Below are 71338 nucleotides of genomic sequence, written 5' to 3' on the forward strand. Positions count from 1 at the left end.
ATAGCATACATTAGACTGCTAACGGCCGAGGCATATGGTACCTTCCTCATCTCGGCCTTCTCTTTCTCCCCTTTCGAGCACTGCTTCGCATTCAACTTGAAATTTGTCGGCAACACCAAGCCGACCGGCTTTGCGTCCGATATGTTGAACCTTTCTAGGATCTTCATCACATACTTTTGTTGTGACAACCATAGCACCTTCTGAGTTCTATCTTGAACTATGTGCATTCCCAAGATCTGTTTAGCCGGTCCAAGGTCTTTCATGGCAAACGACCTACCTAGAGCTTTCTTCAAGCTTCTGATCTTCCTTGTGTCTTGACTGACTATCAACATGTCATCAACATATAACAAGAGAATCAAGAAGTCTCCTTCTTCGCACCTTTTGACAAACACATAGTGATCGGACTGTGTTTTCTGGAACCGGTGTTCCATCATGAAGGACTTGAACTTCTTGTACCATTGGTGTGGAGCTTGTTTCGGACCATACAAGCTTTTCTTCAGTCGACACACCAGGTTCTCTTTCCCATTCTCCTCAATGCCTTCGGGTTGCTGCATGTAGATTTCTTCTTCTAGCTCCCCATGTAAGAATGCGGTTTTGACATCCAACTGTTTGATCTCCAGGTCCATACTGACTGAATGGATGTCATCTTCACGATTGGTGTGAATATTTCATCGAAGTCAACACCCTTTTTCTATTGAAAACCCTTCTCCACTATGTGGGCTTTATACTTGGGCTCCATATCGGCTTCTCTAGTCTTCACCTTGTAGACCCATTTATTCCTGAGTGCTCTCTTACCTTTCGGCAGCTCTACTAGGTCGTAGGTGTAATTCTCGTGCAAGGATTCCAACTCATCTTGCAACATGCTCAGCCATTTCTCTCAATGCTCGTCGGCAATGGCTTCTTCATAACACTCTGGTTCACCTTCATCAGTCAAGAGGGTGTATTGACTGGCATATGTTTTTGGTGTTTTCCTTTCTCTGAGTGGGTATCTCCTTCCACTCGTTGTTGGCTCTCTTTCGGATGTCTCTACCAACTCTTCTCTCTGCTCGGATTCCTACACGTCAATTAGCATCTCCAAGTTGGACGACTCCAACTCATACTCTTCAATTGACCTTAGCAGCTCTGCCGACTCTAACTCATAGTCGGTCGATCTCTCTGAGTCTACTGGCCGTCTTCGAACAGGCGACGTTGACTGGGGAGTCGTATCCGACTTCTGTTGCTTCCAATCTTCAATCGTCTTATCTTCAAGAAAGACTATGTCCCGACTTCTCACTACCTTCTTGTCGACTAGGTCCCATAGCCTATAGCCGAACTCATCTTCCGAGTATCCCATGAATATGCACCCTTTCGACTTACTGTTGAGCGTCGACCTCTAATTCTTCGGTACATGCATATACCCCAAACATCCGAACACCCTCAAGTGTTGGTAGGAGACATCCTTCCCTATCCACACTCTCTGTGGAACATCTCCCTTTAATGGTACTGACGGAGACCTCTTGATCATATAAACAGTTGTGCACATCGCCTCAACCCCAATAGGATGTCCACAGTTTTGCATGAGAGAGCATGCTCCTTACCCTCTCCCTGATTGTTCGATTCATCCTCTCTGCAAGCCCGTTCAACTTTGGGGTCTTTGGCACTGTGTATTTGATCCGAATACCTTGGCACTTGAAGTATTCCTTGAATTTCCCTCCATACTTCCCACCATTGTTGGTTCAAACAACTTTCAACTTCCAACCCGACTCTCATTCAGCTCTAGCCTAGAAGTCCTTGAAAACTGACAGGACTTGATCCTTCGACTTCAGTACGAACACCCATGTCTTCCGACTATAGTCGTCGATGAATTCCACAAAGTATTGTCCACCTCGATGCGATGGAGGATCTACATAACACACATCCTTGTGTACTAGTTCCACTGCAGCTTTCCGACTAAGCAGTCGACACACTTCTCCAGGTGCACTCCCTTGACTTCTGGTAGAAGCTTTTGCTCGGCTAGCAGGTGCATTCCTTTCTCACTCATGTGGCCTAGCCCCTTATGCCATATCTCTCCTATCGAGTCGGCTACCACATTTACTTCCGATTTGCACAGTCGGGCATGCATCATATATAATGTGCCTTCTTTCTATGCTCGGGCCACTATAAGATTTCCTCGACAGAACTTCCACTTGCCATTCCGAAAACTACCACTATAGCCTTCGTCATCTAACCTTCCAGACGATATCTGATTCAATCTAACATCGGGGACGTGTCGAACACCCTGTCGACGTCATCAAGCTGACACTTCCGACTCCGGCTATCTTGCACTCTCCACTATCACCCATTTTCACATAACCGTGATCTCCGGCTATGTAAGTCGAGAAATTCTCTCTTGATAGAGTTATGTGGAACGATACCCCGGAATCGATCACCCAAGTGTATTCTTCACTTGCATGATTTGCACTTGTCTGTTCACAGACAAACAACAGTTCTTCATTGCTCGTAGCAATGGCGGAAGTGTTCTTCTCATTAGGAATGTTCCTGGGTTCGACATTGTTTCCGACACCCTTTTCTTTTCTCATGTGTCGGCAGTCCTTCTAGAGGTGTCTAGGTTTACCACAATAAAAGCACACTAGCTTACCTTTGGACTTCGATCTGGCTTGGGACTTTTCTCTCCTTGGTGGACTTCTTTGTCAATTCCTTCCTCTATCCGAATGTTGTGTTACATTCGACTTCGACTGGGATAGGAGTCCCTTGTCCTTCCTCCTTTCCTCCTCATTTTGGTTTGTAAAGATAAGTTCTCTTCTTAAGAAGAGGTGTTGAGAGTAACCATTAGGTTCTCCCAGCTATCCGACAATGTGCACATCAATAGGATGACCTGCATTGCATCATCCAAGGGAAACTTGGTTGCAGCAAGTTGATTCACATACCCCATGAATGTGTTGATGTGTTCGACAATGCTCTCACCGTCTCTGTATTTCAGCCGTACAATCTTCCTCATCAGTGAGGTTTTATTGAGCGTGTTCTTCCTCTCATATAGACCCGATAGCTTCTGCCACATCTTGTGTGCATTTGTGTCGTTCGCCACATGTTGCAAGACACTTACGTCGACGCATTGTTGGATGGTGGCCACCGCCTTTCTGTTCAGAAGTTTCCAATCCAACTCCAATACCCCCTCTGGGTATATCTGCTCCGTCAACTGGCTCGTACAGGTCTTTGACTATGAGAAGGTCCTCCATCTTTATCTTCTAGTCTACATAGTTCTATGATTTTAGAACTATCATGCCTGGGAAGTCGCTCACACCTCCTTCCATGCTTGCACCTCAAGCTCTGATACCAGATTGTTGAGAATCGATTTGTAAAACCACAAGATCAAACGATGCTGAAAATACACTACACAGGCACACCACGACGCAATACACAGAGATTTACGTGGAAACCCTAAAATAGGAGAAAACCACGGGAGAGTAAAACTTCACTATACAGTGGGTGTACAAGACAGAGATTACAACACTCTGATTATGAGTGTATCAACCACACAGGGTCCTTGGCGTATGTTGTTACGCACACAACTATGGCGCCTCTCTCTCTCTCTCTCTCTCTCTCTCTCTCTCTCTCTCTCTCTCTCTCTCCTTCTCTCTCGTCTCTCTTACGCACACTTCTGTTGTTGTCCACACATTACTATGTTTGCCCTAGATGTATATATAGTGATACATCATATGAACTATTTAAAATTGTAGCCATTGCTACATATCATTATAATAATAATAATAATAATAATAATAATCAATCTGTTTAAACAATTGACTCTCTGTTGTCGACTCTTCGACTGTCGGCTATCAACTGTTGGCTATTTCCGAACAGTCGGTTCATTCGACTCCTCGATTGTCGGCTGCTTCCGAACAGTCGGTTCCTCCCACTGGACGGACATATCCCCAACAAATATGAGGTGTTCTTGTAACCATACTAATAAAATGTGTTATAATTTATACTTTGACCCATTCTCGTATGTATATAATTGTGGACAATGTAGGATAGTGAACTTTAGGATAATGTGATTGGAATAACAAACTTATTAAGGTATTTAATACTTGTATTTAAAGTTGATCTAATCTATTCCTTAGTTTGTTCGAATGGGATCAAAGGATATGTATATAATTGTGGACAATCTAAGACAGTGAACTTTAGGATAATGTGAGGGAAATAACAAACCTATTAAGGCTTTCAATACTTGTATTTAAAATTGATCTAATCTATTCCTTAGGTAATTCACACGAGATCAAACTCTGAACGATAACGCTAGTGGAACTACAAGTGTATAAAAACATGCGGATAACGCTAGTGGAACCATTATCAACACGCTACACAATCTATGCAGCAATGGAAGACAAACATAATAGTTTTAGCAATAAAAGACAAAGATCCATAATATATGGACTGGGATATATTAGAAACGGAATGACAATCTCGACAATTGATCGCAAATAACAACATGGACAATCATGGCAACAATTCTACGAGCATGTTATGTTAAGGTAAAGTTTAACCGAAATCAGTCTTAATGTAAACTAATTCATGTTTCTCCATATTGGTAGTCAGCAATACACTGGTGAAACCAATGTCATAAGTCAACAAACCAAGTATATAGAAATAAAATTGAAACATATAGAAGAATATAAAGAATGGAATACACCAAGTAGAACCCAAAATTTGTATTAGTAATGTGAATTCCAAACAATACATTTCGTCAACAAAAGAGTCTATTACATAGCAATCAAATCGTCAATGTCATTTTCTTCTTCATCTCTTATAGAAGTCTCTTTGGCTATATGTGCATTGTCTTCCCCTGTTAGCCGAGCCAACATAATATCTTCTATAAGCTCATCATCAAGCTTTATAAGCTCCCTCGGTTCCCCGGCTAACGGAGGAATAGGCTCTCACGAAGAAGGTTGAAACCTTTCGGTATTAGCGAGGTTCTTTGCACCGTTGTCCTCGTCCTGGTCTGGGCACTCCCACAACGCCTTAATCCTCATGTTTATAAATATAACTTGCTCCTCGTCCTTCTCCAATGCAATTGTGTTTCTGAAGAGCTTCAATGCACATGTAGACGTTGTCCCTGTGAAGAAAGCAACAAGAAGAATTAGTTTTCAAACAAAAAAGAATCAGTATTGGTTATCTCAAGATCGTTAACCTAGTTCGAGGAATACCTGTGCCACAAAAGAGGTCTAATATCCAATCTCCTTCTACAGAAAACATCTCGATCAAGCGCATCATAAGTCGTTGAGGTTTTTGGTATGGGTCGACAAGTCCCCGTTCTGTCGTGGTGACATGTCGCAATTTCCGTGTCACTGTTGGATATACCAATAGATTTGAACCTCCGACTTCATTAGAATGCTCCTTGATTCTTTATTTCTTTATTTCATCAAAGTAGCCAACCGTAATGTATTCAATGGCATTTACGAACCGAAAGGTTGGCCCTCTATTGACATTGGTTTTTATCCTCTAACAAATATTGCATCGAGTTAAGAATAGACTGAACAATATTAAGAAAGGCAATATAGTGAATGAGACTTCATCTGACGATCAACATGTCGTCCACGTACAGAAGGAGTATTAGGAAATCTCCTCCGTCAAATTTCTTCGCAAACACGCAATGATTGGCTTGTGTTTTGTGGTACCCTTGGTCGGTCATGAAGGAGTCAAACTTCCGGTACCATTGTCGGGGAGCTTGCTTCAGTCCGTATAAGCTCTTCTTCAGCCAGCACAGCAGGTGCTCCTTCCCTTTCTTCTCAAATCCTTCTGGTTGTTGCATGTAGATCTCCTCTTCGAGGTCACCATGGAGGAACGCCTTCTTGACTTCTAGTTGCTCTACCGCTATGCTCAGCACCATTCGGATGGAAGTCATCTTAACTATCGGGGCAAAGATCTCGTCGAAATCTACTCCCTTCTTTTGTTGGAACCCCTTCACCACGATCTGGGCTTTGTATTGATCCGGCATGTGACTTCGTGTCTACTTGACACACATTGGTATGCACCAGCTCCAGCGGTGCATTCCATCTCATTGGTGGTCTTGACCGGAAGGAGGTTCAGTTTTGCTTGCCGGCTAGGCAATCGGTGCACTTCTCAAGTTGCACGTTCTTCACCGGAATGAGATTGTCTTCAACAAGCCTCTTCATCCCCTTCTCACTCATGTGACATAGTCATTTGTGCCACATCTCACCGACAGTGTCGGATGTAACGTTCACTTCTTCTCAGCATATCCAAGCATGCATCAGATATAGCATTGTCGTGAAGATTCCGGGCCATAAGCGGAAACAAGGTGAAACGCACAGGGACACCGATGTACGCGAGTGCACACCTCGAGGGAATTAAATAGGACAAGTACTAGGTATGAGTATAAGGAGGGGTACTAGGTAGTTAGAGCATTAAAGAAGATATAGACATAGCATAAGTAGGGGGGAGTTATGAGGAGAGTAAATCAGAGGAGAGAATCTAGGACGAAAAGTGACGGGTCATGAACGCTTGTAACGGTCGCTCCTTGTGCTATAAAAGGGGCAACTTTTGACAGCCTTCGAGAGGGCCTTCGAGAAAAAAAAAGGGATATACAGAGAAGGACCGACGACGGATCATGAAAGAAGGCGCTTCCCCTGCTCACGTCAAACGCCAGAGTGCTCCCGACCTAGGGATCGACCTTCTGCACACCGACGCCTCTTTGTATCTGGCTTTTTCGAAGCTCTACGCTCCATCGTCGGCTCTAATCCGGTTGTATTCACCTGCAGCACCACGCACTTGTGTTGTTTAATAGAAACCTTTTTTTTCCTAACACACGTCGTGCCCAGTGTCTTTGACCGTGTCTACATCCACGCACAACTCTCTTACTCTCTCCCGAGCGCTATCCTTACCTGTTTTCCCGTGGTCCCAAGACCTACGCGGTCTCTAAACTCCCCTCCTCGCTTTCTTGATTCCTTGGTTCAAGACCCCCGTGGTCCTGCCCGACTTCTACGCATCTGCGAGGATAACCTCGACAGCAGATCAAAGGGTTCAAGAAGAGGTACGAGGATGAGCCGGACCCGGAGTGTGTGGACAAAAGTGATGACTCGAAAAGGGCGGACGAAGTCGAGGGAGCCTACGAATCGGAGGAGGAGTGACAAATGGCCGGTTCTTCCCCATATCTCTCTCTTCGGCACATATCGGTGGACATGCGGTTTTGTGGGGGTGGATGTCGTGGGGAAAACTGGCAACAAGAAGAAACGCAAAGGCGTGTGAACCACAGCGTTGTCTTGCCTTTTGGCTCCGGATCGTTGCGTGAGTCGGGTGGGAACCACCGGGGTTTTGGACTAGGAGGAGGAAGAATTTGAGGCTAATCTAGTTATGAATATGAATAGATTATAAGAAAGAGATATAGAAACTTGTGAATCCCACAAGTATAATTGTTTTAGTTTATCTTAATCGTAGTAATAAATTGAAATAGTTTAGAATAGATTAGAGTAGATTGAGAAAAGAGATCAAACCTTGTGAATCCCACAAGTATTACGTTAATCAATATTTATGTAAGAATATGAATTTAGATTGAAAGAGATAGATTATATAAAACTTCGTGAATCCCACGATTCTATTTTATTATTGGTGTTTTAGGTAATATATCCAATTTCCCAAATATTTCACACACACCTTACATTGTGCTCCCCATCCTTATGTAGTGATGAGGGAGTCTTAGCAATCCATGCTTTTTCTTCTCTAACTATAGGCTCCATGCTTTTCCTATAGATAGACTATATGCGTTATCTAAAGTGATCATGCTTTTTCTATCTTGTGTGTTTTTTATCGACTATAGCTAGATATGCATGCATAGCTTTTTCTTTTAGCATGCGTTTTTCTTTTAACTATCCTACGTGAACTTACCTTTTTTTATGTGGGACATCTACTTTTTAACATGAATGAAATGTTAGTGTAATGGTAAGGTTTCACATTATTAACATGGAAGTTCAAGGTTTGAATCTTGCCCTATGCATGTTATATATATTTTAATATTTTCTACTATTTATTCATATTTATTAAATCAGTACTTTATAAGTTTTTCACGTAGTGTACGAAATACACTACGACAGCGTGCGCGGATGCAAGCAAATTATAAGCTATGCTTATAAATAACCTAGGACTAGGCTAGGTTGGCGTGATTTACGAAACTTTAATAGGACGAATTAAATACATGAATAAATCTAGGCGAATCTCTGTCCGAAACTACAAAGATTAACTACTTGATGTAACAGCCCTCTCTCTCCTTGGTCTATAAAAGGAGGGAGAGAGGAATGAGTTGGGATACGTGTTTAGGAGAATGAAATGTTGTCGGACTGGGGACCGAGCACCCGCTCTCTGCCTTCTGCTTCGTTTTGTTAGCTATGACACCTTTGCTCACATAGGAAGCCCGTGTGCTCCCGTCAGAGGCTCCCTGCTGTATCTTGGTGTGTGAGTGTGTGCATTGTTCGCTGAGCTCGTAGCTCAGCCCCGATTGAGCTAATCGTAATTACTCCGTTTCCCTAATTAATCGTTGGTGCCCGTCTTGTTGATAATCGTGTGTCGTTCTCTTCTTTCTCTTCTTGTGCTCCTTGGTCCGAGGCCTTTGTGGTCCCGCCTTTGTTTCGCACGCACACACGTAAATACGCGACACCGTATATGAAGGTTAATTTGAAAATGAAACTGTCAATCTTAACGGACATATATTTTATAAAAACGTAAAAATGAAGGTTTAAAATTTGTTAATACCGTCAAATTTTGCTAAGGCCAAAACAATAGTACATGTATTAGTAGTTACAAATTACAATGTATAGGCTATAGCATATAGTTTTATTTGAGAAAGATAAATGTGTAAATATATGTTATGTGACGTGATAAAGGAGAAGAAGTGCTTGGACATATGCATAGTGTGAAAATAAACTTAGGGCTTCTTTTATTTTCAGCCCATTCCTCTCTTTTGTTTGTTTCTCTCTCTCTCTCTCTAATATTGATAAAGCAAGTCACAATGATACGAATCCCAATATTGCAAAATCTAAGGGAATGAGGCCATTTATAGATGGATCGCTTGAAAGTTGTATTAAACTATCTAAAAATTATGTGCAAAAGATTATTGATGGACTAAATGCAAGGTTCCCTGACTTAAGCCTCTTCAATGCAGCAAAATTATTCAACTCATGCCATTATGTAGATGATGATGTGATTAGGGATAGTAAAGGAAAGACATGGTTGGGAATTTTGATTTCTCACTTACAACCAAATGTCAATGTCAATGCATGTCTTCAAATTTTACATGATGCAAAGGCTTGTGAAATGGGACTCTATAGGTTTGTTGACACTTTACGTTTAAATGGTGAAGGCTATACTATGCATGAAGCTAGGCGTATGTTTTGCAAAATGAAGGATTGGCAAGATAGTTTCCCTCATTTGATGAAATTATGGCAAGCTACTTTGGTTATTCCATCGAGCACGGTTTTGTGTGAGAGAGAGTTCTTTAAGCAAAATCTCATCAAAGAGATGAAAAGAACTCGATTGAATATAGAATATTTAGATGATTTAATGTGAGTCTCATTGAATGGGACACACATTGAAGAAATACAATGGGATTGTGTATATGAAATTTGGAAAGATGCAAAGGATAGAAGGGTATAATATATTGTTTAGTACAAATATTCGATGTATTTACTTTTTGAAGGGCAATTTTTTTAACAAATCGTCATGCAAATTTTTTGGAATACCATTCTCATGAGAGGCAATGTTAGCCGTCAAAAGGTAACACTAGTTCCAGTATTTGATTTGTTCGTTCTACTTGTCCGTCTATTTGAGGGTGATAGCCGGAGGAGAGGTTACAAGTGACCTTGAGCATTTTGAAGAGATGCTTACAGAATTTCGAGACGAATTGAGGTCCACGAACGCTGATGATACTATCCGGGAGGCCATGGTGCCGAAATACCTCACGCATGACAATGTTGGCGGTTTCTTCATTAGTGACTGCCATCTTAGTATATCGATCTACTATTGTTAAGATCACATCGAATCCCTTTGAATCTAGAAGATCTATGATAAAATCTAGAGAAATAGACCACCATGACTTGCTTGGAATTGGCAATGATTCCAATAAACCATATGGATGATGTCTTGGCATCTTTGCTCTGCAACATGTCCGAACATAGTCTTCAACAAATCGTCTCATATGACGCCACCAAAATGATCATTGTACTAAATCCAATGTTTTAGTACTACCAAAATGTCCAGTTGTATATGTGTCATAACCATTTTGGACTACCCGAAGGCGACAAGAACCATTGGGAACATACAAGAGTTTCTTAAAGAATAGTAATCCATCATGACATTTGAATTGTCGATAGTCTGTACCTGGTTGTTGCGACTGTGAACAAGTTGCCCGTGAGGGATCAATTTGCACTAGAATGGCTTGAGCGAAAGCATCTGTCTTCACGTATGGTCTCGATAATGTGGGAATCCAATGGAGTGTCAAAAACCCACGTTGCTTGCAATCATGTTGGTCCCAAGATGACTTTTTTATTATTATCGAATCGAGGGTTGAGCCCTTGATTCCAAGCTCAACCACCTACCATCCCTGCCACCTCATTCATTGGACCACCCATCTATATTGCAATCTTTTGCCACTTAATGTGCGACCATTGTTGTGCGTTGTCGCCTTCATTGTTCAAGATGAATTGTTAAGTTGGAACCCTAAGTTGTGGCATGACATACATTGGCTAGTCAAGGGTGAGGTACATGTCAAGTACAATGAACCCATACTAATTGTACCAAAAGGCACCAAGGTTTTCAATGAACACCACAACGAGCAAGATAAAATTGACGCCTTTGAAACACTATTTGAAAGTTATCATTCTAGTTTCTTGGTAGGGTTGTCGCTGACAACAAAATAGAATGATATAGGAGAGTAAGAAAAAAAGAGAGGAATAAATGGATAATAGTTATTATATTAACAAGTAGAATCAATTTACAAACATATATCACATGGACTAATTTATCAATAACTAAAACACCTTATAATATAGCATTGTTGAAAACATTCATGCTCGCAAACCTTGCATTCATGCATCATCGCCACTTTGCATTCAATCACGCATGCCATTTAACGACCATGCATTACCATGCAAGAGGTGGCAACATGTCGTGATATTACGTTCATAGTCTAGAATATAGATCAGATTTTCAGTAGGTGTATAACTTAATCAATCAACCAAGTAATATAGTTTATGGTGCACATCCTTAAGAGTCCAAAATGGTTTTTCACCTTGTATTTTGAACCATCAACAAACTTAGTTAGAGATGGAGAAGAAACAACACAATCTGGAATGGAGATTTGAGCATAAGGTTCCAAAGGTCATGCACAAAACACAAGATGGATATGCAAATGAGGGAGACAAAGTGCAACATCATTGATTTGGCTAGGGTAATCATATGGACCAAGATGTTCATAATCAAACTTGTTGCAAAGTTAAGCGGTTTTTATGTTACTTTTGAAGAGCCATACACAATTCGCAACTCTAAACTTAGGTCTCCGAAGACATTGACCATCTACAAACTTCTTATGTGTGGCTCGACTAATATTTCAATGTTGGGAAAGAGAAATGTGAACCTCTTGGATTTGAAGTAGATGATTTTTAACAATGGGATTTTTTGACATTTTTGGATGGCCAAGCATCATCCAACGATGGTGGCTTCTTAATGAACCAATCCATTATAGTCAGAATGACATCAAACAAAACCTTTGGAGGATGGGAGATCCATAATGGAATCCAAAGCGATAGATTTCCATTGGGTATCCAAAATTAGTAAGGCAAAAGTAACCCATATCATCAATGTCGATATGTCTTTTGACCGATAACATGCATTACAACTATGAATAAAGTCATCAACAAAGCTACAGAGTTATGGCCACAAATATATTCGAGAAATTAACTCTAAAGTCTTGCGGACTTCAAAATGTCCAGCCATTAGAATGTCATGGCGTCTTTTTTTTTCCAAAAAAAAACTCCTTCCATTAGTTATAAAATTTTACAAATGAGACTATTATGTACAAATCCCTGTAGGGACGCAATAATTCCATCTTATGTGGATGCCCATTGACTCAAGAAAGGGAGAGGACAACCATTGTTGGATGAAGGCTATTCGTTGTCTTCCGACTCCATCAGAGCTGCCCTTGAGGCCATCATATTGGCTCTTTAGAGTGGCTACAATTTCACTCCATATCTCTTGTAGTAACCTTGTTGGATGCGCGGTTTGGTTGGAGAAGACCCGTCTACACTATTGTTTCCATAGAATCCAAAGAGTTATTGGGCTGACCAATTCCAACACAACTTGAGATTTGTCATTAAGAGGAGTTGAGTGGACATTGTCGCTGGTGGAGAAAGAAACCTCTTGTGCTTTTATCACCAAAGTCATCCCCTCCTCCTGATGCTCGTATCTGTCAACTGGGGTCTGCCATGATAGCCAACATATATTTCCCGACTTGATTGAGCCTTGCACCTGGCATAATTGCAACAAGCGGCCAACCCCCCGCCATATTCGATGGGACAATGGGCATTCCCACAAAACGTGTCGTATTGATTCTACTGCATTTGGGCACTCTACACAATTAGGAGAGCTAAGGTTACCACGTTGCCATGCTCCCACTAGTAGTGACTTATGTATTAATAGCCATATTCGATGGGCAGTCCCACAAAGCATGTCGTATTGATTCTACTGCATTTGGGCACTCTACACAATTAGGAGAGCTAAGGTTCCCACGTTGCCATGCTCCCATCGGTAGTGACTTATGTATTAATAGCCATTGGAACGTGGTAATTTGCCTTGCGTGTTGTTGTTTCCAGATTTTCTGCCAAAACTTGGTGATAATTGTGTGAGGAACGTGAAATGTGTGCCAAACCTTTGCAACATCCGGCTCTTGGGCGGTTTGAGCAACTAGAATGTGGCGACCCAATTTAGTTGTGAATTGGAAGAAAGGGATGGGTTTGCTTCCTTGCCCCGCATAAGGATCACACCATGTCCATTGCAAAGGGTCCCAACTGACCTTATGTACCCATGTGTTTTCATGAATACATATCTGCCAATTGGGTTATACTTTGATCGGATCAGGATCTACAATCCATTTATGACCAGTATACGCGAGTACTCGAATTGCGTTATTCTATGTTGGTGTCTCAGTGTCTCGCAATTCAGAGCCTTCGATCCTGTCTAGTGTTCCGCTACCTCTTGGGATCAAAGATCCCTCCTCCTTGTAGCCTATCCATTTCTCCATTGTCATGGCGTCTTTTGACCGATAACATGCGTTACAACTATGAATAAAGTCATCAATAAAGCTACGGAGTTATGAACACCAATATATTCGAGAAATTAACTCTAAAGTCTTGCGGGCTTGAAAATGTCCAACCATTAGAATGCCATGGTGTTGTTGTACGACTCATACATGACACACGAATACATATATGCGTGTGCATTTTTTGTGTGGGAGAGAGATAACATGTGTGCGCACGCGTGTGTATAACAGACTTACACGCTTGTTTTTTGTAATACATTATCCTTCCCTCGCGATCGCTCTTGCATATACACAAGCACACACACATGCATTTGTAGTGAGCGTTGTAGCTATAAGAATGAATCAGACGGAAGGCGTGGATAGTTGTTGTTGGCTAAATTGGAGAGGTAGTGATGGGGAGGGTTTGAGAAATGGTGCAAAACACCACAAACTTCTCGAGTTGTCGCCTCCTCTGACCCATTGGTAGCATGTAAACTCTTCTTCCGCGAACCATGCTTTAAGGCCCAAGGGATGGAGACACATTCATTCACTTCACTTCACTTCACTTCATGTCATTTTGGACCGTTTAGAAAAGTAGGAGTGAGGAAATTTGAAAAAGCAAAAAGAGTAGGATCCCGCCCAAGAGAAAGAGCAAGAATATAAAAAAGAGCACATGTTTTAAAAACAAAAGCACAAAAAAGCAGATAAAAAGCAAACAAAAAAGAAAAAGCATGTTATTAAAATAAAATAAAAGCAGAAGGTTAATTAATTCATGAGACAAAATCATTCACATTTATTTACTCAATAAATTGGGATTTATTTTTATTAAAAAAATGGATCACAAGGTAAATAAAAAAACACACATATATTTGAGTATTGGAATTAGAAATAAAAATTAAAGAAAAACATTAAAATAAATAAGGTATATTATATATTACTTTTATATGTACATATTATTACATACTGAAAAAAGAGAAAGAAAAATTGAAGGAGAAAAAATGCACTATTTATCTTCATTTTAAATTGGAATTAAACTGGTTGAATATATTAAATTGAAACAAAATAAATCTAAAATAAAATAGCTGAATTAGAAGTTAGTATTAAAATACATATATAAATTAATTAAAATAAAATATAAAATTAAACTAAATAATTTAAAATTAAATTGATAATTTATATAGTTAATTTGAATAAAGTAAAAATTAAATTAAAGCAAAAAAGCAGGGGGAAGGAAGTAAAAAGATCTGCAGCTACATTAATTCTTCACTAATTTCCTCTCTTTCTTCTTCTTCTTCCTCTTGTTTCTCTTTCAATCCTCCTCCTCTGTTTTCATCACTCCTTTTTCTCTGTTTTCTTCATTCTTTCTCTGTTTTCTCCTTCCCCTTCCCCTTTTTCTGTTTCTGTTTCTGTTACTTTTACCATTCAATCTCTCTATTTTTCCCACATATTTCCGAAACCCTGTTCCCCATCTATAACTCTCCTCCTCTGTTTCCCACAATTCTGTCCAAATTCTCCTATGTTTTTCTAGGGACCTCTAATTCAGCAAGCAGCAGTATCATCATCATCATCATCATCATCATCATCACACAGAATTCCACCATATCCCCTCGCCTTTCCTCCCTTCCTTTTTTGCCATGGCCAAAACCAAGGCTTTGCTCAAGAAGAAGAAGAAGGTGCTCGACTCTTACACCATCAGTGGCACCCACAAAACTGTCAAACGTAAGAAACAGGTTAACCACCGCCATTTTTTAGGGTTTCATCTTCTTTCTGTTTTTTAGTTTTTAATTTTTAGTTTTAAAAAAATACATATGTAGTGCCAAAATCATATCTTTTTGTCTTTAGAAACTCATAACCACACAAAAACAGGGTCTCTGTTTCGTTCTCTCTCTCTCTTTTTGCATTTCTCTTCAATATGCCAAAAGAATGCATGTTTTGAAGTACTATAGCAATTACAGTCTTCTATTACTTAATCTGTATGTGTATGTGTTCTTAAACCATCTATTGTGTTTCTTCTATAGCGGGAGATTGCATATTAATGCGTGCTCAGGAGGCAGACAGGCCACCATATGTAGCGAGATTAGAGAAGATAGAGGAGGATAGTAGGAAAAATGTTAGGGTTACGGTAAGGTGGTATTACAGGCCTGAAGACTCGATCGGAGGGCGGCGTCAATTCCATGGTACCAAGGAATTGTTTCTGTCTGATCATGTCGACAATCAGAGTGCTGATACCATCGAGGCCAAATGCACTGTTCACACGTTCCGGAACTACACTAAGCTCGAGAGCGTCGGGAATGATGACTACTTTTGTCGATTCGAGTATAAAGCCTCCACGGGTGGTTTCACCCCTGATAGAGTTGCAGTGTAGGTTAATCCCCCTCCTCCCCCCCCCCCCCCTGTTCAATGATGATTTTATCACTACAATCATATTTGCACTTTTTTAGTTAATTATGTGTTAAAGCCTGCATTAAGAGATGAAATAGATTTAATTGTGCATAACTGGTTTTGCATTAATGATGTGTTTAAATCATGTATAAATGCGCATTACGCGAAACATAGACCCTGATTAGGATATGAGTATGGGTGTCGTCATGTATGCATCAATTATGGGCTAGGAATCAAATTAAGCCTAGAAATAAGTAGGATAAGCGAGTGGATGGCCATAAGTGTGCATTAGTTCTGCAAATATGTACTAAAGGCGTGCATTAAGAGATGAAATAGATTTAATTGTGCATAACTGGTTTTGCATTAATGATGTGTTTAAATCTTGTATAAATGCGCATTACGCGAAACATAGACCCTGATTAGGATATGAGTATGGGTGTCGTCATGTATGCATCAATTATGGGCTAGGAATCAAATTAAGCCTAGAAATAAGTAGGATAAGCGAGTGGATGGCCATAAGTGTGCATTAGTTCTGCAAATATGTACTAAAGGCGTGCATTAAGAGATGAAATAGATTTAATTGTGCATAACTGGTTTTGCATTAATGATGTGTTTAAATCTTGTATAAATGCGCATTACGCGAAACATAGGCCCTGATTAGGATATGAGTATGGGTGTCGTCATGTATGCATCAATTATGGACTAGGAATCAAATTAAGCCTAGAAATAAGTAGGATAAGCGAGTGGATGGCCATAAGTGTGCATTAGTTCTGCAAATATGTACTAAAGGCGTGCATTAAGAAATGAAATAGATTTAATTGTGCATAACTGGTTTTGCATTAATGATCTGTTTAAATCATGTATAAATGTGCATTAGCCTATTTATAGGCCCTGATTAGGATATGAGTATGGGAATTGTTAAGTATGCATCAATTATGGGCTAGAATAAGCAAGTGGATGTCTATAAGTGTGCATTACTTCTGCACTAGGAGTCAGAATCAAGGCTGAAGATAGGCAATATTAGCAAATAGGCGTCCATAAGTAATGCATTGATTATGCATTGGGAGAAGATATTAACAAGTAGTTGTCCGCGAGCGTGCATTGCTTATGCATTGGGGATCAAATTAAGGCTAGAGATAGGCACAATTAACAAGTGGATATATGTAAATGTGCATCAATTTATTAGGACCGAGTCTTGTTACAGAAAATGATCATCTGATTTCTCACAAATTGCTCTCCTTGCATCCACAGATATTGTATATGTGAGATGCCATACAATCCTGACGACTTGATGGTACAATGTGAAGGATGTAAGGACTGGTAATGTGCCATCGACACACTTTCTGATTTTGCCAAATGTTTTCACGAGTTTTTAGAACAACATTCATATGACTTGCCATCCATGTATGTAGCCTTGTTGAAATTTATTGCATTATTGGTTAATTGGACATGAAAAAGATTCAAATCACATTTTGTTTGTAAGTTAACGAGAGAAATTATTCACTGGTGTTTTAGCCAACCTTGGTGGTTTGTTGCCACGTATGTACAGATACATGACACTTCTTGATTGTATTTAATGGCATTGTGTCAATAAAAATCAGAGAGAACTGAGTATTTTCTAATATTTTGGGATCTATCTGGGCATGGGAATTAGATTAAATGCTAGAATATATTCCAACAATGGATCGATGTATTGCTTTTTGAACTCTTCAGGAAGATGAGAGCATGTACTTGGGTCTCTCATCCAAAACAAGAAGCAAGTATGATTTCATAATATGTATGTTACAGGTTCCATCCAACTTGTATGGACATGAGCACAGACCAGATTAAAAAGCTGGAGCATTTTCACTGTCCCGAGTGCAAACAAAAGGATGTGCACAAAAAAGTCGTGGAAAAAAAAATAGTCGGTAAGAAGGCCACGGACAAAAAGGTTGCAAGCGAAAAGGAGACCGACAAAAAGGTCATCGGCAAGAAGTTCACCCGAAGAACACACAAAAAGGAGAACAGTAGTTCTTCACCTAAGGCCAAGGTAATCATTTTCTTTTGCATTCATATACGATTGAAGCAGTCTTATGTCAATTAGTGATGTAAAACATCTTTGTTATATAAAAGCTTTACATGCATTTTCTTTGTTATGTATAATTTTATATGCATTTTCTTTGTTATATATAATTTTATATGCATCTTCTTTGTCATGTGAGAACTTTATGTATGCTACAAACAACTACCCTTTGATTGTTTTTTTTCTAATGGTATATCGGGTTGTTGCAGCCTGAACCGAAGCGGCGAAAACAGTAATCTAATGCAAGTTTACCTATTCAGAATTTCATTAGACCAGTCAGAATGAACGAAAATAAGCAAAGAAAAGAAATGATACATAGGATGAAAGAGAGTATCAACCATAGGTGGGTGCCATGTAATGGTTCACTTGTATTGTAATCGGTATAAAAGATTTTTTAGATCCAACTTCTTTTTGCAAGTATTGCCATTGTTTCTTGCTCATTTTGCTCGATTCAGCAAAAGTCAGTGTCTTCTGTTATCTCTGTTATAGTGTCTTTGATTGAATTGAATCCAAACAGTACAGTGTATTTTTGTGATACAGAAATTATGTCTTCCATCACACAACAAGCTACTAGACATCAAAGATGGCATCACAATGTTACATGCTAATTGAATCATGTCTCCTAAGGTAAAGCAATGGCCATTGGAAAACAACTTACAACACATAAGTTTTCCACCTAAACACATAAACATCATATGGTACCTGGACAGGGTAACATCTTTCAAACATTGCTTCAGACCCCTCCAGGTTATTCCATTCTTCATAGACATCTCTCATGTTACCATGCATGCGGTTATGACAAAGCCAACATTTGTATAGGCTTTATGTATCCATGTCTTCTTATCTGGACAAATGAATCTAACTTGTTTAGTGATGTCAAAGTGCTAGCAAGAAGTGAATGGTTGTTTTTCTTGTGAGAGATCTTGTCACAATCAGTAAAACGCATTATCATAGATTTTTGAAGTTCTGCACCTTTGCGAATTATCTTGCATGATATAGAAAAACACCCACTCATCATTTGCTCCTGGTGCAATGCTATCAATCCTTTTAGGAGTCCAGAATTGACTCCTAATCTCCTCTTCCAAGTCATATCATGTGATACATCCCTCTTACGCAGATATTTTTATTGCCACAAAATTCAATACATGGTACTAGTAACAAAACAAAATACAATAATTGGGATCCTAACCGATTGTGAAGCTTTGAGTCACTCATCAAGAAATGCTCAACTTTGTGATTTATGTTATGTGTAGTTTATCCAAAAATATGACCCCAAAATTCTAATCCATTATAATGGATTGAGGATTAGAAACATGTACACGCTTATTAGATAACCAAGATGCACTATAAATATGTCACGAGAAACCACAAGCCCCATTCAATGCCTACCAAAGTTTTCTAAATTCCTTTGTCTACTTTTGACAAATCTTACGCTATCGTGTGGAGGATAGAAACCCGCTTTGGTTAGATTAGAAAGTCTTGCATTAGAATGCATCCATTCACACAAGGCATCTCGAGGAGAAAATCTTTGTTCTTTTTATAAGGTACCTATGGCGAATTTAGGGTTTATAATGTATGCAACATCAAACCCTTTGTTATCAACATTAGAGCACAAGCTTCATTGCATTTGAATTTTGGAATTTCAATTCAGCAAACTTTGATACATAGAGTCAATGCTTTGACACTGTTTTTGTGCGCATAATGTCTTGCTTTGATTCGTTTGTCTAGGCATAGATGATGACATAACAAAGTGTAAAAGGGAGAATAAATCGATGAGTCATTGAGTGGGGGGGCATTGTTTTTCTTTATTTCCTCAATGCCCTTGAGTTTTCATTACTATTTTACCCCTGTAAATTGTAATAAGAACAGAGGAGAACAGAGCTTGCTTTCCATGGATTCTTCTTCTGAGCTCGGCAATGCCATTTGGATTTGGATGGTGCAAGAATATAGTTTAAGAATCAAGAACAAGAAATCTGGAAGAGGGATGCGGACCAAGACTCTCGAAGCATCTTGAAGAATCTAGATGATTTGGCTGAAGAATCTGCTCCATTAGTCGCATGAAGAACCCCCCAAAAAGGTAACGCTTCTTCTCATTTCAGGTTTCGTAATATTTCCTTTTTTTTCATTTATTATTTGCAGAGAATTTATATATGGTTATGCATGTCTCCATATGTGATGTTGACTGAAAGTGGAAGACATGATCCAAAAAAACCCTAGCTTGTATGTATATGTATAGGAGAGAGATCACATATATTGTGATATTGGGTTAACAGAAAAATCCCACAAATTGTGACGATTTTGTACCTTCACACCACCATTTCTCTATGTACTACTAATACATGCTATCTTCAGACATGGACCCGGTAACAGTACTATCAGCATTTCCCGCATGGTTAAAAAACTATGCCAAGATGGCCAGCTTGAGAGAGCTATCCGAACAGCCACTGATATGCACAATTCCAAATTGACTATATCCATTGAAAGTTTATATTTCCTTGTACAAGAGTGCATAAAAACGAAAGATATTCACTTGGGAAGAAGGCTGCATCAACTTATCATAACCGGAGATTCCATTAGGGATGCATTTCTGGGGACACATCTAATTAGGATGTTCAATCAATGTGGGAGTTTATGGGAATCAATTCAAGTATTTGATGGAATCAGGAATCCATCAGTATTTACATGGAATGCTCTTATTTCAGCTCACACTATGCATGGAGAAGCTACTGAAGCTATAAGACTATACGCTGAAATGAGATGCTCTAGTGTCTGTCCTGATGAACATGTTTTCGTGGCTGCACTCAAAGCATGTGTAAAGGCTGAGGCCCTTTTGGACGGAATGCTGGTTCACACTGACATAGTGTCCAGCATATTTGAACCGAATTCTCATGTATCAAACATTTTGGTCGATATGTACATGAAGTTTCATAATGTTGAGGATGCTCAATGTGTGTTTGAAAATGTCTCAACTCGAGATACAATTACTTATACAACCTTAATTATTGGATACACCGAACATGAGTACAGGTCCGAAGCTATTCAAAGTTTCCGTCAAATGCAGTATGAAGGTATCTCGCTGAACAACGTAACATATGTTAGTATCTTCAAAGCTTGCTCAGATATACCTATACTAGATCATGGCATATTTCTTCATTCATGTATGTGTGAAAAGGCCCTTGAGGCAGATCTCACTCTTGGTAATACTCTGATCTACATGTACGCTAGATGCAAAAGGCTACGAGAAGCACATAGAGTATTCAGCCGATTGACGAATCGAGACATTGTGGCCTGGAACTCATTGATTGGAGGTTATGCACAACAAGGTCATGGTCATGATGCTCTTCTCATGTTCCACCATATGCAGACAAAGGGTGTGAAACCAGATGATGTGACCTTTATAAGTATCCTCAAAGCATGTTCCACCATGCTATCCTTTGAACAAGGGAATCTCGTGCATGCCTATATCATTGACTCTGGCTTAGATTCATTAAGATTTGTTGGAAACTCCCTTATAGATATGTATCTAAAGTGTGGAAGCCTCAGAGACGCATACGATGTATTCAAATGCATTCCAGAGGGAGATGTGATAAGCTGGAATACCCTTATTATTGGCCATATTGACCACCAACAATACAAGGAGGCATTTGCAATCTTTCGACAAATGCTAGGTTGTGACATGGAGCCTGATCTCATTACGTTTGTTAGCCTCTTAGAAGCTGCCACTTTCTTGGCATTAATAAACCATGGCCAATTGATACATTTTTGCATCATATCAAGTGGGGCAGAATCAAATGTGTATATAAATAACAGCTTGATTGATTTGTATACTAGATGTGGTAGTGTTGAAGATGCTCATAATGTTTTTGACCGATTACCAGAGAAGAACATATGGGAGAGGAATCCAATGCTCGGGAATAGTGCATTTCATGGCGGGCATGATGAGAACTTGCCAAAGCTAATGCAAGATGACGCTTTGACAAACATTCTTAAGACATGCTCTAATGTAGTAGCTTTGGATGCTGGTCGGCTCTTTCATTCATGTATCATTGAATCTTCTCCTGAATTAGGCATATCTATTAATAATACACTTATTGACATGTACATCAACTGTGGGAATCTTGACGATGCATGTAATGTATTTGAAATGATGCCAGATCGGGATGTTGTGACGTGGACAATGATGATTGGTGGATACGGGCACCATGGAGATTATAATTTGGTTCATGAAACGCTCAAGAGAATGTTAAGTGAAGGGCACAAGCCAGTGGAGATAACGTATGTTTGTTTGTTGAATGCATGTGGAAGATCAGGGTTGTTGAATGAAGGATGCCTTCATTTTCGGTCAATGATGGAAATACATGATCTGACACCAACTTTGGATCACTATTTCTGCCTGGTTAATATACTCGGGCAACTTGGGAGGTTAGCAGAAGCCGAAGATGTTCTCCTGACAATTCCTTTTTCTGGTGTGAGTGTTGTGGGTATAAGAACTCTACTAAATCATTGCAAGGTGCATGGAAATGAGATTCTAGGTCAACAATATGTTGAACCCTTACATCTTCTTGAGACGAAGCATACCATATAGCTATATGTCGGTAATTAATGAATACCTCAATGCTAAAAAGGCTGGGCTTGCCACATATCCTCAAAAGAGATTCTTATTTATGTGTACATCCAGATAACCTGCTGCTCCCTATAGCCAAATCATGGCCACAAAATTTGAGAGGAATCAATCTATGACTCTAAACCCTAAATGTGATGCTGTGAAATCAGTTGTTTCAGGTTCCAGTCTTGTCAATCATGTGTATCATGCCATTCATCTTCGGGTCAATATTGAAAGCAACCTGAAGATGGATCCAGTGAAACATTCATTTCATCCGACTGAGGTCATTGATTTCAAGTCTAAACTCTAAATGTTGTGCCCTGCAATCAGCTAGTTTTGGGGTGCTCCCCAAAAATCCTACACATTATGTGCATCATGCCATCCATCTTCAGACTCGATATCAAAAGCGACTGCCTCAATCAAGGTGGATTGATGAGACATTTATCTTGTCATCTTCTTCATCCAAGTGACTTGGATTAATTTCACAAGGCGCTTGGATGTCCCTCAGAGAGCATGGTACAATGGAAGTTGTAGGCCATATTCAGAGGGGAGCTGGGTATTTCTTGGGTTAAAAGTCAGAATCAAGCCTCATTTTTTTCATTCTTATTTTCTCAAGCAGTCAGATCATAATCACTGACTCTATGGGGTTTTAGGAATTGTGCATGGATATTGCATTTCATTCATCACCTCCGTCACATTTCGTACCGATCTGATCTCATAAAGAAACACTTCATTGTTGAATGTTTTATCTCATGAATTTTGAATGTCCACCTATTTTGTTAATTTGGTTTCAAAATTGATTAAATCAACGTTTTGTTACACCTCTTTCAATACAGGTTTGGGATCCTTGGCTAGACGGATGCCAGCTTAATACATTAACCTTGGATCTAGCTATCTATATACAGCAAGATAGAGATCATCACTGGGTGTGCACAATCTTGTGCCGTGATTTTTTTTCACTTGATGATCAATCCATTTCCAAAGGTTTTATTCAGATCCACAATCTGTAACATGGAGTTGAGTGCGGCAGTGAAAGAAAGATGTGTGCGCTTCTTAAGGCTGCGCTCAAGGTCGTTGGTTCATGACTACATTGAAGTCCCAACAAAATACTTTTGCCTTTGCTTTTGATTCCATTCAATAAATATTCAAGCAACTCGGAATTGGAGCTTAGTCCTCAATAACTTTTCTTTCTCAGAAAGATGCAGATCCTCTCGTTTTTACTCATTGATGAGGAGTCTGTAAAGTAGACCATTCCATAATCACTTTCATTGAATCTCTTGAAGTTTGAATGTCTAGATCGGATATAACGTTAAAAAAAACACACATTGTTTTACATCAACATTTCTCACCTTATCAATTCTATGAAGCTCGTGGTGAATATGTTTCTGTACTCTGCTCATGGAAATTAATACTTGATGGACTGAGTTTTACTTTCAAGGTCGAATATGTAAAAAGCTGCACTCTACTATCTAAAGCCCATGTTCTATGCGTGTAAAAATATTGAGAGAAAATGCCATTTGCTATTTAATGCCAACATTCAATGCTAAAATAAAGTTGTATTTCAAAAAATCTAGTGTAAGATCAAATGCTTTGGTGGGTTTTAATTTATGTCACATGATAGCAATGGATCTGATGTAATTTCATATATTTTCAACTTATGATCAGAGTGTTGCTCTCCAAGGGGTTCGTTTCATTTCGTTCCACATTAGATTGACCTCAACCATTCTTTTTGAGAATTTAAGCTATTAGTATCTTGTCGTTGACTCATTAGGATGTTTTATGCAAATCTAATTGAGAAGAGTACTCATACCAAGGAATTCAAAAATGTAAAACATCAAAGTTAACTCATACAATATGATAGAATGAAACATTGGGGACACCAATCTCCACATCGATCACAAACAAATAATTGTGATAGAACCCAAAGAAACCAAGAACTTTGTGGATTTTGGGAACCAACCATTCCAAAATGGCATGGACCCTTTCAAGATATGCACTTAGGCGTCGAGTGATTGTATATCTTAAATAGATAACCATGAACGAATGAACATTTAGACTACCTCTAGCTAGATTATCAAGCGCAAGTAACTTAAAATCTCTAGTTAGATTATCAAAATGGTCTACTTCGGTAGGATTATCCTTTCCATTTTCATTCGAGTTTGTTTATCACATGCCTTTTCCTGAATCTTTAAACATTTTGCCTTGAAGTGGCCTAATTCTTGAGAATAACAAAAGAAACTTTGCTCGAGCTAACCTATGCAAGTCTTTGAAACTCAAAATAATGTGTCTTAACCATCTAGAGCTCTTCCTCTTTTTTAACGAAATCCTTGGGCATATTTTATCGCACTCACCTTTTTCTGGATCTTTAAAACATTTTGCCTTGAAGTGGCCTAAGTGTGGAGAATAACAAAAGAAGCTTTGCTCGAGTTAACCTATGCAAGTCTCTGAAACTCAAAATAATGTGTCTTAACCATCTAGAGCTCTTCCTCTTTTTTAACGAAATCCTTGAGCATATTTTATCACACTCTAAAAGACTTTTATCCAAGATTTCAGAGGACTTTATTGGAGTCTTTATCAAAGTTTTCTGGCAACTCAATAAAGCCTTGGAGTTCTTGATCATGTTGATTTCAACAAGTCAAACTAATGCACCAAGAAAACAAACAAATCCTCACAAATTATTCCTTCAAACTTTGACATCATTTTTGTGAACCTACGAAAATAAGGGAAAATCATTGAAAATGCTAAAAAAATCAGCAAAAGGCTTCACTTTTAGTCCAATGGTCAAGATCATGCCACACGTGTAGGATAGGTTCTTGAATGTTTTTCGAAATCATCCAAAAACTACACCATGAAAATAATGTAAAAAATGACTCTCCATAAAGATGTATGTCTGGTAACTAGACAGTCGTGAGTCGTGAGTTTCGAACCTTGCTTCGTGAAACTACCATCGGAACCTTGCATCCATGTGACTAACACATCATATGGACACCGACAATAATGTCCGAGTGATAGGAAACACATTCTCTAATAGAGTCTTGCATATGACAGCCAATCGATCCAGGCTGTCTAGTTGGTTCTTGCTTCCTCATTTCCAAGATGAAAGTCCTTGAGAAATGTGTGTTCCGACTCACTCCAATTCTACTACTTTTACACTCTTCATGTCTAACAATAAACTAACCTTTAAAGCTCATAGGTCATGACTCAATTGCACCCCCCTAATTGATGCAAAGGGAGGAACATATATGGATGTTACATTTATTTTCCTTCTCTTCCCCATTAAATGTCGGTGGCCTAAGATGTTGAGCGAGAATCGATGTTCCGAATTTCGTCTTAAACCTAGGAAGATGGTGACTTGAAGGGGCAATCAAATCTATTGTGATGTAAGATATTAAGATTTGGATGTCCTACACTAATGAAGAAATATGCTCCACGGTTTCCCACATACCCCTACAAAACTCATCATAGGTATCATCCTCTTGGGCATAGTTTCGTGAGGAGGTACACAAATTGAACCCATTTGGAGTACCATCAAGCCGCAACGACAACAACAAAGCCATAACACAAATAATCTAGGGTGTGATTTTGCGACGATTACATTGGTGTGGACCTTTGCGCTTTTGTTATTCGTTATTGAACAATGGCTCCGCACGGTAGGAAGGTGCGATCATAAGAAATGATCTAGCCAGTGATTGTTGTACGTGATTTCTCAGCGCGAATGGATTGTGACAAAAATATTGTCCCCATTATTGAACCATAGGGGATATTGCATGTAATTGCAGTAAGAGAGGGAAAGACATGGCATTTGAATCTCCCCAATGTCTGCATTCAAAAGATTTAAAGGAAATACCAGACCAGCCCCTAACAATGGATCGTGCTAGGATCGTGCTAACTTATTGTGAAATTCGAGAAGCCAAGAGATCATGACCTCACACATTTTTACATCATATAAATGTGTAACAATAGTGTCGATGGATCTGAATGAATATTTAACAAATGTGTAGCTTTAGTGCTGATGAATCTGGGTAAAATGTTTCGATCTTTGGTGCCGAGAGAACATGACCTTGCACAAAATACTTCAATGTAGAACCTTAATCCTAGTGTGTGCATATGCCAACCTATTGATTCTTTGGTTTGTATGATCAATGGTGAATGTATGTGCAATGTCTTACACATATGCATATATATGTTGCAACACTTGCGCATACGGACACATACACACATATACAGGATACTCACACATTAGCCCTGCTTTTTTGTCAAGTTATCAAGTTCCTTTGACACATTTCCAAAAACACAAAACAAATCTTGTATTTATGTTAGTGATATTGGGTATATCAGAAAACAATTTCAAATGGGAGTCCATGCACAGAAAACTAGGATTTGGGAGAGACAAAAAGATTAATGAAATGGATGCGAGGGGTTAATGACCGAGTTAACACTTTCAAAGAAATTTAACAAACAATCAAGTGTGGGAGACATGGGTTAACGTAACAAGAAAGTGCATTTTATGGATTTCTTCTAAATCTTCGAGAGCCAAAGTTCCCCATTGATGAAGCTAGTGGTGAGGAAGGGCTTGACTTGTTGGGGAGTTAATGCAAGCGACCAAGGTACACGCCCTCCACGATCCGAACCACGTCCAATGCATTGGTATTCGCCATAAAACACGGTCCTACACATTCAAATTACATACAAACATTACCTTCCTATTACCTACCGACCAACAAAAGTGAAATTGATGCATTAGATCACAAGAAATATAGGAAGAGTACTTGTGGCGCGCGGGATCAGCCCAATCGAACCAACCCTTGGGCATGATAACATCGTCCAAGAAGGTGTATGCGAAGACCACTCGTGATGCCGGGCCCCACGCCCGCCCCAAGTAAATGGATCCCGACCCTGTCACCGCGCACATCATAAATGAGAACCCCGTCGCCTCCGATGTATTCATCCGCTTTTGTGCCGTCAACGAGCCGGTAGGGTTGGCTATGGAATGCAAATGGCTCTCCTGCACATGTATCAATCTCATGTTAGAATGTAAAGTTTCAAATGTGGTGGGGAATTCCTTTGTACCCCACACTCCTCTTATCACATTAGATCATTAGAAGGCAATCCATGTTTATAACTACAAGTTCCCACGTGCTCGTGACCTAGAGCTCATAATGGTGTTCCAAGCAAAAAACATGCCTGGGGCAATCTCAAAAACTTCCTTGTCTTTAATGATAAAGACTCACTAAGTAGAAAGAACGTCCGTCGCCAAATATGAAATCGATGGAGCCTTCAATGTAGCATCGATAGAAGTAATGCCGACCCTTGTGGTCGTACAACGTGTCTTGTGCACCGTAGAAGTTTACGTTAATGAATGCGGCAAAGTCACCACTAATGCGCAATGCCACAGCTTGTCGGCCCATGGCACCACCGGGTGGAGAAGGGGCCGTGTTCTGTGGACGATCAGCACAATGGATTGGGGGATGATCAAAATGTGTATATGTAGGCTAAATCATTTTGAATATGGATGATGCCAAGTAGCTTGCTACGTTACCCGGAAAGAGATGTCCCTCGCCGTGAAGTGGTCGGAATTGACCGCAACGGATGCGGACTCAAATGTGCTTCCGGCTTTGGTCGCGGTGTCACCCCATTGTATCTCTGTCAATCGGGGGCCATCGCCTAGAAATGTAATCCAGTTTGTGTTCACCACCACCTTCTCTCTACACAGTTTGTACCAATGTCCCAAATGATGAGTACAAGTTTGTGCCAATGTCCCAGTGATGAGTAACAACAATGTTTACAACGTCTCAAGTTCATTACCACAAAATGCTTTTCATGTTGTCTCGTGTAAGTTCCTAGTATTTGTTTTGAACACATGAAAAAAGAATGTTGTCCTAGAAGTTTGGTCGACGGATCTTAATGACAATACCTAGTCTAGTCAATATCATGTAATCAATATAAGGTTGATGGCCCCACTTGAGAATGTGGAGTCTAGACCAAAATCCAATTATTAATGGCCATTACCACACCTAATCAATAGGTCTCATGCAAATCCTTGCTTACAAGTTATGCCAACAAACCCCCTACTTGGTACTTCGGTGTCTGCCTTGTTATTTGGATCCCTACTAGCATAAGGTCTACAAATGTGCCATGTTATTTGGATCCCTACCACCATAAGGCCAACAAAAGTCCATGCAAAGTTTCATATAGTATTTAGTCAACCCATGTCTAACACATATGTATACATTAAGTTAGAATTAACCGCAAGTGTCCACCCCTAACTAGCTTTTATATATGTGGTAAACTGATAAAGTTTCAGTCCAAATCTCGCCATTAAGCTAGAAATTGATGCTAATTGATCATGTGTGACAAATTACGCATATGATATATCCTCTTTGCCTACATAAACAAGTCATGATCGTAAAGTTGGGTAGTGATGGTCAATGTTGGTGGAACCATAATGTATTTAATGTGAAATGTCTAGAATAACCATTTTGTGTTCAAACTTACTTATAGACACCAGCCTTAATGTAGATGTAGACACGTTTAGAATTCGATGAAGGGATGCTATTAACTGCAGCCTGGACAGTGCGGAAACGTCCAGACCCATCTTTGGCCACCACAATGGTTTTGGCCGTACTTGGAATGCTACTCATTGTGGCCGCATCAACTTCATTGTTGGAACTTGTCCGAAGCCCAAGCTCAATCGAATCCAATTGGAGCGTGTTATACGCACGTGGTTGGTAACCAAGAGGGCTCGAGGTCTTGGCCACACGTTCGAGCCATGCATACATGGAAGTAAGATCAGTGCCGAAGTGAGCACCAACAACAAAGGGATGTGAGACAGACCCAAGGACGAGAGCTAAAGTGATCAACATGAAATGGAAGTGGATGACTTGGTAGACAACAAGGTTGGATGTAGCTAGCATGGTGGGCAAATAGGGGAGACACTTGGGGCTCTTTACTATAGGGGCAAGTAGGGTGACTACAAGGGTTGGTTTGTAGTTGGTTAAATAAGTTAGTGAGACCTTAAGAGTAAGTTTGGTGCATATTTATATACGTCGAGAGTATTGCCACTTGTGTAAAAAGAATAGTAGAAATCCTTTGGAAAAGCATTTGCATAGAGTACGCTAGAATACATTGACTTATTCACATATATATAGGTATTTAATTTATATTCTATTATGTTCTTAGTTTATTCTTGTGATGTATTTTATATTTTGTAAGTATCTATGCATCTAGCCCTCATGCTCAATTTTGGTTTTTTTTGGATACTTTTGGGAGTAGTATGGATGGAGTCACCTCACATGTAGGAATCCTTTTACATTATAATTATGGAGTTGATGTGTTATGTACGTAACACAAGATTGTCACATGCTATTATTTGCTTGAATACAAAAAAAACATATTTGTTTGATTGCTTAAATATAGTGTTGTGTGGGTGAGTAGATAGCATTGGGAAAGGAGTGTATTGTCCTATATGGTTACAAATCATTGATTGTACAAAAGTAGAGATTTATGCAACATCTGCAGTGACCCCATTGCCTCATTGTAAAATCACACCCTTGCATGTGGTGGTGCATCAAGTTTCAATCAATTGGCTAGAGAAGCCGACATTCTATGCTGAAAGGAAGGTAAGGAGCGGATTGAAGCCTTCAAAAAAGGGAATGCTATTAGTTACATGATGCAAAAGTGGAGACTAGAATAAGGCTTTCTCTAAGGTTGGGTTCACAATTGACTAAAAGGGAACCTTGGAGGAGAAATCATGTTTTCTTCTTAAATCTCCTCAAACTGCAGGTGTTACTTACAACAGCTACAATCATGGGTCGTAAAAAAGTGGCAATGATACTTGAGGTTTCCCATGTTAAGGGCAACGAAGTGTCTTGCATACATGGCAAGAAAGGATTGGTCGTGAAATCTATTGTGACGCTCTGTCTAGCTATTCACACAATTTATCATAACTTCTGAGCACAAATGTTTCTTGTCCGTTACTTCAAAACATATATTGTCATGGCTAGAATCCTTGTGTCCCATCTTTATCAATATTCATTTTAATTTGAAACAACTTTTGTGCATATAAATTTATGAATCTCTAGTTATGCGAAGAGAACAACTCATATAAACTATCATTGGTTCAAACAAGAGAGAAAAACCGATGCACAATACCCCTTCAATTCTATGTTAAAAGTTAAGTAGTTATGATCCAAAGGAGAATGTTTACTTTTATCATACAAAAAGGAGGAATTAGATTGGTTACTGCTCATGCACGAAGATCAATAACAATTATTTGAACATGAAAACGAGTACAGTGAAATTGTGTATTTACAAATTTTCATGTTTTACCATTAGAAGCTAAAAGATGGATGACAAAGCTTATGATTTTTCCACTCAAGGTCTTGTGGGCAAGCACCGCCAAAACGTTGGATTTATAGCAATTGCCTACGAAAAGTTGTTCAACACCAAACAAATTTGGGGTCAAGAAAAAGCTTTTTTATCTCAAGTTTCTAGACCACATTCTGAAGGCCACAAGACAGCTAACGTAAAGTGAGAAAGGAGAACATTTAGTGCCACAAAAATGGGCGAACGAGTTCACTTTTGCAAAACACCCACTCACGTTCTTCCACGCCGCTTTTCCATGAACAAATCTCGCATTTCATCGAAACTTTCCTCCATTAGCTGTATTTTTCCTTTTACATTTGCTCAATTCTCTTCATCTCGTCTCGAAAATACACAGAATGTACCAAAAACAATTTCATTGCCTTACAAAGCACAATACTGCCTCATCAAGAAATATACCACCAAATATCATACAATTTAATTCACCAGAGGAGAGAATATAACAGCAAATGGTATTCCTCAACCCAATATCGTTAAACATGGAGTTTGCCTCATTTAGGGTGGTAATCCAATTCTAATTGACACCATTGCCAAGTGTTAGAACAATTGCTGAATACAGTTGAGTATCAGAACAAAGAATGCTAATATATCCATACAAAGTTCATCATACCACGTACTCCAAATTTATGATGTTTTCTTCTAAATTCAGACTCATCCAAAAGGAAAATATTGGCATTCTGTCAGATGGCATGCAACTAGCATATTTTCATGTAATTGAATTATGTAGCTCAGTTGAAAAAATCATAAAGCCATATCATATAGACACTAGATTGGATTATATTAAACACAGATCAAGATGAAATTATGAAATAGTGTGGTATTATTGCTTGTGTACAAGCAAGATGTTCTACATAGACATTGTATGTTGCTATGTTGCATAGCTACCGTTGGTGTTAAAGATGTAGAGAGATGTATGGGGAGTAGAGATACTCTGGTTTCTATGCTCAATTGGGTGAATGGAATTTAAATCTCGTTTCAGAATTCGCAATTTGACATCCCAACCATTAAGATACACCCAACGAGAAGATTAGAAACAGTAGTGAATATGATATTATATAAATTATCATCAAATTATACCACCACTTCATTCATTCGATGACCCAAGTATTTCACCATATAAGGCCCTTCTAGCTCATATCCGAGCTTCCTGTAATAATGCCTTGTACCCACACCTGAAATCACAGCTAGCTTGGTAGACCTATGCTCCATACTAGCAATCCTTTCAGCTTCTTCCATAAGAAGTGTGCCATAACCCTACGTGCAAATAAATAAGTATTAAAGAAGAATGAGATACTTCAGAGGAATATAGAGAACTTCCATACAAAGATGAATTTACTCTCTTTTTTTACTTCATTTTTTTTCTATTTATTTCATACCAAGAGTGTCATTACCCTGAATGCAAAATATAATTAGAGATTCCTAGAAATATGAAATGATTCTACAAATAGATTTTTTCCTATTTCTTTATTTCATAAGCAGAGTGCCATAACACTGAATAAGAAAAATAGAGCACAAAAAATATTAGAATTGCTTACAAGTGTAGATGATCTAGAAATATCTATTTATTTATTTATCTTAAAATTGATTTCTTCTGTTTCTTTTTCCCACTAATTTATTTATTTAGGCCTCCAGTCTGGTGCTTTACAGAACACTGGGCTATGTTTATTTTTTTGTATTTATTTATTTAGACTCTTGCCTGGTGCTGAAGCTTTTCTGAATCTCGACCATGGACAGGGACAGCAGTTCCATATACATGAAGCTCTCGGACAATGGAGCACCGCCCTAACAATTCCGGGCATGTTACATTCTTCCCGCACTTGCGCAAACGGAGCAATCCTACCAAAATATCCTGTCATCAACATCCTAATAATCATGTTAGGGCTGTAAAACATTATATATATTTTTCTTATTTAGGTCTACACCTTAGTGGTAAGCTAATAATAATCATGTTAAGGCTCCAGCACATTATATATATCTTTTTCTTATTTAGGTCTATACTTTAATTGTAAGCCAAGTAACCCATGCACCCAGGTTTAAATTTCAATGCACTACTTTACCAGAAGCAAATAAGGAATGTTAGGGTTTGAACAATCAACCTTCTGATCTCCATCACATAACCTTACCAATTGAACTATAACTACTAACTAGCTGGACTATACTTAAATCTTTAAATTCCCTTTCATGCTTTAACATTATATACGTATAGGTGGTTTGTATTGCCTTAGAGATCATATCTGAAAAATGTTGTCTAATCTTAGAGAACAAACCAGCAAAATCCTAACATACCCTGGTTATCCCTCAATACTACCAGGATGAGGTTCCGTAAGAATTTACGACTGTACCCCAGTTGTAAGCCAAGTTTTTACTAACCCACACGTCTGAGATTAAAACTCACGATACGGACTACTTTACTAGAGAACATAGGTGGTTTGTATTGCCTTAGAGATCATATCTGAAAAATGTTGTCTAATCTTAGAGAACAAACCAGCAAAAGCCTAACATACCCTGGTTATCCCTCAATACTACCAGGATGAGGTTCCGTAAGAATTTACAACTGTACCCCAGTGGTAAGCCAAGTTTTTACTAACCCACAAGTCTGAGTTTAAAACTCACGATACGGACTACTTTACTAGATGCCAGAAAGGAATGTAAGGGCTGAACGCTTGACCTTCTGATATCTGCTACAAGACCTTGCCAATTGATTTGGAGCCGTCTGCATTATACTTGAATTTTTAAATTCGTTTTCATACTTTTAACATTATATAAATATTGTTTTTCTGTATTGCTTTCTCAGGCTTTTCTTTTTACAGGCCGTGCAGATATCACAATCAACCCCTCAATCAAAAGAAAATATAGTGAAACAAAGCTTCATGAGCAGCTCTCCTAAAACATTAGTGAGAAATGAACAAACATATGTTCATGTCTCATAAGAAGGCAAAACTTGTCTAGGAGACTGAAAAATGTTAGTCTCCAACGAGAAATTGAAGTACATGAGTAAAACTGGCTGACATACGTTGGCTATCCCTCAATACTACCAGTAGGAGGTTCTATAAGGATGAATTAGAGAGGGAGACCTACATTAATGTCTTTTAAGAGGCGAAAATGGCATGTAAGACCAAACAAGATATTACATCTTAAAGTCTTTTCTTAGTCTTTGAGAACAAAAAACTGAAGTAAATATAATTAAACATGGGATACTAAAGAATCTAGAAATCTAAGAACTTAGGATTGTGAGCTTTGGATAGATTGACTTTTGCTTTAAAAAAATCTCCATCATGGTCCATTAACTCCAAGATGGAAAGATTCCCAAAGCAGGGGAAGCATCTTCAGTAGATGTGATTTTAGAGAGAAGGAACAAATTAAATAATAACAAAAATTCATGGAAGACAATGAGAGAATAAATAAATCTAGAATTGAACAATATCATTACAAGAGATAGATTTACAGCAAAGAAAAAATGGTTTACAAATAGAAAATACTAAAAATATAAATATGAAACTGAACCTGTTGTGTATCTTCATAGGAAAGGAATGTCTCCCAACCCTCATTAGCAACATAATCTCGTCGTACCAGCTCTACCTCTTCTGGCTTTATTTTATTATGGATATCCTATCACAAAAGAAAGAAAAAAAATAGAGTGAGCTCAAACTTAGAATGACAAAAGTATACAAATCAGAGATCTATTACCATTAACAATGAAATTTCAAAAAGATAAATAGAATGTCTGAACATTGTGGCTTTCGCAACCTATTACCTATTACAAATGTAATTTCAAATGATAACTGAAATACCTGAATACCAGCTTCACGTGTCCTCACATCACGGCATTTAAGGCCCAAATCATCCATCCGAGCAAGTGCAAGCTCCCTAAGGTTTCCTTTCTCCACTCCAGATGTAACCAGCGGCATTGGAATATCTCTTTGGATGCGATATACCCTCGTCCATGGTGGAACAAGTGAGAGTACTCTAGCTATCAAATCCACAAGCAATTCCGGAGGATAATTCCTGTACCTGCAACAAATATATTGGTATTACTGCCTATTGTTTGTAATTTTGTTCTTTAATTTTCAAGGCTCTACTACTACATCAATAAAGGTAATTAGGGAAGGTAAATAAGGTATCGATTTGATAGAAGAGAAGATACGGATTTCATAACAAAACAATGTAGTCGGGAGGTTCCAATATGAACCCCCTAGCATGTCTTCTTAATTTGTGATAATATTCTCTCTCCACTGTGATGTCACTTTGTTTCATGATAGAAGACAGAAGTAGTAAAAGGAAAATGGGTAATCTTCCCGAAAAATATCTTGTTTCTAACATCCTCCAATTTTCTCAGTTCTTACATTCCTCTTCTTCCCATGGCCTTCATTCTTGTTCCCTTCTCTCTCTTTAAGTTTGCTGAAAGACTAATTGCAGGATAAAAACCCCCTAACAAAATGACAAAATCCAATATATAAGTCTGTTTCCTTAATAAGAAGTCAAATATGTATATGAAGTAGTCAAGTGTGAAGACACCAAATCCTAGGGTTCTTGCCTATAAAAGAAGGCTAGCTACCTTCTTATTAGGGTGGCTTGACTTATATTGAACTACGTCAGTGTGGCTCTGGCTCTTGTAACCTAAGCATGTGTGATCCATGCGGAACCCAAGGTACAACCCACATCAACACTCGGTGGTATGGGACATCGAGGAGATTTGCATCTGTCTCATGCCTCCGCTAGGGGGTGGTCAGATGGTCTGGCACCCCTCTTTCCTTTCTTTGGTCTATAATTCCTTACATGTGTCTTACAAATTAGTTAAAACACCTACCTCCATATCTATTTCTTCATACTTGCTTCCATTGTTTCTAGCAATGCTCTTAGTATGCTGAAACGCTAAAATCATCTCTTCAATGTCAATGTAAGCTATTCCAGCCTTCTCACGAAATGCATAGAATATCCTCATTAATATACAAAAGAAGCAGAATACCTGAATATTTTCTTTAGATGTGTATTTGAGGGAAATCACTTACCTACCGGTCTTCCAAAGTTCATATAAACCAGTCCCTCGAATCACAAGAGTGGGATAAATCTTGAGACCATCAGTTCTGAATGCTGGGTTCTCAAAAAACTCCTTGAAACTCTCCAGGTCTCTTTCCATACCCACATTTGGGAGATCCGGCATCATATGAGCAACAACCTTCACAAATAAGGAAATATACAGAATTTTACAAATGAAGATACAATCTGGAATTATAACAATAATGTGCAAAGCCTTTTATGGAATGAACAATAATTCAATACTTTAAATCCAGCATCTTTGGCAAGACAAAAGCAATCTGCAACTGCAGCTACAGTATGTCCTCTGTTTGTGTCTCTTGCTACATCTTCATATGTACTCTGAACACCAATCTCTAGTCTTGTACATCCATAAGTCAGCATTTGCCGCAAATGAGGACCAAGACAATAATCAGGCCGTCTGCAAAAAAGATTAACGGGATATTCACATTCCGCATATCATGTTGAACATCTAGTATAATTTTCCATCAAAAACAAATATGTGTTTCAGTTTGTGTAAATATATATGTGCATGTGTGCACTGTTGGGATTAAAGGCCCTTTGGTTGCTCCTATTAAACTAGAAAAACGTTCTTATATAATTTAATATTTTCTGATTTTTTTGTTATAGTTCGTCTCCAGAACTGTACTACAACTTCTAAAAGAATATTTTGTACACTGCATGGGATCCTTGGACAAGATTCCCACTCAACATTAAAGAGGTATTTATGAGGCCATGACTTAGTTGTACCATCAGCATTTAAATCTCTTCTTCAAAGAGCATATTATGTGTAGTTTGAATAGCACATATATACGTGTGCACCCTACATTGAATTTTTTTTATGCAGAACAGCTTCTGCTTTCTTTAATCTCCTATGTATTAAACCCCATAATTGTTTTTAATTTCTATATCTTTGCCTTTAGATATTTCAGAAAACTGTCATTCTATCATCACTTCTCTACAACTGGTAGGAGAGTGAGCGTTAAATCTTTTTAGGAGCTCCATTGCTTAGTCTTCCACCTTGAATAAGTGGGAGTTTTGTTTCCGTGTCTGTTCCGTATTCTTTCTTTTACCATAGCAAATTGTTGGGATATAAATCATTGGAACTAATTCTAGATAATATAAATCATTGGGTAAGGAATCAACATTGTTGAGGTGTCCAACCCAAAGGTATGATCCATCTCTTCATCAAATTCTTTTACCAAATGAAGGAGAGCCTCTCACTCTTGACTAGGACATGTGAGCACACTAACAAGTGGGATCTTGCAGTACAAGAGGAGATCAAAGCACTCCATGAGAATAGCATGTGGGATCTTGTGGAACTACCCTAAGGTAAAAAGGTTATACCCAACAAGTGGGTCTACAAGTAAAGATACTAAAAGATAAACCCAAGTATTAGGCTCGTTTATTAGTCAAAGTGGACAAACAAATACAGGAAATCAAATTTCGGAGGTTTTTGTTCTAGTAATCAAAATGACTACACTTAAAACACTTTTGACTATTTCTGCCTTTTTGGCTTTGAAGTTATATCAAATGGATATAAAGATGGTTTTCCTTCATGGAAGCCTAGATGATGAGCTTTATATGTTGCAGCCTGAAGGCTTCGCGATTCCAACAAAAGAGCGTTTAGTTTGTAAACTTCAATGCAGCCTCTATGAGCTGAAAAAAGCCCCACACCTTTAGTATAAGAAATTTCTACTTGAAGTAAGGCAAAAAAATTCCTTGAATTTATACGAAACAGGAAACTAATGGCAGTTCTATTATTATCGTTTTGTACGTTGATGACATGCCCATTGCAGGAAAGCATGAAAAAACTTTGTAGGAATTAAAATGCAAACTCAATTTTGCATTTTCCATGAAAGCTCTCAGAAATGCTGAGCACACTTTGGAATAAGAATTGGATGGGACAGACAAAAGAAGTTACTATTTCTTTTGAGAAATACATTGAGAAGGTATTGGAAAGATTTGAGATGACTAATGCAAAGCCATCTTCAGTGCCTCTTCAACCACGAGTAAAGCTTTCAAAAGCCATTGTCCTAAAAAAACGAGGAATCAGAAAAAATGCAGGCTATCTCATATGCTTCAGCTTGTGGGTCGTTAATGTATGTAATGGTATCAACATGACCTAATAGAGCATATGCAGTAGGAGTAGTAAGCAGATTTATAGTCAACCTAGACAAAACCATTGGGCTTTAGTCAACTCTATCCTTAGATATCTCAAAAGCACCAATGGGAAATGCATTTTTTTATGGCGAAAGGGACAAGAATCTTCATGGCTATTTGATTCTGATATGGCTGGAGATGTAGACACAAGAAAATCTACTTAGACTTATATCTATACTCTCGCAGGGGGAGCTATTTTGTGGTGTTCACAGCTGCAACGAATAGTTGCACTCTCTACTACATAAGGTGAGTATAACTCCACAACAGCTTCTAAGGAGGGCATTTGGTTAACTCTCTTGTGTAGTGCGGTTGGACTCCCAAAGCAGATTCCAGTCTTACATTGTGATAACCAAAATGCCATATGTTTGGCAAAGATCCCTGCTTACCGTGCAAGGACTAAACATGTTGATATTCGCAATCACTTCATTAGAAAGGTGATAGACAATGGTCAAATGCAACTGGTAAACATTGATACTGCTGAGAATCCACCTGATTGTTTAACAAAATGTTTATCAAAGACTCTTCACCAATACTGCCTTGCACGAGTGGGAATTATCTAATATAGTAACCAAGCTCCTTTAAGTGGAAGCTTGTAGGGATTGGAGGACCTTAGGTTACTCCTATTAAATTACAAAACGTTCTTATATAATTTAGTATTTTGTGATTTTTGTTAATTGTACAGTCTCATTTTCAGAGCTATACTACAACATCTAAAAGAATATTTTGTACACTGAAACGGATCCTTGGACAAGATTCCCACTCCACATTAAATAGGTATTTATGAGGCCATGGCTTAGCTGTCCCATCAGCTTTTAAAGCTCTTCTTCTAAGAGCATACTCTGTGTATCTTGAATAGCACACTCACATATAGATATATATGTACACTTTTAACTTGTACATTTTTTCATGCAGTGGGATTTCGATAGAAGAATTGCTTCTGCTTTCTTTAACCTCTCCTATGAGTTAAACCCATAATTTGTTTTAGTTTCCATATCTCTGCCTTTAGATATTTCAAAAAACTGTCATTCTATTTTCACTTCTCTACATGTAGATGTATTTACAATGTATATACATGCATACATGTGTGTGGGAGCATGAGCATGGGTGTATGTATACAGATATAAAAATATTGCCATAGTGAAATGTGTGTATATGTGTGCCTTCATGACCAATTGTCTGAAAACAGTTAACATACTTCATGAACAGGTGTGCATTGTTAGACTCACGTCTCAATTGTTAAGCCGATACACTTGACTGCACCATGCTCAGAATACTGTACAGCTTCCTCCACGTTTCGAGAAGTGTGACCAGATAAAGCATCATGCAAATTCCTTATGAAGTAATCACGGTAATCAGCTGGTAGAGACATGAATGTACCACCCATTAGAATATACTCTACCTGCATTTGTAAAAATATTTCATAGTTAAGCACCCATCCACTAAAATGCATACACCTAAAGATGTGCAAAGTTACTTACTTTGTCAACACTATGACCTAGTCTCTTCAACTGATCAATTCGACCCCGAGATTGTACATAAGGATTGTATCTGCCATCAAAAGCACAGAAATCTAAGAATTTAATCACAAAACATAGGAAACCCAGCTTATTAAATCACAAAGATTCCGTTGACAACATCTACTGAGTGATAAATCTTTAAATTTTTAAAAAGAAGAACTTGTTCACAATTTGATTATGGGCTGTGATAATTTTTCAAGTTTCCTCAAAATCTATCTCAGTAGTCAAGTTTTTCTTATATGGTAATAACAGAATCTCATAGTGAATTACAGAGTGACAAACGGTCAAATTTTCTTCAGACTTACAAGCACATGTAAAATAGTGTGAGATACCCTTTATCTTCTCCTTAGTTATATACATTCTTCCAAGCATTAAAAACCACAGATTCGAACTAATACAGAGCATATGAGCAAACATACATTTCCACAATATGAATTACTAAGTGATAAACATTCAAAAGGGTTTTCTTCAAGTATCACAATCTTACCTGCGTTTACTCACATACCAGTATGATCATAACCAGTATAAGATTGAGAACTCTACTCAGAGCAAGAACCACATCTTCTCAGCTAAGCAATATGAGGGTATCCGCCCAATCATAATGTGAAGAATCAAGTGACAACCTTCAAACATATTTTTACCATATGGGTATTAAAATCCCACTATCACAACCCGAGTTACAAACAGATAAATCAAACAAATCCTGAACATCTAGCTATTCCAATTAGGACGATATGAATAGGAATCCATGAAAAACCTTTTGAGTTTTTCTTAGAAACCACATGGGTTCAGATATTGGAAACCCATTTCTACATAATGAATAACTGAGTGACAAACCTTCAAATCTTAATCTATTCCCCTGACCATTACACAGGTATGAACTGTACATTGTATGGTATGTAGAATTACTTAACCCCATTTCCATTATATGAAGTACAAAGTGATAAGCCTTCAAATTGTCTTAAACTCTGAGTACTCCAGCTTGTATATATGGCCAGAAAAACACAATCATAAACGTAAAATAACTATATGGCAATGAGCCAGAAAAATTAATGTCGACAATATAGAGATAAACCTTAAGAAAGAAAAAGCATTTCTCAAGGAAACAATATATCCATATTTCCAAGCATAAAAGAAAGGAATTCAAGCTACAATGTGGCATATGAGACATGACACATTGTCCATATAAATTACTAAGTGTAAACCATAAAAAAACTTCAAGAATCCCAATTTTACCAATGAGAATTTTTCTCCAGATTTGAGATTTTATCAATGTGAAATAAGAACTTGATAAAGAAAATTCCTCAAGAATCAACATCTTACCTGGCTCGGATCGCTCGCATACTGGTGGGTTCATACCCAGTATAGGATTGAGTACTATACTCAAAATCAGAGTCTGGGCCACCAGGGCAATAAACACATATATTCCCGGTGGTCGCAATATGAGGGCATCGGTGCGGTTTGGACATGACCGCCACCACTGCTATTCCTGATGCTGTGCGAATAGGCTTTGCCTTAAGCTTAGGCAAGACCAGAGCTTTATCACTCTCTGGAAGGGCAGCGATCATTTCCACCAATTTGGGTGCCCTTGAAAGTCCAAAACGGCGGCAAGCAGACGACTTGAGTGCGTTTAAGTCGACATTTTCGCCCTTCTTGCACCCTTCTACCATCGACGACACTATTTCAGCTATGGCTTGAATCCGAGCTTCTTCTTCACTCAGATGATGGACCACACCTCCTCTTCCTGGTGATGGCTTCTTGCTCTTCTTGTGGGTGTGGTTTGCTGTGGTGTTCTTCTCTTCTCTCTGTGAAGGGGGATCTTGGGTAGATAAGTCTTCAATACAGTCCATGGCCATGGTGATGTGATGGAGCCTTCTCTATCTCTCTCTCTCTCTCTCTCTCTCTCTCTCTCTCTCTCTCTCTCTCTCTGTGTGAAAGAAAAGGAAAAGGTTTTCGATTTTCTGCAGAAAGGGTTTTCAGTTTATGCTTGAGAAGGCAAAAGATAAAAGATGAACTTGATGAAGAATACATATTGGCAAATACCCCCCCCCCACTTGTATATACGGTACCGTATAAATACCCTTTGGGTATTTGTAGAAAATTCTACTACTACCCTCGGCCTTGTATATACGATACCGTATAAATACCCTTTGGGCATTTTTAGAAAATTCCAACACTACCCTCGGCCTCAAAAAGAAGTTAGCCAATACATCTGATCTCTTACTCACGAGCTTTGGTCACCCATTTGTAGGATCATTCTTTATAGTCTTGATTCATAAGGGGGTAATCATGTTATAGTATCATGAATAAGTGTATGAGGAGCTTGAGTGTCAATGCCAAGGCACTTGCTCAGAGGAAATGGGATTGAAACCCATGATACGAGAAGATTGTATGTTGATTTAGCAAACTAATCCATAGAGATAAGGGTAATGCTCAAACGTTCGTGACATAAATAGTTAACACATGTAAATAATTTGGGATTCAAGTTGTTTCACATGATATTGCTTGTATATATTAAGCTCGTAATGGTATCTCATGCAACTCAGCCTCAAACTTGAGAAACTTAGAGAGTACATGCTCATAGTTTGTAAATCTACAAAACAATAGGGACCCCAAAGCATTAACACGTTGTATAGAACTACGGCGGCATGGGAAGATGGCCAAATATTGGATTGTGACAAGGGCATCATAATGGCCTTTCTTTTATAGGTTAATGATAGCACATGACTTATCAACGATAAGATGCGACAAATGATGCCTTACAAACAAACGCATGTATATACCAATACATGCAATGCCTCATACGAAACGACCCTCTTGATGTTGACTATCATGTCACGTTTTTCTAATAAAAATGTAATTTGATAACTTTACTTGAAGAAATAAAATAATTGGGATGGAAGAAAGTATTATCACGTGAGCGTGAAGTACCTAAGCTTAGAGCAAGGGGTGATTTAAGGACCCTAATATTGAGAGTTGAGAGATCTCATCCACAAAAAATAGGATATTACACTAGAGAGCAACTAACATAGTTCAACTCAATAAGGTGTGCATTGGGATTTGAGAATTAGAAGTCTTAGCCACTTAAGTTGACAACCTCAGATGACAATGCATGATTTATGTCCACTCCAAAGGAAGAAGAAAAGGTGTAATATTGTCTATAAAGAGGCCAATGTGGACTAAGTGACCGCAATAATATCCCACATGTGTGTGACTATAGCAATCTAGATCATGTGAGCGGACATGACAATGTGCACTATATGAGCGAATGTAACAATCTATATTACATGAGTGAACATAACGATTTGCATCATGTGAGCTTTTGTAACAACATATTCTTTCTAGTGGACAATTGGTTGCACAAGCATCAGTAGGTGATTCTTTTATGTTTTTACAAGCGTCAAAAGAAAATCTCTCAAAGGAGTATGTAAAATTGGGACCAACTTGCTTAACTTCAGGGTTGCATATAAATTGGAGGAAGTCTCCCCTTATTTCTTGTAGAAAGAATGATTTGGAATGTTTGGGATGGCAAGGTCAGTGATTACGTGAGGATCAATTTATTAGCATTTTGGGTATCCATTGGGTGTTGATGTTGCAAATGTTCAACTAATTAACAAGATTGATAATAAGTTGAGGGACAACTTTATGTATTGGAGGTCTCAATTATATGGGCCTTTCATGTATGACTCAAAGTAGTGCAATGTATCTTGATACCCATGTTATTATATTGTTTACCATTTACTTCCTTGGACTAAGAAGGCATTACAAATATGGTTGCAACCTCTTCAGTTCATATTGTGGCATAAGGGAGAAACAATATGAGTTACATGGATTTCATGGGACCATTTGGCTACTTCCAAACGGTTATATTAGAGACATGTACTAAAGTAAGCATTAGATAAGAATAGATCTAGCTAGATAGAAAGAAAGGAGAGAAACAATATGAGTTACATGGATTTCATGGGACCATTTGGCTACTTCCAAACGGTTATATTAGAGACATGTACTAAAGTAAGCATTAGATAAGAATAGATCTAGCTAGATAGAAAGAAAGGAGAGAGAGAAAGAAGGGTGCCGATCCACCCGACCACCCCCGAGCGAAGGGATCGAGACGGACTCGAGCCTCGATCGACGTCCCATACCACCATTGTGGCGTCGAGTCGTACCTGGTGTTGGCGCGCTCGCTACAAGAGTTGACCCACCACAAGACAGAGTCTCGACGTAGTCAACAAGATAATGAAATGAGGGTAGCTAGGCCTCTATTTATAGCGATACCCAAGCCCCCCAACCATGTTCACACTTGGCCTAATGGGTTGTCTCAATCCTGAGGATTTAAAAGTAATCCTCCCCTTCTTTACACTCTCGTTTAACCCTCACACTTATCCACGTGTATAGAAATACTACGGTAAATTCTCACCACGGGATATTATATGGTCATGCCCGTAATATACTCCCCCTCTTTAAAACATTGCACTCTTGCAATGGAAAGTTAGGGAAGTTAGTTCTGAGAGTATTTTCGCGTTCCCATGTGGCATCTTTTATTGATTTATCCATCCATTTTATTTTAAATTCTCGGATTTCTTTAGTACGTAATTTTTTTGTTTTAACATTGAGAATTCTTTATGGTACATGTGGTTTAGAAGATAATTCTTCAGAAATAACTAGAGTTTCAGTTGTAACTGTATTGTCGCCAGAACCTAGAAGTTCTTTTAGACGACTCACATGAAAGACTGGATGAATTCCAACACCATGGGAAAGAGCGAGACGATAGGTTGATGACCCAATGCGTTTGAGGACTGTAAAAGGTCCACAAAACCATGGGGCTAACTTGGCGCACTTACCTGTAGACAATGTCTTAGAATTGTGAGGTACACGTAAAAATACCTTCTGTCTAGGGTTGAATACACGAGGTTGCCTATGATGATCGGCATAAAAACGGGCTCTATCTTGAGTTGTTTTTATATTATCTCGTGCAATATGCAACATATCTTGCATATCTCGAAGAAAGTTTTGCGTACTTCGCAACTCATCATGATGTATATTAACATCAATCGGGGCTCGTGGCTGAAAACCATACATCAACATAAAAGGACTATATCCCGTTGGCGTATGCTTGGAGCTGTTATAAGCAAACTCCAAAATTGGGAGATAACATTCCCATTTTGTTGGTTTTGCACCAACATATGCTCGAAGCATGTCCTCAATAATTTGATTTACTCGTTCTGTTTGTCCATAGGATTGAGGATGATCCATGGAGCTCATGCTCAACGTAGTTTCTAACTTCTTAAAGACTTGCGTCCAGAAGTCACTAGTAAATTTTGGATCTCGATCACTCACGATATCCATCGGTAACCCATAAAAACGAAATAACTCGTCAACGAATTGGTAAGCCAATTCAAGAGCTGTTACCGTGGTTTTAGTAGCAATAAATTTGGCCATTTTAGTTAGTCGATCAACCACAACCCAGATGGCATCATGGCCTTTTTGGGTGCGAGGAAGGCTAACAATAAAATCCATGGATATACTTTCCCACTTATTATTGGGAATGTCCAAGGATGTAAAAGTCTTGCGGCTTTAAGTCGCTCGGCTTTGTTAACCTGACATTGGTGACATTTAGTCACATAGCTATGTACGTCAGGATGCATCTTAGGACAATAAAATTGAGTGGATATGAGAACGAGTGTACGATGTATTCCAGGGTGCCCTGCTGAGGGTGCATCATGGCATTCAAAAAGAATCCTCTTTTTGACCTCGGGTAAATCTGGAACACAAACCTTCCCATTACAATAGAACTAACCGTTAGCAATGTGGAAGTATTCCTTCGAGGATGTGGTGGTGTATGTTCCAGACTCAACTCTTGCCCAATATTTTGCAAAATAACTGTCATCAGGATACTTTCCTCGAAGGTGATCATAAAGATCTGATGTTATTTCAGTGAAGCTAAGCATGTTAACTTCACGGATGCGACTTGGTGCATCAGCGACAGTATTCATGGAACCTTTACGATATCGTATGGAAAAATCAAAGTCCTGGATGAGATCAGCCCATCGTGCCTTACGACCTTTCAAGTCTTGTTGGTCACAAAAATATTTCAAGGACTCATGGTCCGTAGTTACCACAAAGCGATTTCCATAAAGATAATGGCGCCATGTTTTGAGTGTATGTATAACTGCAAATAATTCCTTTTCTTGAACGGTATACCGACATTGAGTAGAATCAAGTTTCTTACTCTCAAATGTTATTGGTTTACCATCTTGATATAAGACAACACCTATAACATAATCGTTTGCATCGGTTTCAACCTCAAAAGGTTTTGAAGGATCGGGTAAAAGAAGTGAAGGAGCCTTGCATACCAGGTCCTTGAGTTCCTTAAAGGCGAGGTCTAGTGTAGCATTCCACACAATAGGTTTTGTAGACTTACGTGTTTGACCTTTTAGAAGATTAGTAAACGACGTCGTCAATTGGGAGTAATTACGAAGGGATTTTCGCAAAAACCCGACAAAACCAAGGAATGATCGAACTTCTCGAATGTTCTGAAGAGTGGGCCAAAGCTTGATTTTCTCGATGCAAGAAGGATCAATTTCAACTCCTCGCTTGGTTATGACATGTCCAAGGTAAGTAATTGATTTCTTGAAGAACTCACATTTTGAGATATTCGCATAAAACTGTTTGTCACGCAATGTTTGTAAAACAAAGCGGACATGTTTAGCATGTTCTTGTAATGTACGCCTGTAAACTAAAATATCATCCAAGAAAATAACGACAAATTTGCCAAGTTGTTCTCGGAAAATGTCATTCATTTCTTGTTGAAATGTAGCCGGAGCATTGGTCAAACCAAAAGGCATAACCAAAAACACATAATGGCCATAGTGCGTACGAAATGTCGTTTTAGGAACATCGTCCTCACTTATACGAATTTGATGGTAACCAGTACGGAGATCAAGTTTCGTAAAATATCGGGCTCCCTGGAGACGGTCAATTAGATCGTCAGCTCGGGGCAATGGATACGAATTCTTGATTGTCACTTTATTCAAGCGTCGGTAATTAATACACATACGCCATGTGCCCTCTTTCTTTTTAACCAAGAGAACTGGTGCACCCCATGGAGATTTACTATAACGTATATAACCCATTCGTAAATAGTCCTTGAGTTGCTTAGCTACCTCATCCTCTTTAGATCGACTTAAGCGATAAGGAGGTACACTTATTGGTGCAACGCCAAGTACAATATCTATACGATGGTCTATATTACGTTTAGGAGGTAAACCATTTGGTAGTTCACTCAGAAAAACATCACGAAAATCATTTAAGATTTCATCAAGTTGTTGTTGTTCAAAATATGTTAATTGAACCGAGACATTATCGATATTGTAAACGTGAATGTCCGGATCAAGTACACAATAAAACAGAGTAGAACGAGACAATTCGGATATTGATGGACACGAGGAAACAATCGAGAGGGATTGTTTTTTTACACATTGAATAAAATGAGTACAATCATTCAGTACAAATGTAATTGAATGATGAACCCAATCAATAGATAAAGAAGAGTTTTTATTATAAAACTAGGGATAACCCAATATTACATCGGAGGTACAAAGATTCATTACATGGAAGTTTACTTCCTCTATATAAGTGTCAATAGAAATTCCTAATGAATGAATCGCCCTGTTGATGTATTGTACTCTTCCATCAGCCAAGTGCACCGTGTAGGTGTGATCACTTACGGTGGGTTGGATTCCCCATATCTGAACCAAATGATCATTCACAAAGTTGTGTGAGCTTCCCCAATCAAATAAAAATTGTGTGGGAGATCCATTGATATACCCGTTTGCACGTAGTAAATCATTGGGACCCAATACATAGTGAGGGAAAGAACATTGACAATTACTTAAATGATGTGTATAGACCTGAAGGACATTAGGAATCTGACCTTTATTGTCTGCAGCTTTAGCTTTGTTGTCGTGCTCTTTCCGTTGGAGCTTTCGACATTGCTCTTTTGTATGACCCTTCATTTTGCAGAATACGCAAAAAGGATGTTGTCGCTTACAATCGCGATCCATGAATTCGTTGGGTGTCTTGCGTTTCCCAGCGAAGTGCAACTACTTAGTCCCGGGCGCTTCGTTGGGTTTGTTGTGGTCCTTCTTCGAAGTACGTTGATAGTGAAGAACTATTTCAACGACCTCTTCGAAGGATTTTGGATCCTTATTGTGCACTATCCAGTGATAGTCCAAATTGGGGATGCCATTGATAAAATAAGCTATTAACCAGTTGTCCCCTTCTAGACCCGATTTTTGGAATTGGGTTCTAGCATGGTGGACATAGTCTTCTAGCGAGGAAAATTTCCGACTAGAGAGGTTCATTAAAGCTTGTGCTACCTCGGTTCGAGAGGGAGGTTGCAGAAATTGGCCCTTGAAAACTGTGACAAAATTTGTCCAGGTATCGGGCAATTTCCCCAAAGTACGGAGCCCACGCCACCAGGCGGTGGCCTTACCCCCTAGTTCTCGGCCGACATATGCAATCTTCGTACTATCTGGCGTGGGATAGACCTCAAAATGAGACTCCCATCGGCCCAGCCACGTGCAGATTGCTTCTTCGGTTCTTTCCTTTTTGTCTCCCGTAAATGGCTTAACGACAAACGATGGTTCACCCTGTCGCTCATCAAGTCTATTAGTCTCACATTGTAGACTAATGACACGTGCCTCGAGAGCACTTTGAGATTGCCGAAGTTCGGTCCTTTGTTGAGCGGTGAAACTAAGGTATTGGGTTATTTGCGAAATATACATCTCAATGGACATTTGTCCAGGAGGATTCCCTTGAGATCCTTCCGCTTGAGCGGATGACATCGGGTCGCTATTTTGAGCCATTAAATGATTATTTCTGGAAAAGAAATAGGATAAGGTCAGAGAGATAGTCATAACATCATGTCGTGATGTAAACATATCATGGGCAAACATTAATCGATATCATGATCTCACGTCAATACCCCTCTAAATGTATGAGATGATGTTCAAGATGAGGTTACTATGGTAACACACAGGTGTTTTAAAAACCATGGGGGTGACAATTTATGTCTTTCCCTGATCTCTATATCGATTTTTTCATGGCGGCTCCCCGAGGCTCAACCATGTATGTTCACGTCATGAATAGTTTATACACGAAAAAAATGTTAACAATAAACTATGTTTCGGTGCCCACATATGTGGTTTCAGCTCTTTAAATCCTATTACGAGGACCCCGAACTGCACTTAGACCTCAAGTCTAAACATGTGTTATAATCATATGCATCAATGATGTTGTATGGTCTTGGTCATATTTGAACTCGAGACCTCGAGAACAAATGCATTAAACATTTGAGCTAACCAAGTAAGTTGCTCTTCTTGAATGTTTAATGTTTCATGCGTATAAGAGATATGTGAGGCATTTGCCCATATATGTTTTTTTTAAAAGAAACATATATGTCAAGAGTCCTTATTTCGCCCTCATTTACTACAACTATGTTGGTACATTACCTAACCTCAAGTCTCGTAATTATGATGGCATACGCCAAAGTGCAACCTAATGGTCAAGCCAAATGAGCCCTCTTTTCGTAGTAGGCCCACGTGGCCCATCACATGGTCACGTCATTACGAATGCCTCTCGTAAGAATGATCTCATGGTGGCATCGTATCCATGTAATGAGGGAGGGATGTTGGATACGTGTGTCATAAGAGCGACCTCACATGAAGTGGGTCAAACCCTACGTACTCAACATCATTATGGCTATTGGCGTTTCTTTACGTAAAGAAATATCGAAGTCACCAACGGGGATTTCAACAATAAAAAATTGTTGAAAAAAGGGATGGTGACAACACGATTCTCACAAAAATGTGAGGACGGCCACCAAGAACCTTTCCCCGAAAAGGAAAACATTCGATTTAAAATCACGTAATAACTTATATACACATATGTATATTATCACATATATATGATCAACTACGTATACACGTGACCACATATGCCTATATTAAAGAAATCGTTATATTTAATAGCCAAAAATGAAGTAATCGAGATACGTAATCGAGGCATATACCTCTATGCACACGAGACATCCAAAAATAAGGGTTCAACGTAATACACAATTGAGGTATTGACCTCTTACGCATACGAGACCAAACGCATATCATTTACAACAAAATCGAGGTGTTGACCTCATACGCAAACGTAACATATATTCGTGAACGTAATACGTAATTGAGGTATTAACCTCGTACGCATACGACACTCATCACATATTATTTATATGTCAAACGAGGTATTGACCTCGTGCACATATGTAAGCGTTTTAGATAACCAATTAAATACCACTACAACATCTTTTAATTAATGAAAATAATCTACATATTAACCATACACATGATTAGATGAGAGAAGAAAAAAATAGACAAAAAATAACAAGAAAGATTACCGAAGTTCCTTGTTGATCCTTGTCTGCATGAAGTCCAACCCTACAATGATCGATCGCCATCCATTGAGAAGATAAGACCAACAAAAGAAACATTAGTACATAGGCTCGGATACCAAATATTAGAGACATGTACTAAATTAAGCATTAGATAAGGATAGATCTAGGTAGATAGAAAGAAAGGAGAGAGAGAAAGAAGGGTGTCGATCCACCCGACCACCCCCGAGCGAAGGGATCGAGACAGACTCGAGCCTCGATCGGCGTCCCATACCACCGTCGTGGCGTCCAGTCGTACCTGGTGCTGGCGCACTCGCTACAAGAGTTGACCCATCACAAGACAGAGTCTCGACGTAGTCAACAAGATAATGAAATGAGGGTAGCTATGCCTCTATTTATAGCGATACCCAAAGCCCCCAGCCATGTTCACACTTGGCCAAATGGGTTGTCTCAATCCTGAGGATTTAAAAGTAATCCTCCCCTTCTTTACACACTCGTTTAACCCTCACACTTATCCACGTTGTGGAGGTATTCCTCGCGGATGCGTGGAATGAGGCGGGACCTCGGGGGTCTTGTACCGAAGAGCAAGAGAGAAATGAGAAGGGAAGGGACCCACTACGTGCGAGCGTAGATCCACAGGGACACGACCCTTCGACACAAAGATGCGAGCGGGGAGACCAACACAGAGAGGCACGAAGGTATGTATGTATATATTAACAGAGACAAACAACAAGAAGCACGAAGTCGGTTACAACCGAACAGGCCGGCGAACAGATGCCGATGCCTGTTTGCAAACACTCAGAAAGAAAAGGGGTAGGTTGGAGGTGCTGCCGGAAGCACTCGGGCATTCCTCAGAGCAGCGCGAGCCTCCCGAAAACCTGCACAGAAAGAAGCTACGGAGTATGGAAGAGAGAGAAGCCTTCGACCGACAGCACTTCGTCCTCTCTAACCGCGATCCGTTCCCCCCTCCTCGTCTCCCTCCTTTTATAGGCAAGGAAGGAGCCGTTTCGCATTAACTTCCTACCTACCGAATCTACCTACGTAGGATCTTCTATGTACAACATAAGGCGTACGTGCAAGAAGAGCCGGTTCCTACGCTCCGGCGCACCGATTCCGCTTGTGGACGGTTTTCTTCACGACATCCGCCCCCACCTAACCGCGCATCCACCGGCATGCGCCAAATTGAGTTGGGACGGAGAAAACCCGTCCAGCCTTCATTCCCCGCCCGTTGGTTCTTCCTCGGTTTCGGATCGTTCTTCGTCGCGGTCCAGGTTAACCGGATCCGGTTCGTCATCATGACGCTTCTTGAACGCTTTGATCCGCTTCCTAGCTACCGGTATCGCCATTCTCGTGCCGTCGAGTTCCGCCAGATGGTACGTCTCGTTGTCGTTGGCGCTTTGGACCACGTAAGGCCCGAACCACCTTCTTGCGAACTTCCGTGTCGCTCGGTGCTGGTTGTCGAGGCTGTTGTCGTAGACTAGCACCCAGTCGCCTTCCTCGATCTTCTTTGGTCGGAGCCAGTGCGTCCGGTCGAACCGGGCTTTGTTCCTCGTCCTTGCCACCCGAAGCTTTCCCGCAGCCTGCTCCACGTCCTCCGGTCTTCGCTCGAGCTATCGTATGCGCGCCGCCAACAGTTCCTCCCGGCTCATCTCGTCTTTCCAGTCCACGGTTGCCCATGAGGAGATCGTACGTTCCATTGGCATGATCAGCTTCTGCCCAAACACGAGCTCTGCCGGCATGAATCCGGTTACCGAACTGTGCGTAGTTCGGTCCGCCCACAACGCATAAGGCAGCAGCCGCGGCCAGTTCCCGACTTGACCTCCGCATGCCCTAACTAACGCCTTGACGATCGGTCCGTGTCTGCGCTCCACCTTCCCATTCGCCTCCGGATTGTACGCAGTGGTAAGCGAGAGCTTGACTCCTAGCCGGTCGAACAGCTCCTCGGCCTCTTCGGCGTCCAACTCCCCGCGATCAGCCACGATCTTCCCGACGCACCTGTACCGGCATATCACGTCCTCAATCAGGAACCGACATACGGCCGCGGTCGTTTTGTTCTGAAGGGCTCGGCCTTCGAGCTGGTTCGTCAAATCTTCCCGAGCCAGGACTAGATACTGCATCTGTCCTACTCCCATCGGCATCGTCACCAGGTCTACCATCCATTTGAAGTGGATGGTCGGAGGGTACGTAGGGTGAAGCTCGTCCCGACGTCGGACTACGGAGTGCATCTGACAGCTCTCGCAAGTTGTCACGAACCGATGCACGTCCCGGTACAGTCCCGACCACCAGTACTTCCCCTTTATCTTCTCGAACGTGGCCCACGTTCCACGGTGTCCAGCCCAAGGGCTGTCGTGGTAGGCCGTCAGCAGCTCCTCCTGTTCTTCCTTCATCGCCACCACCCGAAGCGGGACGCCGTTCCTCTTCTTCGGGTGCTTCCATAAGTATCCATCCCGGAGAAAGAATCGGTATGCTTTCTTTCGGATCCGGTTGGCCTCGTCTCTCGTCCATGATGCATCCGGCGTCATTGTCCTCAAGAAACCACCGATCTGCAGCCACTCGCCGTCGTACTTGCTCTCGTCAAAGCCGTTAAGTGCCGGAGTGCTCGTCCCATCGGTCGTCACGTATGCGGCCTCGAAGAATTCCACGCCGACTTCTTCGTCCTCTGAAACCATGCCGCCCTCATCATCAAACCTCGCCCTCGAAAGCATGTCGGCCATGGCGTTGTCCTTTCCGGAAATGTGTCGTATTTCCGGGTCCAGGGACTTGATGTACGCTATCCACCTGAGCATCGCCAGGTCCGGTGTCGCGCATCCGGAAACCATGCCGAGAATTGGCAGGCAATCCGTCTCGATAATCACTTCTGTCCCGATCAGGTACTCTTTGTCGGCCTTTACTGCCGAAACGATACCCCAGAGTTCGCGTTTAACTTGGGCGTACCCTCGCTGTCGCTCACTGAGGACCTTCGCGCCGAATCGGATCAGGAACCGAATGTCGTCCTCGTCTTCTTGGTTGATGACCCATCCGATCCTGGTCGGACTCGTATCCACCGTTATGTATACCGGGGTACCCTTCCCGTAGACAGCCTTCCGGAGCGCCGGTGCTGCCGCAAGAGCTTCCTTCAGCTTCCGGACCGACTCCGTGTGCTCGTCTCGCCACTCGAATTTTCGCCCTTTCTTCAGCAACCCGTATAGCGGCTCCGCAACGTGGGCGTAATGCGGGATCCATATGTGGTAGAATGCGCACGCCCCCAGGAACCTCCGAACTTCCGTAACCGAGCTACAGTCGGTTTTCATCGCGGAGATGGCTTCTACCTTTGCCGGAGACGGCTTCCGGCCATATGGTCCACATAGGTGTCCGACCACCAGGATTTCTGATTGCCCGAAGGCCGATTTCTCCCCGGAGAAGGTGAGCCTCGCATCCTCTAGCCTTTGTAGCACCTTCTCGCAGTCGTCGATGTGTGTTGCCACGAATCGCCGGCACCCGTCCGGCCCGAATGTCGCATCCTTCTCTTCCACCGGGCACCCCTTGATCGGAATGTCGTCTAGAAATGGCATGGTGATGTCCGGGATGCAATCCCTCAGTACCTTGTTCATTGCATTCACCATGTGGGCCACCGAGTTGGTCCCTCCTTGTGGCAGGGTACACATTCGCACTAGGCCGAGGGGAGTTCGCATCGTCGTAATGTCTCTACTCTCCATGGCTAGCTGGAACTGGTCGTAACCCGAGTACAGATCACTAACCGAGTAAATCGACCTTCCGGCGAAGGCCTCCACGAACTCGTCTATGGTCGGTCCGATTCCTGCGTTCCGAATGGTCACTCTGTTGACCGGCTGCAGGTCTTGAATGAAGCGCAATGTTCTGTTTTTCTTTGGTACGGTAAACCATCGGTTCGAGTATGGAGCACTCGACGGTTCGAGAATGCCCATATCGACTTTCTGCCTCAATAGCTCCATCAACTTCAGGATGTGAGCTCTCGGTACTGGAATCGGCTTGAGATTCCACGGTACATGCGGTACCGTGAATATCACCATCGGCTCCACGATTGTCGGGTCTACGCACCCGATCTCTTCCGGTGAGAATGCGAAGGCTTTCCCGTGCCTTCCGAGCATTCTCTGAAACCGGTCCTCCTCCGCCGGCAGTAGGAACCCGCCCCCACCGATTTTGAACTCCCTGAGCGTCCCATTGGTGAAGGTGTGTCCTATGCAGACCGGATCTCGTAAACTGGGGTCCGACGCAACCCCTCTGATTCGGGACTCGCTGCCCTCCGGTAAGGGTGCCGCGACTGGCCTTACCTTCCGGTCCACTGTCTTGTACTTCGTGCTAACCCGGGCCGTCCAATCCGACCCAAGCCTCTGACTGAAGTCCGCGATGACTTCGTACATCTCTTCGGAACATACCAGTATCGTCCGGTCTTCGTTAAGGTCTTCTCCAGCTACCTCCCTCAGCATTCCCAAGGTGTCGTCGAAGGAGACCGCCTCCACGGCTCCACTGATTTCCTCGTCCAGGCCGAGAACTCCGCATGCTCGAAGTCGCTCCTCCGCCCTTGCCTTTTCTCGGCCAACGATGCCGACTATCATACACCCTCCGTCGTTGGAGAAGAAAATTTTTCTACCTATCGTACAAGGTTTCTTCGGTTTCGGTTCTATTGTACAGCTGTGGGGTCTTTCCCGAGTGTCCGGACTGTCTCGGCCCCACGCCTTGGCAGCCCTCTCTAAAAATCCTCCCGGTTCTCGCCACCGAGGGATTCGCGGTTTCGCTCGTGGTTCAGCCGCACCGTCAGAAATTGGACCGAATGGCGCCCGTCCTGGCTTTTGACCCTCGCGTAGGCCGAACCGTTGTCCAGCACCTTGGTCTCCATTCGCGCCGCCGTGATGTATGGTTCCCCTAATATGACCGGGTGCGAGGACGTCTCCTGAACGAAGAAGTGCTGGTCAATCTCGACGTCGCCGATCTTGACTCGCACGTTCGGGTAGGCCCCGTGCAGTTCCTCGGTGGCGCGCGTCGCCGCCCGTATCTTCCACCCGTGCTTGGTGTTGATCGGCCACTTTCCCTTCTTATAGAAGTCCATGGACATCAGGTTTATTTCCGAACCGTGGTCCACCAGTGCCACCACCAGTTCCTGAACATCTCCGATCTTTACCGGGGTCTCCGTGGTCGCTCGGGCCCAGTGTGGCCTCGAATAGTGGCTCTCCGCCCACTCATCTTCCAGCGCCAAGTCGTCGATGTGCGTCGTCCGCACCTCCACCGGTCTTTCCGGTTCCGTCTCCGTCGACAGCCTCTTCCGCTTCACCAAGTCCACAATGGAGTCGTGGAACTCCTTCTTAGCGATCCCCAACACCTCCCGCAATGACACCTCCACTTTGCTGTCGAGGATCCATTCTTCTAGGACCTTTCGTAGGTCCGTGGTCCTTTCTATTTCCATCCCCAGTCGGTATCCGCCCTTCCTGGGGTTATCTTGCGCGCTGGACCCACCGGCATCGTTCCGTCGTTGCCCGAATCGGGTCTCGTATCGTTGTGAGGGCTTGGCCGCTCCGGCTTTCCCTACTCGTTTGTCTTCTACCAGAGCCTCGTAGTTTCGGCAGGCGGCTTCTACGAAGCCCGTCTTCTCCTCGACCGGGTCGCTCCACCCAGTTATTTCTCGGACCTGTCTCTCAGCACGGTCCGCTTCATCTTTCCTCAGTCGTGCACCAGCGAGGCCTTCCAGCATTGCCGACCAGAATCCGTCTTTGCTCTCCTTTTGGGCCTCGCTGCCCCCGACCTGAATACCGGCCGACGCCGAGTAGTGGATGGCCTCCACGTGTCGGGCCGCTGCCTCTTCCATCAGTCTCTTCATACCTCCTCGCTCGTCGTTCCGGTTTAGGGCCCTTCTGGTATCGCCGGCGTGCACCCGGCCTTCCCATAGGTACACCACCCGGTTCCTCAACGCCTCTACGAAATCGCCGCAGTCCTTCCGAATGTGGCCGACCTCGTCGCACCACATGCACCTGTTCCCTGCTACCGGCCGTTGGTCACGAGCCGGTTCGCCACCTTCCCTTCGAGTCTGGGCGATCTGGAGATCCTTTATCGCCCGCGTCAACTCCTCCAGCGCTGCTCCTCCGGAGGAGTCATTGACCATGCCGGTCGGAGCCGACCCGGTTTCGAGCCACTCCCGGGCTTCTGCCCTTCGCCCTTGCAGTGCCGGTTCAAGCCTCCTTGCTGTGACAGAGCCCGCACCGCCCACCCCGTTATCAGCTCATTCTCGCCGTTTGTCGAAACGGCCACAGACTCTCTTAACCGCAGCCCAGTCGGTCGTCAGCCCGTCTTCGGTTTCCAGCAAGGAGCCGACTTGATCCCGGTCCCGCTCGTCCACCGACTTGACGAACAGTAGGACCCGGCTCGTATCCAGAATGGTTCGGTCAAGCGCCGAAAGGCGCGCAAAGCGTTCTTCAAACTCCCGGAGGAGTGCCGATGCGTTTCTTCCCTTGCCGGGGGACTCCACCCATTCCATGAAGTCCCGTTTCGAAAGTCGGAGCGCGTCGTCCAGCCCGTATTTTTCTAGGAGTCGGCCTTCGAACTCCTCCCAGGTACGGCTCTCCACTCGTACCTCGAGCTCCTCCGCATGGATGCTCGGCATCGCCACTCGAGGGAACCCGGCAAGACGCCTCTCTTCCGGAATGTCCCGCATCAGCATTTCTGCCCCGTAGGACGCCAAATACTTCGTGGCATCCTTTCCGCTGAACCGGCCGATCGTACCGACGACCGCCTCAATGGCTCTGTCGAGGGCGCCGGTGCCCTCGCGTGCGCTCAATATCCGATCCACGGCCGAAGCCATGGCCTCCGCAAGATCCGACCCCCTCATCTTCTGCTCTTCTGCCGCCTCTTTCACGTCAGGTTCACCAAGATGTGGAGGTATTCCTCGCGGATGCGTGGAATGAGGCGGGACCTCGGGGGTCTTGTACCGAAGAGCAAGAGAGAAATGAGAAGGGAAGGGACCCACTACGTGCGAGCGTAGATCCACAGGGACACGACCCTTTGACACGAAGACGCGAGCGGGGAGACCAACACAGAGAGGCATGAAGGTATGTATGTATATATTAACAGAGACAAACAACAAGAAGCACGAAGTCGGTTACAACCGAACATGCCGGCGAACAGATGCCGATGCCTGTTCACAAACGCTAAGAAAGAAAAGGGGTAGGTTGGAGGTGCTGCCGGAAGCACTCGGGCATTCCTCAGAGCAGCGCGAGCCTCCCGAAAACCTGCACAGAAAGAAGCTACGGAGTATGGAAGAGAGAGAAGCCTTCGACCGACAACCCGACATCACTTCGTCCTCTCTAACCGCGATCCGTTCCCCCCTCCTCGTCTCCCTCCTTTTATAGGCAAGGAAGGAGCCGTTTCCCATTAACTTCCTACCTACCGAATCTACCTACGTAGGATCTTCTATGTACAACATAAGGCGTACGTGCAAGAAGAGCCGGTTCCTACGCTCCGGCGCACCGATTCCGCTTGTGGACGGTTTTCTTCACGACAACGTGTATAGAATACTACGATAAATTCTCACCACGGGATATTATATGGTCATGCCCGTAACAGGTTAGGTGGTGCAACAATATTGGATTTGGAAATGCACTTAATGGCTCATAGATTTGTTACATTATTACGAGATATGCATCACCAAGATCAACCATGGATATCTATGATGTAATATTTTTATCGAGCATGATGGATTGGCGTATGGGAAAACAATCCATCATGCTCAATAAAAATATTGCATCATAGATATCCATTCGACATTCTGTATGCAGACAACAGTTGGTAAGATCATGGCAAGATGCATTCATGTTTTTTGAGAGGGCACCATCAAGTTATTGAGAATTTTGTAATTCGTTACAAAATGAATTGCTCATTTCTTCTCGAGTGTTGTATTGGCATTAAAAAGAGAAGCCGAGTTCTCAATTCAATCGTTTATTTTGAGTGGGGGTTATACATTTGGGAGATGTGGTTGATAATGAATCTCAAAGGTTGTCTAAATTTGTTAGAATTTGAAGTTGTCAAACGATGGTTATGTATTCCCCCAAATTATAGATTCATTTGGGAGACATTACAAGCTATACCATTGTTACATGGATATTTGCCATTTAAAATAAGTTTTGCACCTTGGTTGGATTGACAGTTACAAGATGGTACACGCTTGTTACAGGTCACTACAAAAATATTGTATCATCATGCAATGAACTCATTATCTTAACTATCTCCTAAAGTAGAAAAGGTGTGGAATGTATGTAAGTCGAATACAAGGTGGTGGCAAATATTACAACGTGGTTGGCATTCCCATTTGTCGGTTCGTGCAAAGGTATTTATATGGAGATTCATGATTTGTGGGCTCCCATTAGGTTCAACCTTAAAGAGACAAGGATTAGGGCTAGTCACTCGTTTCTTTTGCACCATTCCGTTGGAGGACAGTACACATAGGTTCATTAAATGTCCTATAGCGTGTATAATTTGGAAGCACTTATCGGACATATGGCAAGTTTTAACCCGTTGTTATTTGAGATGGAGATATTGTTCCAATTTTTACAATATCAGTGACTACTACACAATTGAAAGATGCGTAATGCTTTCATGTCTAATTGTAGACATATGGTGAAAGCCTATACGAAGAAATTGACAGGCATTCTTAGGTGGGATTTCTTGATGTCACAACATGCGGGGATCAATTCCTTAAATGCAGATTCTGATTTTCTAGTGGCATTACAAGACGTCCCTCTCCCTACATATATAGGCATAGGCATAGAACAAATAGCAGATAGGTCGAGGAGACTAAGAAGTGTTGTAACAAGCAGATTTTACATACAATGAATAGAATTTGTGTGCTTTTACCAAAAGACACAGAGTTAGAGAGAATAGAATATAGAATAGAAGAGGATATTTTTTTAAGAAGAGAAGAGAAGAGGATATTTTATTTTGAGAAGGGGCCATTTTTGTAAATTCTTAAGAAAACAGTTCAAGAAACACAAATATATACATATATATACATACATATGTATGGATTTACTAAGACTATATAGAAGATTTGTGTGGAGCAGAACAGCACACTCTCCTCCCACACACATACACAGAGAAACAGAAACAGAGAAGAGAAGAAACAGAGGAAGCTATGGTGTCTCTTTCTGTCTCAGCCTCTCATTTCAACTGCGTTGTAGTCAGAGGCAATCCATCTGAAGAGCTCCATAGCCATGTGCCCCATGGAGCTTTCTGTAGGAAAAGCATGGGTTCAAGAAGATTAAACAAGCTATTCATGACCAAAAGATCAAATTCATCCTCATCCTCATCCTCGTCGTCGTCTTCTTCTTCTTCAACAGTAATCTCTGCAACGTTTTCTTCTTCATATTCATCATATACTTCACAATCATCGTCTTCGTCTTCATCTTCATCTTCCTCGCCATCTCCCAATCTGCGAAGGTCCTCTCCATCATCGGCATCATCTTCGCCACCGGTGGCACGCGAATTGTATCAGCCATTCAGGCCACCGCCTGTCTCGAACTCACCCGAGAATCTCTCGATCGAGGAGCAACTCCAGATACTCCGAGATCGAAGGGGCCTATGGTTTGATTATGCCATCCACATCCCTTCTCTCATAAGGGCCGGATTCACACCTTCGATGATCGATGAGGCGACCGGAATGAATGGTGTTGAGCAGAACAAAATCGTGGTTGCATCGCAAGTTCGTTCATCGCTTCAATCCGCAGGTATGGACCAAGGCTTGTTAGCTTCCTATGATGTTGTCGGTGCAGATGAATTGTATGAGCTTAGGATACTTTCTGCCCAAGAGAGGCGAGCTGCGGCCGAATTCGCATTACAGAGGAAGATGGATGGGAAAGAGTACCGAGAACTCGCTCGATCCATGAAAGATTATGTCAGGAGACAAAAAGAAGAAGGTTGGGCATCATTCACACCCAGCCCTGGTGATTGTTTAGCATTTTCTTGCTATCGATTGAGCAAAGAACTGAAGAGTGACGAAGAACGGACGGCTATCCTGAAGAAAGGGCTCCAGTTTGCTGAATCCGAAAAAGCCATACAAAAAATCAATGCTTTCATTCTTAAAGAAGAAGATGAAGACGATGATGCGAAGAAGGCCGAATCGAGACTTGAAGTCATCAGGCTAGAGATGCATGAATCGGGGTCTTCATTAAAATCCCATGTGTTGCCAGTTGTTGAAGCTACAGTCGAGGAGCTAGAGGCAGCCCCCGCGACGAGATCGTTGGGCCCCTTCTTGATCCAACAGTCCCAATCGGCTTGGAAATCGTGGTTCGCGTTACCATCATGGGATCCTATCAAAGCATCTGTCCACCCTGTGGCCATTGCATATCCGAATGCAAATTTCTTACCTTGGAAACCAAAGAGTCAGAGAGAGCAAGAAGAACCATTGATTCTTGTAGTAGATAAGCATGTGGAGGGTATCCTTAATGAAACTTACTATGTTGTCGGGGGTGAAGGCGGTAAGCTTAGCTTAATGCTTGGAACTGTGGTGGCTGAGACGGAGAACAAGGTTCTCGGAAAGGTTATTCTTGCATTGAGACCACCGGCTCAAGAAGATGGTCTCGATGATATCGAATGGGATTGAGAAGGCTTGAATACTTCTTGTTGGAAGGTATGATCCATCTTTTCTGAACATGTTTTATTCTATGAATCTACGATAGGACGGAATGTTGTTGTCCAGCCGAGATTTTGAATAAATCATGTGTCAGATTTTGGGCTTCTAAGCATGGTTAGGATTGAAATGGTTATCACATTTTTCGAATGCTTAGCTTGGATTTTTTTTTTTGAAGCACATACATAAGAGTTTCATGTGCATTCATTCGAAAGAAATCTTGAATATGCATGATTTTGTTTGATTGTATTCAAAGGAATCTCAGAGTATTGATTGCCTAGAAAACCTCAACCTCGAGAGCATTCATGATATTGTTTTCTTTCGATTGTAATTTCTAAAGGAATCCATTAGGCTAATTAAAGGCACTAATGTAAGACCTCTTTAAATTTCAGCTTTCCGAGAGATGTCGTGTCGTTGGCTCTCTTCACATTCAAACTGAACATGTGCAATATAGAGTTTTTTTTTCCGAAGACAAGATAGCTCAGGATGGCTCAAGATAGCTCAAGATGGCTCAAGGAACTTCTCATGAGCAAATGGAAGAGGTTAATTTTGAAGTAGTTATATCTACAATGAATCAACAAGAGAGAAGCCCTTCATTTTATTTTGAGGTCTAGACTCCACACAAACTAAAGGTAATGCATAGTGTGAAAAGGTATTTTGTTTTCTTAGCAATGCGTCGAGAATGAGGAACTGGTGTATACAGTAGCTTGATTTAATAATGTTCAATCTTCGATATGATGTGTTTCGATAAGAGATCATCATAAGTTATGTAATCAAAAGCCTCAAATCGAATAATATGCATGTTTGGATCAAGGTAGGCTAAGCCTCTTATGTCACCACTTGATCTTTCGATGGTGAAGTCATTGGGTGGATAAAAAAGGTTGTTTACAACTTATAAACCAAAAGCTTGTTTAGTCCATGCAATTACGCTTTGGTTATGATTTATCATTATTTGTTCTAGCAAAGTTCTCGCTCAAATTCCAAACATCAATATATATAGTGCCCCATTCATGCGGATGCATGATATATAGCTGCATGCATGGGGACACCCTACACATTTTTAGGGCTTCCTAGACTGTACGGTGATCCCTAAACTCATCATACACATGCTATCACATATATACAGTGTGCCACAGTTGTGTCTGCTTGGATTATCGTCATCCCACACTTTCACTGAGATTTTTTAAACTTCGAAACCATTCCAAGATATGTTTGCTCCAAAAAATCTAAAAGTTTCATCGGTAAATATGATGTTTAGTTGTTATAATCCAAGCGATACCACTTGTTTAAGTGATGTCCATAAGTAATACTAAGAGTTTTGGGTTTTTTCCACATATCCCCCTATGGTATTAGCTTAGGTCATTGACGATATAAGAAATTCAAGGTACTCATGCCCATTACTAGACTACAAATATATTTAAATAAGAAGCAACATTTGAAATCCCAATTAATCGACCCATTTATCCATTTCGATTCATTTATCCATTTGTTCCTTGCGACCAGTGAGTTAATTTCATGCAAGCCACGTGACAATGTCACATTTGGTGAATGGCCAATCTTTCGTGAAATTGATGTACCCTTTTTGCATTATGGGTTGCTTTAATGTAGGTAGCAATGATCTAAAATAAAAAATAAGGAACCTCATGGATGTAAGATATCATAAATGAAACCTTAAAAGAATGGAAATTTGGGTTAGTCTTTAACGCTTACTTTTTGTGATCTTGATTCTTGATATAACATATATTTCTTCACATTTTTGTGAATATGGACAAACCTCTTTAAAACCTTGATTACAAACATAAGTGTTTCCTTTGGGCCATTCCCTTACCACTTCTTTTAGAACAATGAAACAAGAATTCGCACAAACAAAGCTCATTCATCCATACAAATCCATGCACGGCATGGTGTTTTGGTCATCTAAATTAGCAATCATATCAATTCAAAGTATCGCAATCCTATTGTCTAATTCAAATCCATGTGCCATAATGTGGAATGTTTTGGTGTTTGTGGTATTGATCATATCAATTGTAAGGTAGCAGGGGATTCTATTATCTAATAAGAGAGTTTGATTGTCTAATATGAATCCATGTGCCACATGATGTGTACCGATTTTGTTGAAGGGGTGGGCTAAAATGATCTCATAAAAAAAGAGTACAAGTAACATCTAAGACTTTTGAAAATCTACCACCACCACTTTGTAATATTTAATGAATGATTTGTCGTAGGTACTTTTAGGAAGTCTTGTGAGTCGTGCCTATCAAATGCATAAACAAGACTATTGAATGTATATAATCAGGTATAGTTGGGCTTGCCAAAGATATTGTATATCAATCATTCTACATCCTTTAGTCAACCAATTCTTCTTTGTTATTCTCCAATCACAAATTTATATAAATACGAATGGTATTGGAGAATTCGCATAGTCTAGGAAGCATCTTCGTTCTAAAGCTTATGATGTTAAACATTATATTAGCACAATGTTAGAGCTTTGGAAAATACACATACCTCTTCGAGCAAACATTCTTTACCGAAGTCAAAAGCATTCATTTTAGTTATATATTGCTGAAATTGTACATTGCATATAAAGAGGGGACATTACTAATTTGCTCACATGTGAATTGAAAGCAAGTATTCTCATTGACATGTGCATGTGGACTAGAGAACAAGTCTAGCACTTAAGACTCATTTACATGATGCATAGGTACTTGTATGGTCCTTAATATATACATTGGATGTATTTGCGGTGTATATTGAATTTGGAATATGAAGGCAACATGTCCTTGACCACCAACTCAAACATGGCCATTATACACATTTGATGTAGAAGCTCATGCTATTGAGTCGATGGTGCTGAGCATTGTAGTAGAAAATATCAAACACACCAGGGTTTAGGGTTTAAGCAAGGCATCCAATTTTGGCATAGCTAAAATCCACCCCTGATTGTGAACAGAAAAGCCAAGTATCAAACTTGATTTATCACCATGTGTATTAATATGAGGGAAATTCACCAAGGTACCCACACTATCCGCGTTAGATTGCTTGAATACCCATCATATTTTCAAAACTTCCCAATTTTTATAAAGCAATATCCAAAATTTAGGCTTTCACTCTCTTGACAATTCTCTCTCTCTCTCTCTCTCTCTCTCTCCCTTGCCTACTCTTTTTTCCTTTCCTTCTTTTTAAGAAATGCTCGAGAGAGAGAGCCCACGTAGTTGTAAGTTCACATGGTAAAGTTGTCGGATGTAGGTCAATGTTTGTCCCTGTAAGTCTTTAGTGGCATCTAGTTAAGCCATGTATGTGATGGGATTTGAGTCTGAATGTGCATGCACGATTTGGTGAGAGTTCAACTTACCATTATGCTAGGGTAAAACTCATTACAACACATACACAAAGAAGAAGAACACAACCGAGACAGAGTTACTAGAGTCATTCTTGAAACAACATGAACAGAGACAATGGCACATCACACAATTATGAAACCAAAGACGAAACAAGAATTTCGAGAATTTCCCAAAGAAGAGAGCATCATGGGATCGGGCAACCCAAGCAACGGGTTTGAGAATATCCAAAAGAAGAAAGAGGATTCTGTCTGTTGTTTGGGAACCTTGACAGATGAAGGAGAGAGGAGAGGAGATGGAGGGGTAGTTTGAGGAATTATTGAAAACAGAAGGAGAGGAGGGGAGGGTATCCTCAGAAATAGAATTTCCCTCAAAACAAATAAAAATGGCTAAAGGGCCCCACCAAAATAGAACCTTCTGTTCTCTCTCAACACACACACACACACACACACACACACACACACACACACACACACACACACACTCACAATGTGATCACCTGAAGACAGGCTTATTGGAGAATTTGATCCAAATTCATCACAAATATGGTGTCCTCCTCCCCCTGAAGACAGGCTTATTGGAGAGTTTGATCCAAATTCTTCACATATATGGTCCCCTGCTCACCCTGAAGACAGGCTTAGTATTGGAGAATTTGATCCAAATTCTTCACAAATATGGTCCCCTGCTCACCCAGAAGACAGGCTTAGTATTGGAGAATTTGATCCAAATTCTTCACAAATATGGTCCCCTCCTCCTCTCCCAGTGCTACGGCCACTGTCGCGACCCGTGTCTCTGGCCTCGCAGTCTCTGCCATGATCAACATCTTCATTGCCGTGGGTGCCGCGACCCTCTACTCTATTTTCCGGAAGCAAGCCGCCAACGCAAGGATCTATTTCTCTCGCCACGTCCTCCATGAGATAGGAGAGAGAAGAGGACTCGTGAATCGGCCCGAGAACAAGGCGTCAAATGAGCGCACGCCATCGGGTACTTCGTCTCAGCTGTCGGGATTCATTCCCTCGGCTCGTTGGGTTTGGGCTGCATGGAATCTCTCTGAAGATGAAATACTGGAGAAATCCGGTCTTGATGCAGTTGTCTTCCTCCGAATATTCCTTTTGTGGTATGTATACATGCATGTATTTTGTTTTGTATATTTGTATGGATATGTTTGTGTATATGTTCTTTTTCTTTATTCTGATGGATATATATATTGATTTGTTGGTCTAGGAAGTGAAGTATTATGTTTGGGATCAACCAACTTAGTGCGTTAATTTCTTCTAATCTTCACTGGAAAAATATGTTGTAGGATTTATACCTTCTCCCACCAACCCCTAAAACCAGATGTGGATAGTTTATACTAATGCAGTTGATAAGCCTTGAATATACTAATGCAGTTGAAATTATGTTATAGCAATAATTTGACAATTTTCAAGCCGTTTAGACGTTGAATGCTCATTAGTCCTATCATGCTTTCTTTGTTTCATACAGCTTTCGCTTCTTTGGAGTCTGTACAGTAGTTGGTCTCTGCATTTTGTTGCCCATTAATTATTTTGAAGGACATGTCGATATTACCAAGATACCGACTGATTCACTTGACAAGTTCTCAATTTCTAATGTCCTCAATAGTTCAAACCGGTAAGGGATGTTTCATTTGAATTAGAAAATAGAATTTCTTTTGTATGCAATGTCAAATGTTGAAAAGAAGTCTGTGTAGGCATTTATTCAGGGAAATTTGTATAAATAATTCGAAACATAAGCTTGCTTGTTTTTCAGAGTGACCATTTTTCAGAGTCACCAATATATGCTTTGGTAAAATAGGCCCCAAATCACATGAAAATAATGACTAAACACATTCTTAGAACAGTCATAATGATAACCAGCAAATCATAGTCATACGTAGCGCACTTGTTATAAAAAATGATCAGCAAATTAAGAAAAATTATGACCATAAACATTAGCCCATTTTTAGTTGGAAGAATAAGAAGCAAATCAAGATTCTAATTTGACCAATTAAGGCATTCTCAATCAATAATGAAACCTTGTAGTTAGTGTAAGACATTTCTGAAATATAGTAAAACACTAACGTTTAATACTCTCAGTCATTTTTTAAAGGTATGAGTATGTGCATAATCTTAAATTTTTATGTGATTATAAACCTAACTTTGATGAAGCACATATGGGTAAGACATGAAATGAACAAGGACATCCTTTGAATTTCTAATGATATAAGTATATTTTGGTTATTTTCCCCTTTATTTATGCATATATAATGTTTCAAAAATTTCATGCAGCTGGAGAATTCAAAAACTTCCAAAATATGTTTTAATTTGTTTTTTACATATAAGTTAGTATACATTGCAAATCTTTACCACAGAGCATTCAGAAATTCAAATATGTCTCTTTATTCTCTTTCAACTTGCAAAGCTGCAAGTTGATCTTCCTTGAATCTTCTTGTAGCTGAAGCCCAACATCGACAGTTTTATAGTCATGATGACGTGATGTGCCAGACTTTATGTATTAGAACAGGTTTTACCATCAAATTTGATTTCTGCTGCAATAATGTGGAAAACCTGTTTTTGCATGTACGACGCAATATAAAAAACAAACTCAAACTCAGGTTTGTACAATGTTGAGCCTTATTAATATTTGAGGAGATAATCTATAACTCAAATGCAAATTGTAACATAAAAGTGTTGAGGAATTGCAAAATGGAGACACGTGAATGGAATATTTCAAGTTCTATTTAAAAAGGTATTAATTCTGTCTTTGTTCAGAATAAATCATTTTTTGTATCAATGTACTACACGCAGGTGAACAAATTTGATTTCTAAACATAAAATCTTTCCTTCTTGTCAGAGTGCCTATAACATAGGAGAGAAGCTGTGGTCAAATCATCTTCAGCATTGCAAACTGTTTGCTTGTTTTCCCCAATTAGAATGGAAGTGACTAAAAATGCAGTAATACAACAATTCCGAGGGAATTTTCTAATTAATTAGTATCTTAAAATTTAGAATTTAGTTAGTACCTGGTTAACTAGTTATATGATGCTATAAATGCTTAAGAATCCAGTGACATGTTTTATCTTTAATGTCCACTTAGCATATTTAAGAAAGTATCACTTTCAAAACATTATTATCTATGCTAAGTGCCATTCTAATTTTCCTAACAAAATCACATAATATCACCACTTGGGCAGTTAAGATTTGAATAATGGTTGAATTCAAAGTTTTCAGTCAGAAATGCTGTTGCTCGCATATCTGAACTATTTTCCGGAGGGCAATTTTTATACTATTTCGTAACTTCAATATAAGATGATTGATATTTTTTTAGCAGTACTTTTTTACAAGGGCTTGAGTGCCACAAAATATTTGATAATTTCTGAGGTACTTTCAAAATTTTCCTTTTTCAGGCTTTGGGCTCACTTCATTATCCTCTATTGTATGTCATTCCTGGCATATGGATTGCTATATGTGGTACACTCTCAGACCTAATCTCACAAACACCAATAGAGAAGATGGATGTGAACATTATATTTGCCCTTTATATTCTCACGGGCCAGATTTAGTCTTAGAAGATGTTAAGATATCTTTCGTTCTTTCTAGTCTCTCCATCTCTAACCATTAGGTTTGTAAATTGGTGAAAGTGATTGATATTTGTAAAAGAAAATGAATAAAAACAATTTGGGTACATAAAAAGTCGATTACATTTACCAGTAGCAACATCTTATGTTTTAGAGGCTTTACAGGAATATAAAAACATCACAAGGAAAAGATTAAAATATCTACAGGGTCTCCAACCCCAGTTGGATCAATTCACTGTTCTCGTTCGTGCCATTCCAAAGTGTAAAGATCGAAGTTACGATGAGCAAGTTGAATTTTTCTTTAGTAATTACCATCGACAGACATATCTCCTTCACCACATGGTTTATGATGATACAAAGATGCATAAAATGCTGGTAAGCTTGATGGTTCAAATAAGTTTACTTAATATTCATATGGATATAGGGACTTAGTAGTATTGTGAAGGTTTTTGAGAACTTATGCATTGAAAAACTCAAGCCAACATCCCAAAGAGAATGCTGCTCTTTTCTAGTAAGGGGTGTCGGGATTGTTTTTCAGTAGGTTCTCTCTGCATGCATGCCATAGTACTATGAGAGTCACCTTGGAGACCAGTGTGGTTTTTGTAAAAGAAATTATTTATTCATTTAAAATGGAGATTGTACAAAGAAAATTACCGTATTGCTTTGGCAGAATCATTTATTGTGCGTTGTTATATTCTGTTATGAAATCTTGAGCGAGCCAGGAAAATTATTACTCATAGATGATATTAATACAATCAAATGCTTTAAGAATATGTATTAACTCTTTTATTGTTATGAGACCTCAAACTTTGCATTGATATTTACATTTAACTCCAAGCAATTTAGATATATTCATGTGGTAAAGTTTTAAATAAATTAGATGTATATTTGCATAGGCTTGAGGAGGATCCTTGGTGATGGATGAAATACTGATGAAATATGTGAGATGGAGACGAGGCAAATTTCTTGTCTATTGATCTAGGTGACATCTCTTGCTGAGTAATGTAGCACTCTTAAACCAACTTTGGCTGGGCATAACGTGCTTGGAGTTAGTGATAATCTCATCATCATGGGGATGGTGAGTTAACTGGGGTGTCAACTTGTTTTTTTTTTTATAGCTACCATTTCCAACTCATACCTTGCAAAGTCTTTCTTGTAAATTGCCATTTCCAACATGTACCAAGTTTGCATCAGGAAAAGATGGATAGTGTTGTGAATCGTGATATTTACTATTAAGATATATTTATAATAAATACTTTGATCTCATAAGTCCTTTAGTTTTTAGTAGATGCTAAATATATCTATTTTTCGTTTTTCGCCCCCTCTGTTTCAATGTGTTTGATTCTGTTTGGTTTATCACAATTTTATGAGTATGCTAATCACAAGTCATGTATGATCTGTGCTACAAAAACACTTGATTTATATCTCAAGTCTCACACCTTTAAACAAGGGCTGTAAGGAGTTGTAAGTTGGCTATGCATAGTACTAGAATCTCATATAAAAGTTATTGAAGCTCATTAATGTGGTTTATTCACTGCATTGTTTTTAGCATACAGTTCAAGATTTGGTAAATGAGATTGAAACTTTAAAGATGATCCCAGTTCTTCTTAGAAGTCCATATAGAACAGGATTTCTAGCATGGTTCAGCCATTATGAAGATCCTCTGGATTTTAAAGTAAGGCAGCTTGAAGGTCTTCTCAAATCAATCAAGGAATCCCAAGTGGAGATTGTGAAGGTAGAAAAGGTATGTTTTGTTATTTTCAGTAGATCTAGATAAACTGTGTGGATGTGGTAAATAATTTTAGAACTCACATTTAGTCATATACCACTTAAGATTTTAGTAGAACTGCTAAAGTAAAATACTGGATATTTTAAAATTCTATTTCTATATGAACACAAATTTAGGATATAAAAAGAAGGTTCGATATAACACAAAATTTCGAAGTTCATTAAAGAATCCTCAATACTTTTGAACGACCAAGGAGTTTAGCATTATAGATACGAAGAAGATACATTTTATAAAATTTTAGAATAAAATTACTAAATAATATATAGTGTGATGTGGCTCATGGTACTTGAAACAATGTATACTAGTTAACTATCTAATACGTTTCAGGAACTCCCGATATCTTTTGTATCGTTCAAAACACGGTGGGGTGCAACGATGGCTGCTCAAGCACAACAAACATCAAATCCTTTGCAATGGATCACCGAGTGGGCCCCTCAGCCAAGAGATGTGAATTGGAAAAATCTTGTCATACCCTATCAGAGGCTGTGGATTGTCAGACTAGTTGTCAAATTTGTTTTTTTCTGGATAATTGTTCTTTTCTTTATTCCAGCTGGGCTTGTATACACCCTTGCAACACTTCACAACTTGATGGCATGGTTCCCTTTTATAAGACAAATACTGTCAATGTAAGTAAGTTGCCACCTATGTGTTTATTTTGTATCAGGCAACATTGTATCTCTAAGTCTCACTAGAAAACTTTTCCTTTACTGCATATGAACCCTTGTCTTTATGTTTCACAAAAAGTCTAGTTGCTCTTCATATTTTATAGCTGATAAAAGCTATGCTGGGGCTGCATGAAAAACTCCCAATGATTTAAATATCTTCCTAGTATACATGCACTTCATTGATTTATTTGTTTTCAATGCAGTCCTGTAGTGAGCTCTTTCATAAGTGGGTATCTCCCAAGTTTGCTTCTTGCAATTATCTACTATTGTGTTCCACCTTTATTGCTATCACTCACAAGATGGGAGGGCTATCCATCTTATAGCAGTGAAGAGAGAAAAGCAAGTGGCAAAGTATTTTTATTCTTGGTTGGGAACTCGTTTTTCCTTGTAACATATGGATCACTCCTCGGTTTGATCGGAAAAGTTATTGAGAGTCCCAAACAAATACCTGCTCTTCTTGGTTTTACTGTTCCAGGACAAGTAAGCATGAAAAGAATAATAAGCCACTCGGTGGTCATTTTCTTACTGATTTCAAGTATATGTTTTCTTAATAAAGTTTCAGGGGAAAACATCAAAATACCCTTCACTTGTTGGTTATTTACCAACTATAAAAATTCCAAAAATTACTGGAATAGCGCTCCTTTGTTGTAAAATTTTTACAACAAACAGGTACTAGTAATTTTTGAAAACTGCTGGATATTCTGGCAAATACTCCTAACAAGTTAAGTGTAATTTGGAGCTCTTCCCTAATTTTTGAACATGCATTTGTGTGAAATTTTCTTTGCTAATATTTCAGGCCAATTTCTTTATGAACTTCATTATGACCCAAGGTTGGGCAGGGCTTGCAATAGAGATTCTACAACCTGATCTACTTACATTAGGTCTCTTCATGAAATATTTCCTACAGAAGCAGCAATATGGCCCATATGTGCAGTCTATGCAATATCATCGTATATTGCCCAATTTGTTGCTACTTATCTTCATTGGTTTTATGTACTCAATGATAGCTCCCTTGCTTATACCCTTTTTGATGATCTTCTTCATTGGTGGCTATATTGTCTATTGTAATCAGGTATGGCTTTCATTCTTTACTTTTTGAATTCGAAGCTACATACATAAGTACATATATGCATATACATATGTACATTTACGTTACAACTTATAACTATATAGCTATATCTATATCTATGTGTATACATGCATTATAAAATCCAACTGATTATATTTGTAATGTATGCAGATAATAAATGTATATGAGCCGGCATATGAAACAGGGGGTCAATATTGGCCCCATGTGCATAGCCGTATAATATGTGCGATATTTCTGATGCAATTAATATGTATCGGCATATTTGGGCTCAAAAACAAACCTGCTGCCTCAACGTTCTCATTCCCTCTCTTAATCATAACCCTCATGTTCAATCAGTATTGCACTCTACGTTTTACTCCCTCATTCAAGAACCTACCAATTGAGGTGCGTAA

The 71338-nt window shown here is 40.2% G+C and overlaps 6 protein-coding genes across 11 annotated transcripts in view; 4 read left to right on the top strand and 2 right to left on the bottom strand.

Annotated features, from left to right (window-relative positions):
* Positions 1-14859: 14859 nt before the first annotated feature.
* LOC147862290 (chromatin remodeling protein EBS-like) lies at positions 14860-18140 on the top strand. Of its 2 annotated transcripts, none has more exons than XM_087322947.1 (5): positions 14860-14995; positions 15295-15637; positions 16910-16978; positions 17447-17687; positions 17930-18140. In XM_087322947.1, exons 1-5 carry the CDS (start codon positions 14911-14913, stop codon positions 17954-17956), a joined length of 765 nt encoding a protein of 254 aa, XP_087179073.1. In that variant the 5' UTR covers positions 14860-14910; the 3' UTR covers positions 17957-18140. The 2 variants fall into 2 exon arrangements, with proteins under 2 accessions (XP_087179073.1, XP_087179074.1); XM_087322948.1 differs by having other exon boundaries at positions 14864-15006.
* A 1360-nt stretch (positions 18141-19500) lies between these two features.
* Positions 19501-22592, top strand: LOC147862291 (pentatricopeptide repeat-containing protein At5g39350-like). Of its 2 annotated transcripts, XM_087323005.1 has the most exons (3): positions 19501-19797; positions 20073-21760; positions 21875-22592. In XM_087323005.1, the coding sequence occupies exons 1-3, from the start codon at positions 19778-19780 to the stop codon at positions 22303-22305; spliced, it is 2139 nt and encodes a 712-aa protein (XP_087179131.1). In that variant the 5' UTR covers positions 19501-19777; the 3' UTR covers positions 22306-22592. The 2 variants fall into 2 exon arrangements, with proteins under 2 accessions (XP_087179131.1, XP_087179130.1); XM_087323004.1 differs by having other exon boundaries at positions 20073-22592.
* A 4019-nt stretch (positions 22593-26611) lies between these two features.
* On the bottom strand, positions 26612-29328 carry LOC147862292 (putative pectinesterase 53). The gene is made up of 5 exons (XM_087322585.1): positions 28819-29328; positions 27863-28028; positions 27555-27761; positions 27093-27328; positions 26612-26992 (listed from the first exon to the last, which is right to left on the bottom strand). The coding sequence occupies exons 1-5, from the start codon at positions 29235-29237 to the stop codon at positions 26842-26844; spliced, it is 1179 nt and encodes a 392-aa protein (XP_087178711.1). The 5' UTR covers positions 29238-29328; the 3' UTR covers positions 26612-26841.
* Positions 29329-31480: 2152 nt separating this feature from the next.
* On the bottom strand, positions 31481-41324 carry ELO3 (radical SAM domain-containing protein / GCN5-related N-acetyltransferase (GNAT) family protein). Its single transcript, XM_087322662.1, has 9 exons — positions 40743-41324; positions 39381-39450; positions 39129-39301; positions 35986-36160; positions 35715-35881; positions 34497-34716; positions 34210-34314; positions 32402-32554; positions 31481-31959 (listed from the first exon to the last, which is right to left on the bottom strand). Exons 1-9 carry the CDS (start codon positions 41273-41275, stop codon positions 31777-31779), a joined length of 1779 nt encoding a protein of 592 aa, XP_087178788.1. The 5' UTR covers positions 41276-41324; the 3' UTR covers positions 31481-31776.
* A 17588-nt stretch (positions 41325-58912) lies between these two features.
* Positions 58913-61404, top strand: LOC147862294 (rubisco accumulation factor 1.1, chloroplastic-like). Its single transcript, XM_087322341.1, has 2 exons — positions 58913-60487; positions 60880-61404. The coding sequence occupies exon 1, from the start codon at positions 58994-58996 to the stop codon at positions 60458-60460; it is 1467 nt and encodes a 488-aa protein (XP_087178467.1). The 5' UTR covers positions 58913-58993; the 3' UTR covers positions 60461-60487; positions 60880-61404.
* A 2988-nt stretch (positions 61405-64392) lies between these two features.
* LOC147862295 (hyperosmolality-gated Ca2+ permeable channel 2.5-like) overlaps positions 64393-71338 on the top strand; it is a 7605-nt gene continuing 659 nt past the window's right edge. The window contains exons 1-9 of one of the 4 annotated variants that reach the window (XM_087322191.1): positions 64393-64942; positions 65311-65457; positions 67232-67295; positions 67568-67777; positions 68952-69146; positions 69519-69817; positions 70060-70336; positions 70653-70928; positions 71097-71330. In XM_087322191.1, coding sequence (XP_087178317.1) covers positions 64566-64942; positions 65311-65457; positions 67232-67295; positions 67568-67777; positions 68952-69146; positions 69519-69817; positions 70060-70336; positions 70653-70928; positions 71097-71330 — 2079 coding nt within the window. In that variant the 5' untranslated portion in view covers positions 64393-64565. Of the gene's footprint in view, positions 64943-65310; positions 65458-66431; positions 66574-66678; positions 67296-67567; positions 67778-68951; positions 69147-69518; positions 69818-70059; positions 70337-70652; positions 70929-71096; positions 71331-71338 lie in introns of those variants that run through there. The other 3 variants (XM_087322195.1, XM_087322193.1, XM_087322192.1) reach the window with 3 other exon arrangements.

The sequence above is a fragment of the Azolla caroliniana genome, unplaced genomic scaffold (genome assembly GCF_043228905.1).
Source record: "Azolla caroliniana isolate FFs.n. ecotype wild unplaced genomic scaffold, voAzoCaro1.0.p SCAF_7, whole genome shotgun sequence".
Taxonomy (NCBI): Eukaryota; Viridiplantae; Streptophyta; class Polypodiopsida; order Salviniales; family Salviniaceae; genus Azolla; species Azolla caroliniana.

Coding starts and splice junctions, on each gene's coding strand:
- LOC147862290 (XM_087322947.1), top strand. CDS start 14,911: ATGGCCAAAACCAAGGCTTTGCTCAAGAAGAAGAAGAAGGTGCTCGAC. Junction 15,638..16,909: donor ACCCCTGATAGAGTTGCAGT/GTAGGTTAATCC, acceptor TTGCATCCACAG/ATATTGTATATGTGAGATGC. Junction 17,688..17,929: donor GTTCTTCACCTAAGGCCAAG/GTAATCATTTTC, acceptor GGGTTGTTGCAG/CCTGAACCGAAGCGGCGAAA.
- LOC147862291 (XM_087323004.1), top strand. CDS start 19,778: ATGAAGAACCCCCCAAAAAG. Junction 19,798..20,072: donor ATGAAGAACCCCCCAAAAAG/GTAACGCTTCTT, acceptor TGCTATCTTCAG/ACATGGACCCGGTAACAGTA.
- LOC147862292 (XM_087322585.1), bottom strand. CDS start 29,237: ATGCTAGCTACATCCAACCTTGTTGTCTACCAAGTCATCCACTTCCAT. Junction 27,762..27,862: donor CGAGGGACATCTCTTTCCGG/GTAACGTAGCAA, acceptor GATCGTCCACAG/AACACGGCCCCTTCTCCACC. Junction 26,993..27,092: donor GCTGATCCCGCGCGCCACAA/GTACTCTTCCTA, acceptor TTGAATGTGTAG/GACCGTGTTTTATGGCGAAT.
- ELO3 (XM_087322662.1), bottom strand. CDS start 41,275: ATGGCCATGGACTGTATTGAAGACTTATCTACCCAAGATCCCCCTTCA. Junction 36,161..39,128: donor ATCGGCTTAACAATTGAGAC/GTGAGTCTAACA, acceptor TCTTTTTTGCAG/ACGGCCTGATTATTGTCTTG. Junction 34,315..34,496: donor CACGTGAAGCTGGTATTCAG/GTATTTCAGTTA, acceptor CTTTTGTGATAG/GATATCCATAATAAAATAAA.
- LOC147862294 (XM_087322341.1), top strand. CDS start 58,994: ATGGTGTCTCTTTCTGTCTCAGCCTCTCATTTCAACTGCGTTGTAGTC.